General features: G+C 37.1%; 2 protein-coding genes and 1 long non-coding RNA gene across 5 annotated transcripts; all 3 read left to right on the top strand.

The window, feature by feature from the left end:
- The first annotated feature begins 34,490 nt into the window (after positions 1 to 34,490).
- Positions 34,491 to 39,562, top strand: LOC127075355 (WPP domain-associated protein). Of its 2 annotated transcripts, none has more exons than XM_051016847.1 (6): positions 34,491 to 34,829; positions 34,977 to 37,268; positions 37,868 to 37,994; positions 38,643 to 38,744; positions 39,079 to 39,158; positions 39,279 to 39,562. In XM_051016847.1, exons 2-5 carry the CDS (start codon positions 34,987 to 34,989, stop codon positions 39,139 to 39,141), a joined length of 2,574 nt encoding a protein of 857 aa, XP_050872804.1. In that variant the 5' UTR covers positions 34,491 to 34,829; positions 34,977 to 34,986; the 3' UTR covers positions 39,142 to 39,158; positions 39,279 to 39,562. The 2 variants fall into 2 exon arrangements, with proteins under 2 accessions (XP_050872804.1, XP_050872796.1); XM_051016839.1 differs by having other exon boundaries at positions 34,962 to 37,268.
- Positions 39,563 to 44,459: 4,897 nt separating this feature from the next.
- Positions 44,460 to 47,752, top strand: LOC127075345 (probable receptor-like protein kinase At1g30570). Its single transcript, XM_051016832.1, has one exon. It carries the CDS (start codon positions 45,001 to 45,003, stop codon positions 47,464 to 47,466), a length of 2,466 nt encoding a protein of 821 aa, XP_050872789.1. The 5' UTR covers positions 44,460 to 45,000; the 3' UTR covers positions 47,467 to 47,752.
- Positions 47,753 to 57,326: 9,574 nt separating this feature from the next.
- Positions 57,327 to 58,516, top strand: LOC127115827 (uncharacterized). Of its 2 annotated transcripts, XR_007800886.1 has the most exons (6): positions 57,327 to 57,431; positions 57,509 to 57,621; positions 57,713 to 57,864; positions 58,045 to 58,103; positions 58,201 to 58,257; positions 58,355 to 58,516. It is a non-coding gene; the product is annotated as an uncharacterized LOC127115827 (long non-coding RNA). The 2 variants fall into 2 exon arrangements; XR_007800887.1 differs by lacking the exon at positions 58,355 to 58,516 and having other exon boundaries at positions 58,201 to 58,285.
- The last annotated feature ends 13,573 nt before the right edge of the window (positions 58,517 to 72,089 follow it).

Genomic DNA, 72,089 nt, shown 5'->3' with positions numbered 1-72,089 from the left:
TTGATATGGAAGAGGATGATGATGCTCCGCTCATCTTGGGCCGACCATTCATGAAAACCGCGCGCATGATGATAGACGTAGATAACGGTTTGATGAAGGTAAGGGTCCAAAATGAAGAGGTAGCCTTCCATCTGTTTGAAGCCAAAAAGCATCTCAATGATAAACATGATTCTTTCCGAATCGATGCCACAGAGGAGAAGCTAATGGAGGTCGCAAACCAGTTCCATATTTCTAATCCTTCTGAAAGACCTCTTATCGGAGTCTACCAACTTTCGACCAAAACTAAAGAAAACAAAATGGAAGCATGGTTGAATGAATTAGAAGCTTGTGGAGAACTTGTCTATCATAAAGAGACAAGGGAAGGCGTGGATATGACCAATATAGTGGAGGAGCCGAAACTAGAGCCACATTTGAAATATGTGTACCTTGATGATAACTGTGCTAAACCCGTTATCATTAGCAATAATTTGTCTACAAACGAAGAGAATCAATTGATGCGGGTGCTAAAAAAGAAGGAGGTTGTCAAATTAGTGGAGGCCGGGATGAATTGTTCTATTGCAGATGGTGAATGGGTGAGCGTTGTGCAAATAGTTCCGAAAAAGGGTGGTATTAGATTTTATCGAAGGTTCATCAAGAACCTCGTGAAGACAACAAAGCCCTTGAGAAAGTTGCTCAACAAAATGGATCCCGGTAGCTCAAACAACAAAGTGGATCGCGGAAGCTGCACAATTCCGCTTGATGCTCCTCTATGAGCATCACACCGTCGAGCTTAGCCGACGTTAAACAAGCGCTAGTTGGGAGGCACCCCAACATTGTAAGTATTTACTGTTTTTTGTGTTGTGTTGTGTTGGGTTTCTTTGTGTTTAAACCATGTTGTATGAACATGAATTGTTGCCTTTGAAAAGGCAATTGCTGTCATGCTCGCTTGCTGTTCGCTAGGCGAGGCAGTAGCGAGCTGATTCGCTAGCTGCTCGCTAGGCGAAGCAGCAGCGAGCGCTGCATGACAGCACTTATTTAAAAACTCAGCAGGGGACTCATTTTTACCCTAACACAACTTTGCTGTCTTGCAACCCTGCTGAGAACATTTTTTACAGAGCTCTCCACACTCTCTCATTTGCATCTCTCTCACCAACACTCTCTCTTATCGGTCGATTGCAAACTCTACTCACTTCACATTTCCAAATCCGTGTAACTAAGGTTTGCCCTACTACATTTTTCTTTTTGTTTGAACTCTAAATTTCCAATTTGAATTGCAATTAGTATGAGTGGAGTATGGGAAACATTAGGTTTGCATGTGGTAATTTAGGTTTTGCAAATTGGGATTTTAGGTTTTAGAATTGGGGATTTTAGGTTTTGAATGCAAATATGTAATCCCCAATAGCATAGAACGGTTATTTACTTGATATATCATTAGGTTCTGATGTTGGAACCATTTGAGTATGGGTTTTGGGGGAGAATCTCTGAACATGCTGAAAAACCCCAAAACCCGTAAGGTTCGCTAGCACTCGCTAGGCGAACCTGGGGCGAGCGTTCGCTGCCACTTCGCTAGGCGAAGCAGCAGCGAGCATGTCAGTCTTTTGAATATTGCTTTGATGTCTAATCTGTTTGTTTGGTGTGTGTTGTTTCCTCTCATATTTTGCAGATGGAGTCAAGGTCTGGAGCGCCTAAGAAAAGAAAGGGAGCGACTACTTCCCGGACTGTGCCTATCCAGTTTGACCACGACAAATTTGTCGGCCCGAAGCAGGCCGCCAGGTACATTTCTCTGGAGAAGCGGAAAATTCTTCCAGAGAAGCGATTCCTGATCAACCCACAGGGCACTAACAGAAATTTTGCCGGGTTGATTGACGCGAAGAAATGGGATCGGTTGATTAATCCCTTAGAGCATTACGACATAGCTACAGTGCGTGAATTTTATGCTAACGCACTGCCTGACGACGACGAGCCCTTTACTTGGGTATCTAAAGTGGTCGGGCGTCCAGTAGCATTTGATCGGGATGCCATCAACCGAGTCCTTGGGGAACCGCTCCAGCTGGGAGCTGAAGAGAGGGACCAATACCACACTGACCTACGACTTCACCGTGATGTTCCAGCCATTTCTGCCGCCCTGCTCTTACCAGGGAAATCTGTTGAGCTGAACCCATCTAGGGTTCCAATGAGGTATCACAGGGAGGACATGACTCCCATGGCTCAACTGATACTGCTTTTGGTTCTGACCAACATACAGCCGAAGTCCCACACCTCTACAGTGCCGATCCCAGTGGCACATTTGGTCCATTCTATCCTCACCAACATCCAGATCGATGTGGCGAGGATCATCGCCAATGAGCTTAAGTCCGTGATAAAGAGCGGGCTAAAGTCGGGGGCTCGTGTAAATTGTTCCCTAGCTTTCCCGTGCTTGATCATGAGTTTGTGCATTCAGGCAAGGGTGAGACTTCCGTCTCGGGGTCAGGTAAGGATCCTGCCACCTATCGATGACCGGTATGTGGCCAAATATTGTAGAGCGAAGAATGCTAGAGGCAGTGCTGCTACAGAGAGTACCAGGGCTTCTGATGGTCCTGGTACTTCTACTCATAGACTAGATCCCTACCTCCGAGCTGTGTGCGATTATAGTTTTGAATGGATGGCGGCATCCCAGAGAGCCATGATAGATATGCACGACTCTATGCAGCGGTTACAGCTGCAGGGAAGTGGTGCTCATGCTTTGATGATGCGTGAGCAGTTTCTGCTTAACGCCAATTGGCCTGTGGACACGCCAGTGTATAGTGAGGGGGTGGGCGCTGGTACAGCTGATGATGATGATGATGATGATGTTGATGATGAGGCTACCGGTTCTGATGCCGGTAGCGAGGAGGAGTCCTGAGCCCTTAGAGGGTTAAGTTTTTGTACTTTTCAGTTTTTATGTTTATTTCTATTTGTATTTTCGGATTTTGTATCTTGACTTTGGTGTTGTACTATTGGGGTGTTTTGTCCCCCATGAACAAATTTATATTTTCAGTTAATGTTATTTATTTATGTTTTTAATTTTGTTTGTTTAATAAATTTTTGGGTGATTAAGTGGCAAACCTTCTAGATTGGTTGCTCCTCAAGAAGTACCCAATGAAGGTGCATCCGAGCTTGGATGGCAATGATAAGAATAAACAAGTGAATGAAGCTAAGGTACATGGTTACCTCCGGCTAGAATTTTAGAATGTATTAGGAACTTTACTCTTTTTGGTAAATTGAATATTGTCTTTTTGCAACATAATTGAATGAATGTTTCATCTAGAACTTAAAACCACAAATTGTGAGGAAACCTCCATTGTACACTTAAATGCTGGATTCTAATAAGTTTTGTTGATTCATGTGATTCATGCTTTGTCTTTTATTATTGTGAAATTGTGGAAGCAATTAGAAATGATCAAGGCACTTGTTTTCTTTTGAGCACAACTACATCCAAAAACAACTTACCTGTGAGCAGAGAGAGTATTTGTTAACCCCTTTGAGCTTAAACAGTTGAATCTCGGCTTGAAATAAAGTGAGATCTCAAAAATCTTTTTTTTACAACTCGGAAAATCTTGATTATTGTTCTTTTGCCGTAAAAAGTTAAGAGCATTCACTTAGGGTGAGGAAGAAATAAGTTGGGGAGAACGAAAAAAAATCGGTAAGTACCACAACTCTTGAAAAAGAAAAGAAAAACCGAGCAAGCATAAAAAAATATATGTATAGAAAATATAGAAAAGAAACATCTGTTTTGTATATTTGATGTGAAAGAAAAGAACAAAAATAGAAAGAATGAAAATGAATGCTTGCTTGGAAGAAAAATAGTGAAAAATAAAAATTGAGTTGTGGAATATGTGTTGTGAAGGTTTCAAATAAGAAACAAATGAAACAAAGTCGAGATGTGTGAATAATACTGTGAATGTCTCTTTTGCATCGGCACTTTCGTTTCAATGACCTTAGAAATGACCCTTGTTTGTTAACCTAACCAAGCTTCAACCGAAAAGCCCTTAGTGATCTTTATGCTTCCACAGTACCATTTATAATTGTTAGACATTGTATGAATCTATTTGATTTCTTCATTGTTTGTTAGAGAGTGAGATTATTCCCGCGGTTGCAAACGCGTAAAATCTTCATTCCTTATTCGAAGAGGAGAGATAGGATGATTCATTCAGAATAGTATTGTTGTAGATAGATAAATATTTTGCATTGCTATTTAAGTTTTAGTTCTTGTGTATTATTTTATTCGAACCGTTGGAAACTTGTATATGCTGATTTCGCTTGTGTTTGAGCCGTTTATCCAACTTCGGAGAAACCATTTTCTTAAAGCAAATCCTCTTGTCCTTCAAGAGGCATACTTTGCTTGAGGACAAGCAAGAATCTAGTTGGGGAGAGTTGTTAGATACCCAAAAGTGCTTATTTGAGCCATCAATTAAGGGTATCTTTCACTCTATTTCCTTGCTAAATTGTCAAAATCACCTTTGTTTTTGTTGAAATGCATTACATTGATAAACAAGCTTGGTGCCTTTGATTTGTGTGTTATTGTGCAGGAAAAAGGCATGAACTAATTGAAAATGAAGACACAAGAAAATTGGCAAAGGAACCAATGAATACAAGCATTCATCAACCTGCTCGCTAGGCGAGCTGCTAGCGAAAAGCTCCAGTAAAATGTCAATAAATTCGCTAGGCGAGCTGCTAGCGAAGGTGGTAGCGAGTTTGTTCAGTTTTGGTGAAAAGCGCAGCCAGCACTCACTCGCTAGGCGAGGCTCTAGCGAGTCCCCAGCGAGCATTCCAGTAGCAAAACCTCTCAACCTCGCTGGGGCGAAGGTTGAAGCGTGTCCTTCGCTAGGCGAAGGTGTGTTCGCTAGGCGAACATGACAGTTTGAGTTAGTCTGTTTTCTCTGGGCACAAGTGCCTTTGGTGCCACAATTAGACCCTCGCTAGCGAGCCATTCTGCTCGCCTAGCGAGCATGACAGCCCAGTACTACTCTATAAGTAGCAGGTGCCACTTTTGAGCACCATACCTAGTTTTTACAGCATTTTTCCACTTTTGTACTTTCTTAGAGATATTTTTACAGCATTGTTCTTGGGAGCTTTTATGCCCTAGATTTCATTTCTCTTCATCTTGTAACCATCTTCCACAAAAAGAAGGTGGATTCCCATCCAATATCGATTATCCGACTTGGATGTTGATCAACCTTCTTCCAAAACTTGCCGACCAAGCTACCATGAAAATGAGTAGCTAAGTCCTCCATTTGTCAAGGTTAGATGTAGGTGATTACTAGCTTTGTGTGTAAATGTAAGGATCTTCATGTGTAAACTCTTTAATGGTGAATATATGATGAAAACTTTGTTTCTATTTAAAACTCTTTGTGTTGGTTTATGATCGAGAGATGTTTACCAACTCTTGACCTAGGTTTTCATCCAATCTTGTTTGTTAGCTAGAGATAGTAATGAATGATTTTGTTCACTATAAGGTTGAACCAAAAAGTTGTCATTTTGATAGATTGTGTTCGAGAGAAACAATGGATCAAAATGGGAAAACTCACAATGTGTGTTCGAGAGAAACATATTGGGAGGACTTTGTGAAATGATTTATCATCTAAAGGAGTTTATAAGATTGTTGACCGAACAAATACATGCAAAGTGATCATCGAACCCTAACTTTGGCAATATTTCTCATTTATTCAAACCAAAACTTTTACCGCAATTTATTACCTTTTTATGCAAGATAACGCGACAACCAACCAAAACCTTATTGTTACATTGAGTTAGAATTAATACAACCATCGAACGGCGGTGATATCTTACAATCCCTGTGGATACGATAACAAAAACCCGACACGTAAATTTACAATTAACAGTGAGTCGTATAGGTACATATCCTCGGCGTTGAAATCAAATTCAATCGATATATACCAAGCCATATAATTACGAGTTTTTTTTCTTCAGTTGGCATCACATCGTCAGTTGAGACATGGTCTTGGCGGTGCTTCCATTTGCGACACTCATATCTAGCGAAGTTTTGTCATGGGTTAAAGTTCTATTGGTCGTTAACTTTGCGTAGATGCCATTCTCCGAGGTTTTCCGGGGGATCTGGGATGTGTTGAAGCATATTGTACTGTAATTTAACACGATCATTATTGTGCATCTCCACAGTATGAATCTTATGATCGGTGCGCATGCAGTCCAAACAGTTGCGTCTTGTTCGTTGATTTCATGGTCATGATCCAAATTTAGATATGGATGCCAAATGAACTGAAATGTGAACATATATTAGATTATAAATTTGGTAGAAGAAATTGAAGGAGAAGAGCGATCCAAAACGCAACGAAATTTAAAAAAAAATCTCCTTTAGTGATCCTTATGAATTGGCATGATCAGTGATAGAATCGTTACCTCTTGTGGCGATTGAAACCTTTGATGCAGATCTACGGAGCGATCACGAACGTTGAATGGTGACAACGCCTCTACTCAGTCCACACGAACGAATTCCTTCAATCTCAATGCTAGTTGCTACGAATGAAGGCTTTGAATGAGAGAGAGAGAGAGAGAGAGAGAGAGAGAGAGAGAGAGAGAGAGAGAGAAACAAAATTACAACTACAGAAATGTTTCTGCACAAGGATTCTATTTATAAAACCACTTGTGTGGGCTACAAGCTAAAAAATCCACTTAAGTGTATGTGGCCCATATCTTATAATATGCCAAAATCACTTAAGCGCGTGGTACCTTACCATATTTCGTATTCTACTTAAGTACACCGTACCTTACGATGTTCTTCAATTCATTTAAGTGTACTGTACCTTATGGTGTTCCTTAGTTACTCTATCTCTCATCAATCCGTCCTTTTGTGTGTGACCCTGTAGGTTTTCGCGGCATTGACAACTATATTAAATCACGTATTTAACATAATAAATAGTGAGCGGTATCTAGCAACACATCACTGCTACCCAAGACACGAAAATATCATGTGATCTAACAAATCCTTTTGTGATAATACTTATGTGTATAATTACCCTTTTGCCCCGATGTCTATATTGAACACAAGGCATAGATTGTGTCATCTTTCTCCAGTTCAATATTGGGCCCGTAGACATTTATCTTGTTACGCATGATTGACAAATTCCATCTAGGTCACTCATGTCCCTCAACATGCTTCATGGAGTACCCATCAATTGTCTTTATGGTCATCCAGTTATAGACAATGTTTGATCAGCAATAAGGCACTCGACTTTACATCTAGGGTCCATAGTGGTTTCAGGTCGAAGGGTGGTATACACCACTATCACCATGAGAATAACTTATGACACTTTGCATAACATTCTATATAGTATTCTCATAGCGAGTCAATCCAGTATAAATATTACTCTTAATATTCATACATATGTTTAAGACTTGATAACTCCTTATCCATGATCCATGAGATGTGATCATCAGTCTATATATATAATAGTCTTAATGCTTTAATGTTATCTCACTTTACAACAAAGCTCGACTACGGATACTTTAAGAATGGTGTCCTTATGTTTAATGGGATCTCATGATTAAGTCACACTTGATACATTAAACGGACTAACTATTATAGGGACTTTATTAAACAAACATAATAAAGAAAAAACTTTTTATTATTAATAAATAATTCGATATAAGTACCAAAAGTATTGGCCTTTAGGGATTACACCAACAGAAATTAACAAATTTTTACGAATAATTAGGTTAATGGCAATACATCCGTCGGTTGAAGGTGATCCAAGAGGTTGCGATACTGGGTAATACAATATCTAAGACATCAGTTATAACTCATACCATGTGTCGACCATCTTCACCATAAAAGTAAAAATACTATTTAGAGAAAATAATCGGTAAAGTAAGTAAATATAGTCCATTTTTAAGAACTTACTTTTGTGCGTACGAGAATGTGAATGAGTTGTTGTTAACGGGCGCTAGGGACGGTAGTCTGGACCAACCCCATGCTTGGAGCAAAACAGCACATCCAGAAAATGTATATATGTATTTTTGTGCATTTTTACACAAAGAGCTATAAAGATAAGTCAAACAAGCAGACTCTCAACTAAAACTTCCTATTTTATCTACATGTCTTAGTAAAGGTAAATACATAACATGCATACTAGAACCACTACCTTCGAGAAATAAAAATAAACCAATTAAAAGCATAATGTAACACCTAGTTTTTATTATTCGAGTCTCTTCGGTAGAATGAATCACACAACACCTTTATTTATAATAAAAAAAATTGCACATTACACTGAGGCACCAGACCAATTCGTGCCTCCTCTTCTAAATTACACATGGGCGCCAATTGGATTGGTAGCATCATGTGTTGTAGCCAATCCAATTGGCGTCCCCCACTTAAAATATAAGGGTAGGTGCCAATTGGTCTGGCGCTTATGCCTTAGGTATTTTTATTTATTTTTTGAAATTGGGGTAAATTGGGATTTTTTTTGAAAACTGGGTTATTTTGGTTTTTTTTAATGTGGGGTATTTGAGTAAAAAATTCGTAATTTGATGTTGGAAAAAATATTTTTTTATTAAAAAAATTGATTTCACTAAATGGACGGTGGTGGGGCGGGGAAACCCGAACCCAATCTGAACTCGTTTGGGATGAGTTTAAGTTTTAATTCTCAATCTCTGTTGGGGTTTGGGGCGGGGAAGAGAATTGGTTAATGTTTGTCTACTCCTGATTTATTGTGTGTAATGTGCTAACATGCTGACATCTATGTTGACTCGCTGACTGCTTTTTCTAGATCATACATTTGCCAAATTATGGTAAAAAAAGGGAGTAATGATGTGTAGTAGAGTGTTGTGACTAATGACTACTTACTAATGACTTTGTGAGTTAGTGTATGAGTGTTGATATCTGTTGACTGACTCTATTGTGCTTAGTACTGACTGGTACTAACTGATGTTATGAATCTTTATGCACACTTGTTGAAGCATCTGGCCTCGAATCTGGACCTCATCATAGTGTGTGTTGATATCTTTGTGTGTTAGTAGTAGCTTTTGAATCTTGACTACTGACTACTAACCATGTGTGTATGCATGACCAACTGATCATGAATGGTTGCATGTGTTAACTATTTATGGAGCATTGACTATGTGTAGCAAACACTTGACTTATGACTTGTGCTACCATCTTTTATTGTTGTTGATGTGCTGCTCTGATTTGTACTTCTGTTGCTGTTATTGTTTGTTTTGTGTGCTAGTGTGTGGTGTGCTTAATACTCAACTTATGATGCACATCTTGTATGTTTTTGAAAGTGCTGTTTTGTCAAAATGTTCCAAAGTGGGAGATTATTGTTCCTTTTTGGATTGACTGCATTATGCAAAACAACATGGTATGGACACATGTTGGACATGATGTTCCAGCTGATGTGTCACATCTGGCCCTAACTGCTTTTGTGTAGAAATGACACATGTGGCCCCTGTCTGCAGAACAAGGTTGCTGATATTTTGGCGCGTATTTTTTGCAACATTGTGCAACATGATTGGTTACAATATTCTATCAATGTTTGTGTTATTTGTTTGATACCTTCTTGAAGATCAAATCAATTTAAATTAAATTTGAATAATAATAACAAATCATAAATTTCGTTGGAGACTTTTGTGGAGCATATCGAATCCAACAATAAATGCTACTATTCTTGACGAAATCAAATCAGAAATTCAAAGAAGAAAAACCCATAATTACATTTCTATTTAAGGAGAACTATTCGTCACGTTTGAGGGTATGCACGAGGATTAATCACCTTTGTGCTAAAGTTTATTTCAGTCTTTGTGTTAATTGTACACCACATTATTGCTTAATTTATATCATAAGGCATAATAGATGGTTTGTTCAGTTGAGTTGTAAATTAAACATTGATCATTCTGATTATTGTTTTTTACCACTAGGGTTAGTGATTGAGAAAAAGTGAGAGGGGATCTCATATTTAGGGGAGTCATAAACAAAAATGCATTGAGAGTAGAATTAAGAAGAGGGGCATTGAGCAAATGGCTTATTCATCTACGACACTTTATACTAATTCTATTAAAGAATGGATTTCTTTCTTGGATAGAGTGACCTCTATACACTGAGAGTTGTAAATTCAACATTGATCATTCTAATTATTGTTACCGCTCTGACTAAGGTTAATGAGTCCAACATTTGTCCCTTGAGGAACAAAATTTCATAAGTAATTTTAGCAAAGTGCAAACATATATGACTGACATTGATATCGCTCTGACTAAGGTTAATGAGTCTTTCAACTTTACTCACCAAATTGTGGAAGACATGGAAAATTACTTAAGGGTGTTGAAAGATACAAGGGGCCAGTTGATGGTGGCGGAATCCAAGAACGTTCTCCTTGCATTAAAAATATGTGGAGGTCGTTGAGACAACCTACAATGTCATGTGAACATCCTTTGACAATCTTTGGTGCAAGTGGAGAATTTCTATACTGGTGTCATACGGTGAACTGACTTTTGTGTGTTTTTAATCGCAATGTCGCGGTTAGCAAGAGTCGCCACCGACTTTTCTTTTATCCAATAAGGAAAGGTGGAAAAGAATAGGAAAGACCTTAATTTAGATTCTTAGGTTCGGGAGGTACATTATACAAAGGGAAGGTGTTAGCACCCTTTGTATCCATGGTTATCCATGGGCTCTTAATTGCTCAATCATTTATGTTTTTTTCTCGTTTGAAAAAGTGTTTGAAAAATGTGTAGAAAGTGTTTTGAAAAGGAGAATTTAACTTTGTAATGATTCTTGTATGAATGTATGCAAAGTGGTTATCTCGTTTAGTTTTGAAAGTTGTTTAGAAAAATATAACTCGGCAATGATTCTAGTGAATGTATGTCAAGTGGTGATTTTCTAATGGAGGTTTTGAAAGGTGTAAGGTGTGAAAAGTAGTTTTAAATTGTGAATAAGCAATTAAGAGTTATACCTATCTGAGGTCTTTCCGAGCATTTCCTATCCTTATGAGGGTAAAATTGTCCTTACTATTGAGAAGTAAGTAGTTTCATCCTTTGGATGTAGAAGGGTCATCGTAGGGTCATCGATTGGTCATTGAAGGCAACAGTTGTGAGGATACCTTAGCATTCGAAGGGACTATCATCATTTAATCGTAGGCTATACCGAAGGGTCATCAAGGGACAAAGGCAACATTCGAGGGACTATGATGATTTAACCGAAGGGCCTTTGCTAAGTGTATCCCCATATTCGCGGGACATGACCATAATACCGTAATCGCGGGGTAACAAAGAGAGGTCCGAGATCGCATGTTCAACGGCAAAGTTTTACAATTAATTATATAGTCGTAATTGATTAGGTAGTTAGGTCCACGTTAAAATTGATGAAATCAATACATTAAAATCAGCTAGGTAATTTAGGATGCATCTCCACATTAAAATCAAGTAATTCAGAATCCATCTCCATAAGGGTATCCCACACATGAGGTGGAATACCTGGCCGGCCGTTTCCTCGGAAATATGTAAGTCTTTACACCATTCAGCATACGGGTTAGAGCATCGAGATAAAGTATAATTGGAAATTGCACCACAACACAACAGTCATTAAGTCAGGCCAAATAATGCAGAATTATAATGAATATTGATCAGATAAACATAAGGCAGAACAGCAAAGAAATAAAATAGCCATTGTCCCGTTCGCCCCTGCTTCGCCTAGCGAAGGCTTAGCGAGGGCTCGCTCCAGGCTCGCTTAGCGATGTGCTAGCGAGCGGCGACGGATTTTGAGTTTGACAGCAGCATGATCTCCGGAACCCTGACCTTCATGGCATTTAATTATAGGAATAGCATGGACAAACATTCAGAATATTCAGGCATACTTAGATCCATACATGAAATCATGTTACATATTCGAAAATTTAATCATGATGCCTTATATATGTAAAGATTATCGATTAAAAGCATAAAACATTAGTGGTACGCAAACATGTTTGTAACTGAGCTTGGTATCGGATGGAGTTGGGCGGAGGTAGCTTCGGAGCGGATGAGCGGCCTTTAGGGTTTCTTTACTCGGAATTCCTTAAGCTGGTCTCCAGGGTTTCTGTGCCAGGGTTTCCGTCTGTCTTCGTCTCTGTTCTTCCTTCTCCCCTTTTCATGACTGAAACTTGGCTATTTATAGTGATTGTGATGACCTAATGGGCTCAGAATGAAGCCCAGAAATTCTGATATTCGCCAGCTTCGCTAGGCGAAGGAGTTGCTCGCCTAGCGAGCAAGCTAGTTTGGGGTTTTACTGGATCTGGTGCTTCGGTGGGGCGAGTGTCATAACGAAGTGTTCGCTAGGCGAAGGAATTGCTCGCCTAGCGAGCAAGCTAGTTTGGGCCATTTTCTGGATTGGGCCTGTTGTGAGTTGGGCTTTTGTCCCTTTAAGGTTAGTGCCTTGCAGAATAAGTCGGAGTGCCTTGAAAAATGCCTTGTAATATCAACGGGCAAATTTTGGGGTATGACAGCTGCCCCTGTTCAATATTCTTGAACCGAAAGAGTAGAATGGTATGTGCACCATTCGTGGTCTGGAGGTGGAAGATTATTGAACACTAAAATGCCCCAAAATTTTGCGCTTGTCAACCAGGAGCTAGTCTTGATGGAGAGGGGCTTAAAGATGCCATCCAGGGAATTTGATGATAAGAACTTCAGAGTGCGTCGTACATTAGACGATATCTGAAGACATGGATGTCGTACCGAGTCATACGATAGACCGTATAGTGAGTCATCCATTATGCTGTCGACTTCGCTGGGGAGTCAGAGTGTGTTACACGCTGCCGGGGATAAGGGATCAGAATGGATCATATGCTAGACCGTATCTGAATACTAGAGTGAGTTGTTCATCAGGCGGATGACTTGGCCGAGGATGAAAAATCAGAATGGATCGTACGCCCGATCGTCTCTGAGTTGCAAAATGAGACCTCCATTAAGTAGGTGATTTCACTGGGGATAGAAGATCAGACCGGATCGTATGCTAGATCGTATCTGAGTTGAAGATCCAAATGGGTCTTATGCTAGACCGTATTGGAGTTGCAGGATGAGCCGTCCGTTAGGCTGTGTCTGATGATGAAAGGGGGTAGTCGTACGCTAGACTACACTTCAGAAATGTACCGTACACTAGGTAGCATCTGAGGAGACGAAGGTCTAACTAGGTCGTACATTAGACCGTATCTAAGTAGAATGAGCCGTCCATTAGGCTGAATCTGATGATAAAAGGGGGTAGTCATATGCTAGACTACACTTCAGAAATGTACCGTACACTAGGTAGCATCTGAGGAGATGAAGATCTAACTGGGTCGTACATTAGACCGTATCTGAGCAGAATGAGCCGTCCATTAGGCTGAATCTGATGATAAAAGGGGGTAGTCATATGCTAGACTACACTTCAGAAATGTACCGTACACTAGGTAGCATCTGAGGAGATGAAGGTCTAACTGAGTCGTACATTAGACCGTATCTGAGCAGAATGAGCCGTCCATTAGGCTGAATCTGATGATAAAAGGGGGTAGTCATATGCTAGACTACACTTCAGAAATGTACCGTACACTAGGTAGCATCTGAGGAGATGAAGGTCTAACTGGGTCGTACATTAGACCGTATTTGAGTTGTTGAAGGTCAGAACGGATCATACATTAGATCGTCTCTGAGTTGAAGGAGTCATATGTTGAGCTGAATCAGAATAAACCGTACGCTAGGCTATATCTGATAGTATTTGTATATGGTGTATTTGCAATAAATGTCTGGGATGGGCTTATAGATGCCATCGTTATGAGGATGTCCGAATGAATGTTGACATGGAGTATATCTGAAAGATGTAGTTGAATCCTGAATGTAATTGATAAAGATGTCCGTCTGAATGGACCTTTGTTTTGATTATATCAAGAGGATAATTGACCTGAAAAATAAAGTTAGCTTCATGCCATGAGATGCAAATGTTGTATGCATGCGTGTGCTGTGAAATGCTGTAATGAGTGAATTATGCGTCTGAAATAAATGCGAACATTGTATGCATGTATATGTTATGCAATGATGTAATGAATGCACTATGCGTCTAAAACGTTCTTCCAGGAGACTCTACTGGGGAAATAAATCTCAGTCTGCTGGTCAGAGATATTTGTATTGATGATCCTTCCTTAGCCGGGGGATACTTGATTTATGTCTGACGATGGAAACACTCAACAGAGCCTGGCTAGGGCTGGAAGAGATGACCAGTCTGTCTGGTAATGCCAACCTCTTCTGGGAAATAGCTGGTTTTTGTTGGGGAATAGAATTAGCAACGGATTCATTGGGAAGCGTGATTAGACCTTCTCCTCGATCCTGAAGTCGTGTAGTAATTGCTATTGCTATTCTAGGCATGCATTTTTGGTAAACATTGATCATATTCAGATGCATAAATCAATTCAAATTAAACCAATGGACGTTTACGCAAACAAAACAGAAAAGTAAAAACGAAATCATCTTTTTGGAAATAAAATTGTATTGATTTGAAAGAGGGCCCGTAAACAGGCAATTTGTGTACAAGGAGACAGAAATCCTAGTAAGAGGAAATTGTCAGGCAAACAAAGAGGAAGCTATGCAAAAAAAAAGTCCTATCGATTCTAATTCCACTACTGTCATTATGTCTTCAAGCATCTCATCTCCTGTTGTCGGATAGAAGTGATTAGCTTGTTCAGTCCTTTGAACTTGGGTGAAGCTGACTGGGAACAGGACATAGTCATACGCTTTAATCCCTAATTTTTGCCTGGACCGCCTTTTTAGGTTTTCAGTCCACCAGGATACCCTTTTTTGCTCAAGCCGCCTTTTCAGGTTTTCGACTTGCCGGGTGTACATTTTTATATGTTCATCCCTAATTTTTGCCCGAACCCTTTTGGTTCGCCGGGATGCCTTTACTTTTTCCTAGATACGTCGACCTAGCGGGTCTCTTTTATGCGTAGTATTTTTTAACTATGTCCGTGTTCACAGGATGCGGGAAATCTTCGCCGTCCATTGTAGCAAGTATCATGGCTCCACCAGATAATACCTTCTTAACTACAAATGGACCTTCGTATGTGGGAGTCCATTTACCTCCTGGATCACCTTGCGGTAGAATGATACGCTTGATCACCAAGTCGCCAATTTGATACACCTGTCTCTTGACCTCTTTGTTAAATGCCTGGGTCATGCGCTTCTGATATATCTGCCCATGACAAACAGCCGCAAGTCTCTTTTCATCAATCAAATTTATCTGATCGAGTCGAGTCTGAATCCATTCATCTTCATCTAAGTCTGCATCTTTCATAATTCTTAGAGAGGGCATCTGAATTTCCACTGGTAAAACGGCTTCCGTTCCATAGACTAAAGAGAAGGGAGTTGCCCCTGTCGAGGTGCGCCCTGAAGTGCGATAACCATGGAGAGCAAAGGGTAACATCTCATACCCGTCTTTGTATGTTACTGCTATCTTTTGTATGAGCTTCTGGACATTGTTAGCAGCCTCCACGGCGCCGTTCATCCTTGGCCGGTACGGAGAAGAGTTATGGTTTTTTATTTTGAACTGTGTGCAGAGTTCAGTTTAGTACCATTATCAGTGATAACTCTTTCAGGAGACAACAGGTTTCTCGAATAGACATTTGATAGAATCCATCTTAGAAGTCAATAAAGTGGTATGATTCAACCTATACTGTCTTAGTCGGCGAGCAGCCCAAGCCAAAGCACAGCAAGCTTTCTCGAGCTATGAGTATCTTGTTTCACAGTCGGTACCTTTTGCTAAGGCAGTATATGGCATGCTCTTTTCGACCAGACTCGTCATGTCGCCCCAACACACACCTCATTGAATTTTCTAACACGGTCAAATACATGATTAGAGGTCTTCCTTCAACTGGTAGCATCAGAATTGGAGGTTCTTGGAGATACTTCTTGATTTTGTCAAAAGCTTCTTGGCATTCATCATTCCATACCATCTCTTGATGTTTTCTCGGTAATTTGAAGATGGGTTTGCAGGTAGAAGTCAAGTGTGGGATGAATCGGGCAATGTAATTCAAGTGTCCCAAGCAACCTCTGACTTCTTTCTTGTCTATTTCAGTACCCAGATTTACAATTTCAATTGATTCCTCATGCGGCTGTATAGTCTTTTCTTCTTGCAGTAGTCTGGCAAGTTCTCTAGGGACTTCACAATCTTCCTCGCTTCCATCCTCGGCTTGGTAGATCGGATTTTCAAAGTCATAATAAACAGTAGTAGAATTATTATCAACAGGATCCAGAGTGGCTATGGATCTGCAATTTGTTACGTGAGTGTGTGCAAGAAAACATAGCTTGTTTAAAAGATGACAGGAAAGATAAAGAGCGCAATATTTGAATGCAAAAAGCCCATTGATTTATTGAATATGAATATACTTATGAAATGACAAAACCCTTAACAAATTAGCTATTGTGCCCCGGGCATAGACACAATGCTTTAAGAAGTTCAATTGTAAAAAACTAAAAAGTTGCAACACTAAAATAGGCAATAACAATTACTCCTGACTAAAGGAAATCGGGATAGTGTCTTCAGCCTTCCAATTATTGAGTCTGTCACCAATTGTTGGGAAAATCCAGCTATCCCAGTCACAATCGTTATCAGCATCTTCCACAGCATTGACAGTCTTGTCATGATTAGGCAGGGGGGCAGTGATGACATTAGGAGTCTCAGGCGGATCCAATTCAAATTCTCCGGCGTCGATCATATCCTGAATTTTATTCTTCAACGACCAACAATCGTTTGTATTATGCCCGGGGCTATCGGAGTGATACGCACACCTGGCGTTGGGATTATAACTAGGAGAAGTAGTGTTGGGTTTTGCAGGAGGATCTCTGAGGGTAATTAAATTTGCTTTTAGCATACCCTGCAGTGCTTGTGCTAAAGTCATATTGATCTTTGTAAACTGCCTTCTTCCCGGGTTAATGTGCCTCACAGATTTCTTGTCTTTTTTCTTCTCGAGCAAGAGAGCCTTCAGTTCTTCCTGCCCCTTGGATAAGTTCAAGATCATCTCCTGGAGTTGAGCATTCTGGGCATGGAGATCTTTGACAGTTTGTCCGAGGTCCATTTTTCTGTTTGCATGAAAACCGTGAGAACATTGATCCCTTTAGAACACCTGTTATGCAATGTTATGCTATGCGATGTATGAAATGTTTTCAAGGACTTTTGGAATTTAACTTTGCGTAAACCGCCAAAAGAAAGAAACTTCTATTAATAATTTCTTTAGTCAAGGTTCATTACAAAAAGGAAATAATAAAATACAATGAAAGCTCAAGTCTCCCAAGGACGGCTTCTTTTTGGGCGAAGATATGTATTGAGTCTTCGTTCCTCATTAAGCTGGCTGGTGAGCTCTAATACTTTCTTCCTTTCTGCCACGAACTGAGTCTCAAAAGTATCCCTTTCCTCTCTCAACTGGATCCAGGATTTCTTTAGCTCTTCCACATCGGTAGGCATATCTGGATAAGGAATGATCTGAGAAATACCTCATTCACTTTCTGGTTCAACAATCAGCGGTCCGACTGCAAGATATGGCATGCCAAGTTCACGAGCTCTGGCGCGTACCCATCTGAGATAAGGTTCCATAGGAATAGAGTTTTTCTGTCCTAAAGTGCTTCTTTTTACCATGCCCCAGGCTCGTACAAATCTCTGACGGAGACCTTGGGAATCGGTGTCATAGTGAAACACAGTGCCTTGAATAATTCTTTCATGTGGACCCTCTCTTCGAGCATAACCAAGCTGGCGTAGGGCTAAAGCTGGGTTATAAGTAATACCTCATCTTATCCCCAGGAGTGGTACGTTAGGGAATTCTCCACAACGGTCAATGATGATAACATTTTCTTTGAGATGAGGACACCAACGGATGTCTGAATGGGAGAGCGACATTATCCTTTGAGACCATTTCAGATTTTGCTCATTCTTCAAGACTGATTGAGGAAGGTGCGAAATAAACCACCTAGATAATAAAGGTATGCAGCACATGAGAGTCCCTTGTCTCTTCATAGTACGGGTGTGAAGGGAATGTAAAATGTCTCCAAGCAAGGTAGGCACAGGGTTATGAGTGAGAAATATCTTAATAGCATTCATGTCTATGAATTGGTCCGGGTTAGGAAATAGCACCAAACCATAGATTAGTAATGCTAAAACGTCTTCGAAAGCATGGACATCCATAAGCTTTAAGAATTCTCGGGCCTTATTTATCAGAAATTTGGCAAGTAAACCCTTAATTCCACTTCTTGTTACCCAATTGGTTTCAATGTCAGACTTTGTCATGTGTAAAGCTGCGGCAACTTCTTCAGCCTTCGGAATCCTTTCTAAACCACTGAAAGGTATTTGATCAAGAATAGGTACCCCAAGCAGCTTGGAAAATTCTTCTAATGTGGGTACCAACTGATAATCTGGGAAGGTGAAGCAATGATGTTTAGGATCGAAGAACTGGAATAGAACTCTCATCATATCTTCTTTGAAATCAGTGGTAACCAAATTGAGGAGATGACCATGTTTCTTGACAAACTGAGTCTGATCAGGAAGTTCTGACACTAAATCCTTTAGTTGAGGAGAGATTGCTACAAAATTGATCCGGATGGTCTTTCTGGAAGCCATAACCTGTTTAACAGAGCAAAGCTAAATCCCTAAGTCCTTGAAATGGTTAGTACAATGCCATGATGTTATGATGTTATGATGTTATGATGTTAAGATGTTAAGTAAATAACAAGCACAAGCAAGTCACACAACCATCATTCCTTAGTTTTAAGGCTTCCATGAGTTCCATAGGTAAGTACCCTCCCCACTGAAGTTTGGTTGGTTCAACCTATCCTAGAGTAGTAACCGGGTTCTAGAAGGATCTCAGATCATCGACCTTCCTTTAAGTCCACTTCAGTGCAACACCAAGTGGTTGACCAAAGCTTCCCTAAAGTCCAATCTCAAAGAGTGTAGTATCGAGTCTCAACCAACCCTAGTCGGAACCGAAGTCAGTTATCTCACTACTTTCTAATGGCTAGGATGAGTCAATTGGGGTTCTAAAGGTCTGGTTAATGCTTTGATGACACCACGCGAATGCCAAATTTTTCCTCAAGTAAACATGAGGAACATCAGGACATCCAAAGTGTCACATTAACCATAGCCATCATTTTAACCATTCCAGTATACGTCGGATAGTCGCGATGATCTATTGCTACTTACCTAAGGCACACTAGATCCGGGTGTAGGATCTTTCACTCAACAATACCCTTAAAAGAAGGAACAGTTTAAAACATAAATGATTTTTAAGGTGACCTCTCTTTGTAAGTCCCCAGCAGAGTCGCCAGTTCTGTCATACGGTGAACTGACTTTTGTGTGTTTTTAATCGCAATGTCGCGGTTAGCAAGAGTCGCCACCGACTTTTCTTTTATCCAATAAGGAAAGGTGGAAAAGAACAGGAAAGACCTTAATTTAGATTCTTAGGTTCGGGAGGTACATTATACAAAGGGAAGGTGTTAGCACCCTTTGTATCCATGGTTATCCATGGGCTCTTAATTGCTCAATCATTTATGTTTTTTTCTCGTTTGAAAAAGTGTTTGAAAAATGTGTAGAAAGTGTTTTGAAAAGGAGAATTTAACTTTGTAATGATTCTTGTATGAATGTATGCAAAGTGGTTATCTCGTTTAGTTTTGAAAGTTGTTTAGAAAAATATAACTCGGCAATGATTCTAGTGCGAATGTATGCCAAGTGGTGATTTTCTAATGGAGGTTTTGAAAGGTGTAAGGTGTGAAAAGTAGTTTTAAATTGTGAATAAGCAATTAAGAGTTATACCTATCCGAGGTCTTTCCGAGCATTTCCTATCCTTATGAGGGAAAAACTGTCCTTACTATTGAGAAGTAAGTAGTTTCATCCTTTGGATGTAGAAGGGTCATCGTAGGGTCATCGATTGGTCATTGAAGGCAACAGTTGTGAGGATACCTTAGCATTCGAAGGGACTATCATCATTTAATCGTAGGCTATACCGAAGGGTCATCGAGGGACAAAGGCAACATTCGAGGGACTATGATGATTTAACCGAAGGGCCTTTGCTAAGTGTATCCCCATATTCGCGGGACATGACCATAATACCGTAATCGTGGGGTAACAAAGAGAGGTCCGAGATCGCATGTTCAACGGCAAAGTTTTACAATTAATTATATAGTCGTAATTGATTAGGTAGTTAGGTCCACGTTAAAATTGATGAAATCAATACATTAAAATCAGCTAGGTAATTTAGGATGCATCTCCACATTAAAATCAAGTAATTCAGAATCCATCTCCATAAGGGTATCCCACACATGAGGTGGAATACCTGGCCGGCCGTTTCCTCGGGAATATGTAAGTCTTTACACCATTCAGCACACGGGTTAGAGCATCGAGATAAAGTATAATTGGAAATTGCACCACAACACAACAGTCATTAAGTCAGGCCAAATAATGCAGAATTATAATGAATATTGATCAGATAAACATAAGGCAGAACAACAAAGAAACAAAATAGCCACTGTCCCGTTCGCCCCTGCTTCGCCTAGCGAAGGCTTAGCGAGGGCTAGTTCCAGGCTCGCTTAGCGATGTGCTAGCGAGCGGCGACGGATTTTGAGTTTGACAGCAGCATGATCTCCGGAACCCTGACCTTCATGGCATTTAATTATAGGAATAGCATGGACAAACATTCAAAATATTCAGGCATACTTAGATCCATACATGAAATCATGTTACATATTCAAAAATTTAATCATGATGCCTTATATATGTAAAGATTATCGATTAAAAGCATAAAACATTAGTGGTACGCAAACCTGTTTGTAACTGAGCTTGGTATCGGATGGAGTTGGGCGGCGGTAGCTTCGGAGCGGATGAGCGGCCTTTAGGGTTTCTTTACTCGGAATTCCTTAAGCTGGTCTCCAGGGTTTCTGTGCTAGGGTTTCCGTCCGTCTTCGTCTCTGTTCTTCCTTCTCCCCTTTTCATGACTGAAACTTGGCTATTTATAGTGATTGTGATGACCTAATGGGCTCAGAATGAAGCCCAGAAATTCTGATATTCGCCAGCTTCGCTAGGCGAAGGAGTTGCTCGCCTAGCGAGCAAGCTAGTTTGGGCTTTTACTGGATCTGGTGCTTCGCTGGGGCGAGTGTCATAACGAAGTGTTCGCTAGGCGAAGGAATTGCTCGCCTAGCGAGCAAGCTAGTTTGGGCCATTTTCTGGATTGGGCCTGTTGTGAGCTGGGCTTTTGTCCCTTTAAGGTTAGTGCCTTGCAGAATAAGTCGGAGTGCCTTGAAAAATGCCTTGTAATATCAACGGGCAAATTTTGGGGTATGACAACTGGTATAAAGATTCCAAGGGAGCAATTTCATGTTTAGAAGGGAGTTGTAGATGGAAAAATTATCTTTTATGAGGAGGCCTTGACTTCTTATATTTATTTTTCCTTGTCTTTGAATTGTATAGTGTAATCATGTTGGCTTGCCCTTTAAAAAACACTTGTATCAGCCTTTGGCCTCCTTGTCATGTTAATTAATGAAATATATCTTTTATTTTGTCTCCTGTAATAGTGAAATGCTTGGTTTACTTCCTGCAACAGTCACTCATATGATTCTGACTTAGTAAGTAAAACATGATAATATTTTGTACATGTTCCTTACTGGCCCCTTTAGGGGTTGTTGTTTCTGGTTCTTTGTGACCGATTTGGGAACTTAGCTTAGTTGATTTATTGGATGTCTATGGGGATTAAACTCGGCCAAGGGTCTTGTTCCCTTTCTCTACCCATAAGTGAAAACTCAGTTTGAGGCTGACATGATTGGCCTCATCGCTCTCTCACTGAAGTGGTTAGCTACTTGTGGGGTGTTAGCCTTGTGCACCACCTACGCGTATAAGGTTTATAGCTTATTTGTGTATGCATCACTTTCGTGTTCTAGGTTTGATGTCTTTAACTTATACACCACTTTCATGTTTGAGGTTTAACGACTTTATTGGCTTTTCCTTTTGTTGTAACACTTCCTACGCTTTTGAGGGTTAATGCCAACACATAGGGTCTGAAATTTACCTTGTTGTTCACGCAAATAGTAATTTAAAATAAGCTTTGGTAATATCATTTATTAACTTGTAATGCAAAAGATTACATTGTAGATTTTACATAGGAATTTGAAATTCAGCATAATAAAGCGACTTAGATGTAATATCGCTTTAGCTTGGCCAATTCCATGTTCTTAGTATAGGTTCACCTAAGAGATTTTACGTGGTATATTCCCCTCTTTTTTTACTGGCTTGCATATGGTAAAGGCTTTCCTATTTTGATGCAAGCTTCTCTTCTCTGAAATTTCTTTCCTTAACATCTGCTCGATAGAGCAAGAGGTCTCTGGGTTGGATTCTCTTTGATTATATTTCTTGTTATATTTTGAGGTTATGCTTGCTTGAACGCAACATGAGTGAGGTCAGCGAAGCATCTCTTCTTATCCAAGAAGTTTAGCTCTTTTAGAATCGCCTATGTATTTTCTTCACCATGGATGTGATGTGTCACCCTTTAGCCAAGCTCACCAACCTCGATATAGATTACAAATTTAGTGCCATTAGAGTGTATGAAAGGTGATTCCTCGATAGTTGAATGAGTTTTTGTTTTTGTACGCCTAAAGGACATGTGGGAGCTCTTCAATCTTATTGGCCTTAGACCATTTAAGTCTTCTCTTCAATCTTATAAACAAAACACTGTTAACGGCTTCAGCTTGGCCATTGGTTTAAGGGTGTTCCATGGACGTGAAGTGGTGCTTGACTCCGAGATCTTCATAGAGTTGTCTGTGATGACAGGCGGTGGGAACCCTACTAAAACATTTTTCATGAGGTTTTTAAATATTTATGGAAATGATATTTCCTAAAGCTTTTAATTCAATCCATTTCATAAAATAGTCCACAACCATAATCATAAATTTTAACAGCCTTGGGGCTAGTGGGAACATTGCTAAGGATAACCATGCCTCATTAGGAGACGATTTTGTCGCAGTTAAAGTGTTGAGTTTAAAAGGAGGAGCAATATGAACACCCGAGTGCTTCTAACGCTTATCACACGTTATCATACATTTCTTGACATCTTTGACCATTGAAGGTCAGTAATATATTGCTCTGAGTACCTTATTGGCCAAGGCCCTTGCTATATGGTGTTGCCCTGATAAACTCTCATGGACTTCGGTGAGGGTATATTCTGCTTCATTGTGCTATAAACATTTCAATAAGGGGTGGAAAAACCTCTTATGTAATTTTCCTCTCTATAATTCAGTTTGATGATGCTTTTCTTTTTACTAAGTTGGTTTTGAAAGATATTAGTTGGTATAGTCTCGTTCTCAATATATGTCATTATCAAGTGATTTGTGATGACTCTATCGTCTTTGTTGTTATTGGAACCACAAATACCATAGTGGAGATACTAGGTTTATCAAGTGTTTATAAGATGAAAGAGTGGTTAATACTTGCCACCGTTGGCCGTGATGACAGACGGTGGCGCATGTGTGATTTACATGTCCCAAACGAGCATAACTTGTCATCGACCATTCACTTGGAAAATCAAGTTGTATGAACACCTCCACAATAAAAGCTTCATAATCCACTCGATTAATAATGAGACTGACTCTATTCCTCCTGCTATTTGTGGTTGAAGTGGTACTCCATTATAAGAATTAAAATTACACAACGTAAGACATTTGATTTGTCCATGAGACCTTGGGTGCATGAATAGTGTACCTCGAGTTGCAAATACACCACTTATACATCAATCATAAATGATACATATATTTAGAACCTATTCAATTTATTTTCGAATTGAATTTCATACTGAACCAAATCTTATAGAATTATCAAATCGAGTTAAAACGTAGGACATTTAAATTTATATCAAAGATAATTGGCACTGATAGGACAAAGTTCGTGGATACCCCACTATTTGCTAGACCAATTAGAAAAAAGAAACTTTCCAATAATTTGGTAAATGTCATCATTAACTACTCAGATAACTTTAATTCGAACCGAAAGAAAAATTAACAGGTTAAATAAGAGAAAAACATTGCCAATTGCCAACCATGGGTCATGACAGCCATGGTTGTTGTAATTACTCTGTTTCCCGTGGGGACCTTTGGTGGTATACTAATAGTAGTATATTGTGAATTGAAGGCATCTTGATATTTAATTTATTCAATATTTTTAAATTAAACCAAATTATTAGTAGGAGTATACTACAAATCACTAGTCATTTTCAAAATAAACTTAAGACAATTTTTTTGTAGGCTAACTGTTTTTTTTTCTATTTATTTAGATATATAGTACTTTTTTTGACAAAAATATATAGTACTGTATTAATTGAGGGAGAATGGAGAAATAGGTGGCCCTGTTCCAAATTCGTTGGCCAACTATCACTTTTGTTTTTTCATAGAATCTGATCCCAACAGATCACGATGAAACAAATATAATCATAACGTTAGTCAACAGCCATCAAAAACAAAGTGCCACTTTCACTTTCACTTTTATTATATTAAAATAACTTTTTTTGGACAGATATTATTAGAATAACAATTATTTCCTTTTGTTCAAATACATTTTTTGTGGACAGATATTATTATAATAATAACTATTTTCTTTTAATTAAAAAAAGTATCCTAAACTATAAATTATTTTATAATTTAAGATAAGGATAGTAATTATATATATATATATATATATATATATATATATATATATATATATATATATATATATATATATATATATATATATATATATATATATATATATATATATATATATATATATATATATATATATATATTCAATAAAATGTATGTTGGAATTTGGAACTATAAGATTGGTGAATGATGGAGAAAATTGAATTTGTATAAGATAAAAAGAAAATTTAGAAAGAGATAGAGATAATTGAGGGTGAGAAAAATATTTTTATTAATTTTGGATGAGGATGCCTTCGAGGCATTTATACAAACATTACAAAGTGGTCGAGACTTAAAACATACAATTACATAACTGGAAAACTAAAAAACTATGGCATGTAACTGATTACATTAAACGTGTAACTAGTTACAATTGACATGAAAATAAATCTTCTTTCAGTTGTAACCAGTTACACTCAGATGTTAACCAGTTACAACTACGAAGTTTCACTTTTTCTACAACCCATAAGTGATTTTGGCTTTGTTGTAATCAGTTACACCTCCGTGTTAACCGGTTACAACACTTGAATTACTAAAAATACTTTTAACACACCACTTTAATTCAAGTGCTTCAAGTCTTCCATGCCCATGTTCATCTCCAACCTCTTGAACACAACATTTGTGACACCCTTAATCAATAAATAAGCCACTTGGCCTTCACTTCTACAATATTCCAATCTTAACCTTCCTTCACTAACAAGTTCCCTCAAGTAGTGAAACCTCATCTCAATATGCTTGCTCCTCCCATGTGCAATTGGGTTATTAGCAAGATTAATCGCGAAAATATTATCAACCAAGAGTGTAACAACCTCACCCTCATTGTTTCTTAACTCCTCCAATAGATCCATTAGCCATACGGCTTTGCACAGACATAGGGGAGCGACAATGTACTCAGCCTCACAAGACGAGAGTGCAACTATTGATTCCTTCTCTGAACACCATGAGTTTGGTGTTCTACTGAATATAAAGATATATTCAACTGTAGACTTTCGATCATATTTATCTTTGCACCAATTAGAATCCGTAAAATCGGGCAAATTTTATTTCCTATTTGTATTCGCTACGGGAAAGATAATTCCGCGGCCAACAGAACCTTTGACATATCTTAGGATCCTTTTGATTATTTTCAAGTGAGACACCTTCAATCTCCCCATGAATCTAGTCACAATACCAACATTAAATGCCAAGTTCAATCGTGTATTGCACAAATAACACAAGGATCCAATCAACCTCATATATTTAGTTGGATCATCATCTTACTCATCCTCATTCTTATATAATTGTAGCCTTAGTTCATCTGGAGTAATGAAAGCATTACAATGCTCCATTTCAAATATTTTCAATATCTCAAACGCGTATCTTCTTTGGTACATGACGTCCCCTTTTGGACTTGTGGAACTCAATGCCAAAAAAGCATGTCCTGAGGCCAACATCGGTCATCTCAAATTATTTCATAAGATCACCCTTGAACTTTGAAATTCACTTTTTGTTGTTGTCCATTATCAACAAGTCGTTTACATATAGACAAAGGATGATCACTTATTCACTTGTATCCGTCTTCATATACACTCCATGCTCGAAACACATTTCTTGAAGCCAACCTCCTTTAGAAAACCATTTATTCTTCTGTTCCAAACTCTTGGAGATTGCTTTAAACGATATAACACTTTCTTCAACTTATAAAACTTTAGCTATTGGTTTCTCACAACAAAACCAGGGGGATGTTCTACATACACCTCTTCTTCAGGCGGTATGTTCAAAAATGCAGATTTGACGTCCATTTAGTAGACGAGCCAATTGTTATTATTCGCAATACCAACAACTAGCCTTATGGTTCCAATCCTAACAACCGGTGTGAATATCTCTTCAAAGTCTTTGCCTTCTCTTTGCAAGAATTATTTTGCAACTAATCGAGCCTTATGCTTTATTATTTCACCCTTAGGATTTGCCTTCCTTTTGAACACCCATCTCACACCAATTGGCTTCTTTCTATTTGATAGATCAACCAACTCCCAAGTGTTGTTCTTATCCACAAATTTCAGCTCTTCCTTCAAAGCACAACTCCATTTTGGATCCCTTAAAGTCGGTTCTGTTTTAATGGGTTCAGATTCGACCATAAGTGCAAAATGAACAAAATCACCATCATCATTGACTTTGTTGTCTCGGAACAACTCACAATCTTAGACTCTTTGGGGAAAACCTTTTTTCCTTGTTGATCTTATAACATTCATTTCAGTTCGGGCTTCATCAATGGAAGTTAATGCACTTTATATTTTTGTAGAATATGAATTTTCAAAGTTGTAACCGGCTACAACCTTTACGTAACTGATTATAGGTTGTTGTAGCTCCTTGATTTCGTCAACACTGACATCTCGTATTATCACAACCCTCCTTTTTGTTGCATCAAATAGCTTGTAACCACGAGTAGAGTGATACCCTACAAGTATCACCACATCCCCCTTATCATCCAGCTTCTTTCTAAGTTGTCCCGGAACATGTCGATACACTACAAAATCAAAAACTCATAAATGGTTTAGATTAGGTTTGAATTTTTACCATGCTTCTTTCGGTGTTACCTTCTCAAGCTTATTTGTTGGATACCTATTCAATAACTAGGCAGTTATGGATACCGCTTCTCCCCATAACTCTTTCGACAAGTTTTTACCTTTTAACAAGCTTCTTATCATGTTCATGATCGATCTATTCTTCCTTTCGGTAGCACCATTTTGATGCGGTGTATAAGGTGGTATAACCTCATGTACAATCCCATCTTGATCATAAAACTTCTCAAAGTCTTTTGAGACATATTTGCCCCCACCATCTGTTTTGAGCACTTTGAGTTTGTGACCGTTTTGCCTCTAAACCATGGACTTGAACTTCTTAAACACTTTAAATATCTCATATTTTCTCTTGATTATGTATGTTTATAGCTTTCTACTATGATCGTCGATGAATGTGACAAAATATCTATTGCCACAAATGGAATCTACTTGTATTGGATGACACACATCTGAATACACTACCTCAAGGTGATTCTTGGTTCTACAACCTGGATCCTTAATGACTTTGCCCTTATTTTGCTTTTCTTGCACACATTCTTCATAAATTTTTGTCGATATGTTGACCAATGGCAACCTCGTTACCATTTCGTTCTTTTGCAAGTCTTTGAGATCTTGAAAATTGAGATGCCCAAGACGATAGTGCCATGTCCATTCTTCTCAACTTGCCATTGTAGTAAGACATCTATGCTTCATAACCTTCAGTTCAACCTTTAAGGTTCTATTGGCATCCATAAGAGCTTTAAGGACCAGAACCCCGTTTGCATCCATAAGCGCAACCCTTTGTTTTCCATGTGAATCTTGTAACCTTTCTAAAGAAATTGACAAATACTTAGAATGTTACATTTGATTCTTAGAATGTACAATAAGTCTTTAATAAATGAATGTCCGCAATCCCTTTTCATGATCAAAAATCACTAATCCCATCGCCCACTAGAGTGGTGTCATCCGCGAACTTCACTTTGTTATTCACGACACAATTGATTTTGACAAACTAATCATTCCTCCCCATCATATCAGTAGAGAAACCTGAGTCCAAATAACACGACTCTCTGCACTTGACTCCTTCTCTCACAGTCACCATGACATTTTCTTCCGCATGTAACCGATTAACGCTTTCATGTAACCCAATTACAACATATATTTGCATCATTCCCAGAATTGTTGTTGTTGCTGTCCCACAGCCTACTGCTGATGCATTCTCCTTTTGTGATCGTGACAAAAAGTGTATTTTCTTCATCAAACTTTTGTCTTACAACCTTGACTTCATCTCCTCGAGGTTCCTTATTGTCTGTATTGCACTATTTTGCAAAATGACAGAACCTTTGACACCTAAAGCACTACTAATTGCTTTTGTCAAACATCTTCTTTTCACCTCTAAAGTTGCCTTGACCATAATTTTTGTTGAAGCTTCTCTCACCCCTTTGACAAATCTAATTCTTGAAAATTTGGACTCTTTTCCACTAAATTTTTGAAAATTCCCTTTACTCTTCATGGGCCATTTTCCTTTTCGATCTCTTGTCAATGAGTTTGCAATGTGATCTCCGCCTTTACCTTATCATTATTTATCTCATCCATCCTTTTCTCATGAGTCTCAAGATAGATTTGCAACTCCTCTTTGCTCATTGTCGCAATATCATTCGATTCCTCAATCGTTAAAACCACATTGCCAAATCTTGGCATTAAAGAACACGGTATTTTCGCGATAACATGCTGCTCTATGACTGTTTCTCCACATGCCTTCACTTGCAAGACGATTATTAAACTATTAACAAAATATACGAGATTTCTAAATTTAAAAAATCATAAAATTTTAAGACAATTATTAAACTATTAACAAAATATACTATTGTTTTGGGCTACTTGCAAGACAAAAAAAAGGAAGTTTAGTATCCATGACACATAAAAGGCAAGGTGGATAATATGTAGATTTGATTTATCTATCGTGAATATTTTTAAGAAGTCTATTTTCGTCATATAGTTCAGTCTAATGGTTGACCGCATTTTGAACCCCTCGCACGCACGCATTCAGACTTAGTTGCTAACTACCTCTCACATTTAAGAAGGAATTTCTTCATTTATGAAACATTCAAATCCTTTTTTTCATAAAATAATTTACTTTTTACTCTATCATTGACTTAAATGTTGGAATATTAACCTTATAATTTTTTGTCTTTGTCGTATCAAAAACCTTAAACCACCCAAACACAATGTAAATTCAAGTTCTCCATAAATTCAATATTTTTATGAAGGTCTATATACATTTTTAAAAGTGTTTTTAGTAATTAAAGTTTTGTAACCGGTTAACATGGGGGTGTAACTGGTTACAATAAAGCTAAAATCATTTCGAAGTTGCAGAAAAAATGAAAACTTCACAGCTGCAATCGGTTAACATCTGAGTGTAACCGATTACCACTGAAAGGAGATTTATTTTCATGTCAGTTGTAACCGATTACAGGTTTAGTGTAATCGGTTACAAGCCCGAGTTTTTAAGGTTTTTTTATGATGTAGTTGTATGTTTTGAGTCCCAATCACTTTGCAATGTTTGTATAAATGCCTTGGAGGCATCCTCATCCAAAGCCAATGAGAATATTCTTCTCAACCTCAACTCTCTCTCTCTCTCTTTCTCTCTCTCTCTCTCTCTCTCTCTCTCTCTCTCTCTCTCTCTCTCTCTCTCTCTCTCTCTCTATATATATATATATATATATATATATATATATATATATATATATATATATATATATATATATATATATATATATATATATATATATATATATATATATATATATATTGTTACGAACATTAGGAAACAATTTCGGGGATGTCGACATTTTAAGGTAAGAACGAATTTGAAAATTTTCTTCTTTGATGCGTGTTCTGATATAAACCATTTTTCAATTACGTAAGGTTATACGCAAGTTGGTTGTGGATTTTTTGGTTGCTTCTATGAGGATGTGGTAGATGAGAAAGACCAATTTATAAAGAAGCAAACGATTAGGTTGGAGAAGCTAGCAAATGAACTTGATGCAAAAAAAATGGAGGTAGAGTATTTTAGGGATACAAATGATGGACTGAAGCTATAGTTGAGGGAACTGCAAATTCAAATGAAGAAGATGGTGCAATGATAAAGTTTTTTGGAAGATCATGTTTTGTATTGTTTTATGTGTGTTGATATCTAGGATGTTGTAATAAGTGTATGAGATTGGAGTAGTTTGAATCTGTTTGTACCAACTTGAATTGCATAATGTTTGTATCAATTAGTGTTTCAAGGTTGTATCAATTAATGTAAGAACATTATCTATTAATGTTATCTATTGACATCAATTAATATGTGTCTGGTTTACATCTTATTATCCATTTTGTATCAGTTAATGTGTATCAGTTAATTATGTAGCAATTAATGTGTGTTGGTTTATCAATTGTGTATCACTTAATGTGTATCAGTCAATTGTGCATCAGTTTAGACATAAGTTGATATATACAAAAATAGATAAAATAGATAAAATAGATAAATTAGGGCACAATTGGTATATACCAAAACACATTAGTAATATGTGGTGTATACCATTAATATTATGCATTACAGGATAGGTACAAAACACATTACATAGGTCCAAAACACACTGCTTATGTACAAAACACAATTGAATTATCCCAAACACATTGTATAAGGATACATGTTCAAACTTAAACTAACTTATAACTTAAACTGAATTCAACAAACAACATGACAAACAAGCTAAATTTTCTTCTTTGTTGTAGTTCTATTTGCTGGTGCAGTCCTTCTTGTTGTTAGCCTAAATGAAATCTTGGCTACCCCTAATCTAATTGTAGGTCTTGGTGGTATAAATGGTGTTGATGCCCTTCTTACTGGTAGCTTCTTTTCCCTTCCATGAGTTAATTGTTGAGATGTTTCACCTTCTATTTGAGATGCCCTCCTAATTGGTAACTTCTTTGCCTTTCTATGAGTTGATTGCTGGGATGTTTGAGAAGTTGATTGTTGAGTAGCTGTTTGAGTAGTTGGGTTGGTGGATTCTTGTTGGGATGTTTTTTGGCTAGCTAGTGTCACCTTACAAGTAAGTTTATTGTGACCTGATTTCTTGCATCTACTACACTCGACAATGAAACTAGTTCTTCTCATTTTGTGATCAGAGTTATCAATCTCTCATTGCTCTAGATTCCTCCACTTTTTTGGCCTTCCAGGAATTTTCCTATACTTATGTGGTTGTACATTAAGATACTTTGTTCTAACCCACAAATTTGAGCCATTTACAAGATAAATCACATATTTTTAGACTTTCATGTATCTTGATTTCTTGTAGTACTCAGGGATATAATCAACAATCTTATGGTTTCCACTCTTAATAGTTGAAAGTGCATGAACACAAGGTAGGTCTGTGAGTTCCCATCTTCTGCATGAACATAGTTGTTCCTTTAAATTGACTGCAAACTTATCTGCTGGATTTTCTAGATGCCTCACTTCAAAGATGTGCTCATCTGACATCCTAAAACAGAAAAGTTTAGGTTAACACATGCACAATCAACATGATAAAACTTGTATGACATATACAGTTTTTGAAGTGTATATTACCTGACAAGCTACAAGTTTGTCTATGGCACTATAACCTAACTCATTGAAGCAACCTAACAACTCAATAATTCCACCTATCAACCTCTATTTTCAAATCAACTATTTCTCCTCCTTCGTACACACTAAATTCCTCACCTACGAATTCACCATTATGATGGGTTTTTAGATGTAAATATTCATCCATTTCAAACTATGTCATAAAAAAAGAACTGCAGAAACAAGTGGATTCATAAGGATACCATAAACCCTAAAACTACAACATTTAAAAATTACAGAAAAAACACTTCAAACATACCTCTAGTCAACAACGGTGTTTTTGATTTCACCTTGAAGGAACGTTTTCGCCTACAGTCGTAGCTGATGCATTTGTCAATGGCTTTGTTAGGGCTTTTTGCATGTATTTTTTTATAAAAAAACCTCCAGTTTCTTTTTTTAAGGTTGCCTACCTTCCACATGGGCGATACATTTCACATCTGCTACACGTGTGCGCCAGTTGTGCACTTCAATTGACTTTGACTAACGGGACAAACATAAAAGATGAACGTGACACTATTTGAACAATTAAAAGATCAATTTAACCCCTTTTAAAATTGAGGTATCAAAATAGATCCCGAAGTAAAATTAAATGACCAAAAAAGTGAAGGAGAATTGCGGTCCAAAACGCAGCGGAAATAAAAATTTCTCCTTTAGAGATCCTTACGAATGGTCATGATCAGTGATAGAATATTTACCTCTTGTGACGGTTGAAACCTTTGGTGCAGATCTCTTGTGACAATCAAAACCTTTGATGCAGATCCACGGAGCGATCACGAACGTTGAACGATGACAACGTCTCTACTCAGTCCACACGAACGGGTTCCTTCAATCTCAGTGCTAGCTGGTACGAATGAAGGCTTTGAGTGAGAGAAAGAGAGAGTGAAAACGAAAAGAATGCAACCGCAAATTTTTGCTTCTGCACAAGGGTTCTATTTATAGAACCACTTGTGTGGGCTTCAAGCTAAAAGCCCACTTAAGTGTATTTTGGCCCATATCTTATAATATGCCCAAAATCACTTAAGCCCATGGTACCTTACCATATTTCGTATTCTACTCAAGTACACCGTACCTTACGATGTTCTATAACTCACTTAAGGGCACCGTACCTTACGGTATTCCTTAGTTACTCTATCTCTCATCAATCCGTCCTTTGTGTGTGACCCTGTAGGTTTTCACGACGTTGGCAATTATATTAAATCACACATTTAACATAATAAACAGTGAGCGGTATCTAGCAACACATCACTGCTACCCAAGACACGAAAATGTCATGTGATCTGACAATTCCTTCTGTGATAATAATTATGTGTATAATTACCCTTTTGCCCTTATGTCTATATTGAACACAAGACATAGACCGTGTCATCCTTGTCCAGTTCAATATTGGGCCCAAAGACATTTATCCTGTTATGCAGGATGGGCAAATTCCATCTAGGTCACTCATGTCCCTCAGCATGCTTTGTGGAGTACCCATCAACTGTCTTTATGGTTATCCAGTTACGGACAACGTTGGATCAGCAATAAAGCACTCGACTCTACATCTAGGATCCATAGTGGTTTCAGGTCGAAGAGTGGAATACACTATTATCACCATGAGAATAACTTATGACACCTTGCATAACTTTCTATATAGTATTCTCATAGTGGGTCAATCCGGTATAAATATTACTCCTAATATTCATACCTATGTTTAAGACTTGATAACTCTTTATCCATGATCCATGAGATGTGATCATCAGTCTACAAACATAATAGTCTTAATGCTTTAATGTTATCCCACTTCACACTAAAGCTCGACTACGGATACTTTAGGAATAGTGTCCTTATGTTTAATGTGTTCTCATGATTAAGTCACACTTAATACATTAAACGGACTATCTATTCCAGGGACTTTATTAATCAACCATAATAAAGAGAATGCCTTTTATTATTCGATACAAGTACCAAAATGTATTGGCCTCTAGGGCTTACACCAACAAAAAGGTATTTTGTTTTTTTGTATGAAAAAGTAATAGTCTCGTAACTTATAAAAGGTTCATATTGATCTCCTAACTCTTTAAAACGTATCATATTAATTATTTTTGTCAAATTAGTGACGAAAAATCTATGAAATAATCGTTAATTAGACGAAAAAAACCAACATAATAATTTTTGAAGACTTAAAAGATCAATATAAATATTTTATGAGAATTTAAAATTAAAATGTACAATATATCAAATAGTTTGTTAAATATATCAAATAGTTTGTTAATATTAATGTAGAAAGTTTAATTTCCATTTTATGCCTATCGAAATAGAACTCTTAGATAAATCAAGTTGATTTAGTGTAGAATCAATTACAATCAAATAAAAAAGTTAGAAAAAGTATATTCAATTAAAATCATTTATTAAATTGAATTGTTTTTTTTGAAGTAGGGTTTATGATTTGTGATTTAGTATCCGATCAATTAGTTAAGTTATAAAAGACGACACAATATTAAATTTATTAGATCAAATTGTTTTTTGAAAAAAAATTTCAAATATATTTAAAAAATTTGAATCACATAATCATCATTTAAAAAAAAAACATTTTTTTTTGTCTCACATTCACAAAATTTGTCAAGTGTAGAGTATATATTTAAAAGTCAATTCTTAAAAAATGTGTGCTTTTATACACGGGTGCGTGATTTTCGTTTACCTTTCTTTCTCACTCCCGCTCTAACCAAAGTTCTTGTTAGATGCAATGTTGCTACTTACCCTTCATTTATTAACATTAAACCCTAAAAAACTCACCACCGTTCCACCGCCGCAGTCAATAATTTCACACTCCTTTTCCCAATTTCTCGCCCCTCGGAATTCTCCACCGTTTCTTTCTCGCTCCTCATTTATTTACCTTTCCTGTTTTGATGTTTGAATCTGCATTCAAGCTTCCAAACTAACTCTCACGTAAGCTTGATTTTCCATCCAATTTCAGCTCCAGTTATCTTTTCCAGCTCAAAAAACGGGTAAACTAGGATCAAACCCCTTTTGTGTGCTTAAATTAATTTTATCTTATTCTAGTGTTTATTTTTATCATATTTTTATGTGTCTTTTTTAAAGTTTGTTGTGTTTGGATTGTTTTGAATGATGAAATACAGCTGAATCTTGTTTAGGGAAGTGGAAATGATGGAGAGTTTTACTGTTTTGAATGGTGGTGGTGAAAGGGTTTGTGAAAATGGTTTTAAGGAGGAAGGTGATAGTCTTGGTGATCACATACTTGAGGAAATGGAGTCATTTTTTCTTGATATTGATGAAAGGTTGATTATCTCTAGGATGGTGAGTGACTCTGTCATAAAGGGTGTGGTTAATGCTGTTGAGGAGCAGGCAGCTGAGAGAATTGCTCAGAAAGAATCGGAGGTGGTTGGGTTGAAGGAAAAGCTAGGTAGTTTGTGTGTTGGTTTGGATGAAACTAAAAAGATGTGGTATTCGGTGCGTTGTAATGGACCCCGTGAAGATGTTGCACACCGTTGTTTAGATGGTTTTATGGAGAAGAATGGAGCTATGAAGCCTGTGGATAGTCTTAAACTTGAGTTACACGAGCAGTTGAATCAGCTGAGGAAAGAAATAAATAAAATTAGAGGACCTAGTTCCTTAAGAAGATTTAGTTCAGGTTCTGATTTGGTGGGTTTAGGTGGTATTTTGCAGGAGAATGTGCCTGGAAGATGGATTTATGTCGATAAAGCTTTTGATAGTCTGAAAGATACTATGGACTCTTTCTGTAGAAGGATAGAAACCATGGATCGGTTATCGAAGGCAACAACACATTCTGAGTGGCAGGAGGAGCAAGAGTTTCAGTTGGAAATTGAGTGGATGGTTGTTCGCAATCGTATCCAGAGTTTGCAGCAAGAGTTTGAACAAAAACTATGTGGCGTTTGTGAATCTGAAAGTAGAAATAGTTGTAACCAATTTAAAGAGATCTCAAGTTTGCGTCAGGATTTGGATTCAATTTTTAGAACACTAGCTGTTTACGAAACTGGAACGCTTATTTCTCATGGGTCCTTAGAGCATACGGAGGATTGGTGTCATAATAAGAGGGCAGAGCATATCCACTTGAAGCTTTCAACAGATCATTTGCCGGCTTCAACTGTGGAAGAAAACGGGAAGCATGAGGATTCAAAGATTACCAAGCCTGACAATCTGGATTCTGCCTCACTAAAGAGCATGTCTAAAGATGATTTGATTACTTATATAACTAAGATGAGAAGAAACCACGAATCTCAAGTGCAAGAGAAGACGGAAGAAAACTTTTGTCTTAGGCGGGAACTATTGAATTTGAAAGAAAGAGGTTCTTCCTTTTCATTGAAGAAAGACAAGGACTTTGATTTGTTGAAGAAAAAAATCCCCGATGTTGTCTCAAAGTTGAATGAAATCCTTGATGGAAATGAGAAATTGCGTCAATTCAGTGAAAATATTGAATCTCTTAACAGTTTCAAAGATAGATTGGATTTCTTACAAACTGAGAATCATCAACTGAAGGACATGCTAACCGATAAGAACAAGGAAGTTAAAAGTCTCTCTTCTCAGCTTTCTGTCGCTATGGAAAAGTCATCACAACAACAACTGACTGAGGAAAGTTTGTTACGAACTGTTCAAAAGCTTGAGGATGATGTTGGGGATGCACATGCTGAAGTTTCAACTATTCAAGATGTATATAAATGTCTCCTTGAAGATATGGAAAGTAAATGTAGATTCATTACTGAAGACTTGCATCTCAAGTCTGGTTTCATGCAAGAAATATATGAAGTAATATTGAAAGATACTGTTGATAGTGTTCAAGCTTCTAATGGATTGAAAATAGAAGAAGCAAATATCAAGTCAGTTATGATGCAAGGGCTTCTGGATATTAATCAAATTATATTCAAAGAAGCTTTGGTAGATGCGGATGAAGCATTAAAGCACAAAGCTTCTGAGAACAAAAAACTAATATATGAAATACATACATTGAAATCAAAAGTGGAAGAAAAGGAGAATTTAATAAAAGGGGCAGCGGATGCTTTGGAACAAGAAAAGCGAAAGATGGAATCTGCCTCTGAAGAGCTTGACAATTTAAGAGCTCAGGCTGATAGTCAACAAAAATGGATTGTGGAGAACAGCAAAGAGTTGGGTGTTACTAAGAGTAACCTGGTTGCAGCAGCAAAGGAAATTGAAAAATACATAAAGCAAATCTACGAGTTAGATCAAAATCTTGAACAAAAAAGGAATGAACTTGGAGAAATTGATAAAGAAAGAAGAGAACTTTGTGCTGTTATAGAAAAGCAACAAGATGCATTGAAATGTAATGAGGCAAAAGAAAGGGAAACCACTAAGCAAATGGAATCAACAGTTAATCTTGTCCACAAATTATTGACAATGGTTACTGATCTAGAAGCTAGTGTAAATGAAGATATTTCAAGAAATTGTTCGAGGTATGCAATATTTGTGTCAAGAATATCTTACGAGTTTATGATAAACTGCCGTTTCCATGATTTCTTTTTTTGTTTTACGCCGTCTTCTATCAGTAATGGAGTGTTTAGGCTTATTTAAACAAGCAAGTACATAACATGTGCAATTTCATTGCCTTTGGATTATTCTGAATGTGACGTGCTTCTAATTTTTTGGAGGGATAATTTGAGGAATTAACTGATTTTTTCCTCTCCAATATTGAAGCCAAATATAAATATATCATCATTTACTGCATATTTTTGTTATCATTTATTGTGACTAATGCCTTTAGATTGTTCTGCCGGCTGACACATATTCCTCAAATTGAATATGAATGAAAAATAGTTGTGTTCTCAAGCAAACAAATTATCTGCAACTTTATGTTTGAGTTCAACTTGAATATGTTAACTAACAACCTGAAAATTTTGTGGAGATAAGCCAATTTATTTCAAAATAAAATCTTTATATGGAACAAATGATTTTAAATCAGATTTTATTATTTTAAACTCAATTTCGAGTTCTTGGGATGATTATGGTCAATGGTGTGAGACGAACCAAGTCATATATGGAATCATCTTTTCAGGCTTGAAAGCATGAGTTCTGAGTTCTGTTTCCTCAAGAACAAAGCCAGTGCACTTAAAACCATGGGATTGGTGTACAAGCAAAGGTTGGAAACAAAAAGTTCTAATCTTGCAAATGCTGAAGCAGAGGTACGTTGCAACCAGGAAATATTTTTTACATTTTTCCATTTGCTATGTTATTGGAAAAAAACTTTGGTTATATCTTTCTCAATTTGTTACTAATTTTAATTTTATTCCTTTAGTGTTCTAGTTTCTACTGCTAATCTTTATCTAACACTAAACATGAACATACAACGAGAAAGTTATTTTAGATAGTATTGACAATCAAAATATCTTGCAACATTTGGAAAATATGAAAATGCTTCATGTACAATTATAATTAAAAAAAACAAGGTATTTGGACTTCACAATATTATGTATTTTATAAATAAAATATTTTTCTATTCTGAAACTAAAGATTATTTTTGTATTCACCAGGGCCAGAGAATTATTCTCATGGTCGCATTAGATGGGTCAAATTGTGAGGATATGTCATGATTTGAAATAAATAGTGCATGTAGAAGAAAAAAAATCTAATCAATGACATATGTATCGTCATATGAGGTTTATGCTGTAAAATGTGTTAACCACGATACATGGTTTAATACCCGGTCTTGAAAAGATATCCAATCTTTTACTTGGAGAACAGTATTTTCATTTTACCTTTTTTCTTTATCTATGATAGTACCTAAGTGTAGTAATTGAACGTATATGTGATCGACCTATCTGGTGTTTCAGGTTGATCTTTTAGGAGACGAGGTAGATACTCTTCTTAGACTCCTGGAAAGGATTTACGTTGCACTCGACCATTATTCACACATACTGCAGCATTACCCTGGGGTGAGAATATTTCCCTTTCTGCTTATCATTTTTGCTGTTTATTGTACAACGTTGCAACATTTTTGTGATTGTTAGCTTCCAATTGATTTGATCGGTATAACTTTAAAAATGGTTAAGTCCATAATGAGATATTTTCCAATAGTAACTATAACATGGGTTTGGAGAGTGTCTCAGGTTCATAAAATTAAGGAAGTGATGACATATAGCAGAACATAGTTCTCTTGTAATTTGTAATATAGATATGTTGTTGTCTTCATGAATCAAATATTGTGAACTGCTATATCTCCAAGAGTCAATAAGAAACTGTTGTGTTGATTAGTCACTTGTTTTGCAGATTATGGAGATTCTGAAGCTTGTAAGAAAAGAATTGACTGGAGACTCTAGGAAACATGTTTAACCGTCTCTTCTTGCCAGGTAAATTGACAGACACCCTTTTGGCACAATCTGTACCTTTCCATGCTCTGGATTCATAAACCGATAAGCATTGATAAGGAAATCATTTCTGTGATCTCACACTTATCAACTTTTGTACAGCTACTCACGGGAGTTACATGAAGCTGGGATGTGTTGCTGCCGGTATTTTCGTTTTCCCTAAAATAGATTATGAAGAAAACAACAACAGAAAAGAATTATAAGTTTATGCAGTTGCTAATGCACGTTCCTTTCCACCACACACAAATGCTTTTATACACTTACTAGGAGACATGCCTTGTTTGTTTGGCTCTAGCATACCATAAATTTGCTTTCACAGTTTGGTTTTTTTGTTAGCAATAGCACCTGTATATGATATTTTTGTGTAATGAGTTTTTTTGCATTCAGATGGCTTTTATCATCTCAAGTGTGCGATATTATTTTTGCATTCAAATCACTGATTAAAATGTCATCATCATTGTGTTGTGTAGTGTGCATATATTGTTGGGTGTGCTACTTAAATGAAACATGTTTATGAAAATCTGGAAACAAGTATTATGCAAAGAAAAGAAAAAGACATCATGTTGTATGAAGTCAGTTTGGATAGACTTGTTTACTAAACACTAAAAAAACTATTCTCTCCGTTTCAAAATCACTTTTGTTTAAAGTTTTTGCACACATAATTATAAGAATATTATCATAAAACATTGCATTTTTTAAATTAACCTTATTAATGTATTGAAAATAGTTTACAAAATAATAATTAAAGGATAAAAAATAATCATTTTTATATTAAAAAATAAGAATGACATTTATTTTGAAAAAAATATTTTAAAGGAAGGAGTATATTTTATATAACTATCATTTTTCAGCTAGTGACTTCTTAAGTAAATATCTTTGCAACATAATAGATTATGTCACATTTGTAAAGTTGATTTGTTTTAAAATAATTATCATTTTTAATTTTCATTAAAATTTTAATTTTTATCTTAATGATAATTAGAATAAATCAATACTCCTTCCATTTTTTATTATAAGCCATTTTTTATTTTTCATATTTATTAAAAAATATAATAATTGTGGTATTAAAATGAGAAATTATGATTTTTTTTATAAAATTGTCCTTACAGACATAATTGAGACATAATTAAAAGAAGAGAAAATAATAAATATTTAAACATATAATAGAAAAAAATAACATTAATGATTCATTCACATTACAAAATAATTTCCTAAAACAACTTATAATAAAAAGTGTAGGTAAAAGACGATAAAAATAATTTGATAAAGTGTGTAAGTGTCAATTAAGATTCTTTCATTTTACTTTAATCTAAAATGATTTTATTTATAGAATCTTGTCCAATTTATTTTCAAATTTTACAACAAAATAAATAAAATATATTATAAAAAAACTTAAATATCATATCACTCACTATACATGATTTTTGTTGTTATTGAAGAAACAATGACAATTTATGACAAGTATATACTAGTTCTCTAAATTCCTACGTCCCTTAAATAATAAAACACCCCTACTACTACTACTAGTACTAAATAAAAAATAAAAACACCACACATTAGCACCGGCATGTTGATTGATGAGCTAACTTGCTTAATGTCAACCAAACCTTATCAATTCTCAAACTGTTGCCTTTTGACCATAGGTTTCGACTTTGTCTTTTTATTTTTGGTACATGGTTTCCACTTTGTCTAATATGAACACTAAGACCACTTACGAGTACATTATAATTCTAAAAATAATTTAATATAAAGTAAAAGGAGAAAATAAGAGATCTATTGACTCTGTAAATTAATAGTTTTTTATTGGACGATAACAAACATCATCCAAAATATACTATATTAAATCTTTATAATTAAAAAACAAAAATACACAATAGATGTTATTTGTGTTTAAATAATTTGATTTTTTTAAAGTAACTAGTTTTTTTTTTTAAAAAAATTAGAAGATAATCAATAATTAAAAAAAAAATCAAAAAAATCAATTTTACAAGAGGATACGCCAGATGAATTGGCGTATCCCCTAACCATGATGAGGAGACATTGACGCATGCATTGACCCTCATGAGGAGGTCCCAATGCTCCTAGCGTCTTAGTGTAATTTGTAGTGTGGGCGTCAATCCCTATGGCGCCTACATGTGATGCTTCACATTACAAATTGCACTAAGGCGTCAGGAGCATTCACGCCTCCTCATGAGAGTCAATGTATGCGCCAGTAGCATTGACACATCCTCGGGAGGAGCTCAATGCATGCGTCAATGCTATTGACGCCTCCTCTTCATACTCAAAGGATGCGTCAATTTATCTGACGTTTCCTCTTGTAAAACTGATTATTTTAGTATTTTTTTGAATAATTGATTATTTTTGATTTATTTTTTTAAAACTGATTATTTAAAAAAAAAAGATTTTTTCTGTTTGCAATAAGAGCAATGAAAACAAAAACGAGGATTTGTACATTGAACCTAGATGCTAACGACAACTTTTAATCTCAATCTTTTCATGATTTGTTTAAGTACATATGATAACATAGGAGCACTGATTCTGGTCAAGGTTGAAATAAAATAAACAAAATCCTTGGACTTTTGAGTGATGGCACTGTCCCAACTCTGAAGCAAAAATACAAGGACACTAAAGTACGGAATAGTTTAGGATAAGGTACGTAGTACATGTTTTTTGTTTTATTCATTTAAAGAGATTGAAAATTAAAAAATGTCTCACCAATAAAATAATTATGCTGCTAATCAATCATGTGTTAGACAATGCCATGTGAATGAAAGCGAAGTGAGAAGAGATTAAAAAATTAAAATGCCTCTGTTTTTGGTGGATTTAACCATCAAGTTTAACATAATCATCAAATTTAACTAAACTTTATGATGTAAGTAGGTAGAATCAATCCTATTATGAAGGAATTTTAGATTTAAGGCTTGTTTATTAAAATTTCTTATAAATAAATTTAAAAAATACAAAAATATTTGAACAAAACAATTTCTTTTTAACAATTAAAAAAAAAATTCATATACAAATATATTAAATTCACAACAATCACACCCAGATCAAAAAAATAGAAACACTATAACATAAAAGCAAAAGAAAAGAATAAAATAGATTTGAGTTGAAAAAACACCATAAAAAAAACGGTCTCTAGATGACCTATCAAGAACTCACACCCACAAAGCAAAAGACATTCACCCATTTATCTATTTATATAAAAGTAGGGTTTTTGAACCAAGCTGGGAAAGCATAAGAGTTATTTGCATGCCTACCAAGATACCATTTACATGTTAGGAATATACTCATATCTTTCACATCATTCACAATGATAGAGGATGTAGAAAACACATTATCGTTCAAGAATTTCCAAATCAACCATATCACATAATGTCAAATCATAACTAAATCATTCATCACCCTAACTCTACCACCTAGCGATCTAATGAACACGAAAATAGAGCTAATATCCCTAGGAAGAACAAAACAACGCCCAAACGACCTAATGATCTCATACCAAACTGATGTTGTCATGTCACAAGTCATTAGCAAATGACCAAGTGACTTAGCACACCGAGTACACACTAGAAACAAGACACTCTCATAAGCTACCACAATCCTACGTCTAGACGGGTTAACTCTAGTAGGAATCTTCTTTTGAAGGAGTTGTTAGGAGAAACAAATACTTTGAAGAAACCCAACTAACTCAAATAAAAGGGAGAACCTGGTTCTCCATGACAGTTGGAGATAACCTAAACACATCATTTTGGAGGAGACAAGAGTAAGTTTAAGCAACAAAGAAAACGTCATCATCTTAGTGACTCCATACCCACCTATCAGAAACAGGGGATAGGGTCACATCTTAAAAGACTAGAAGAAGATTATGTGTCATCACCTCATGATAAACAAAGAGGGATCTTTTCCACCTCAAATTCTGAGTCAAATTATCATTCACAAAAATTCCAACCTGATCCACAGTCCAATAATAATTGTTAGAGATACTGAACAACCTAGAAAAACTAAAAGCTAAATGGATATTCTTTGCCCATAGATCCTTTTAGAAGGATGTTTGGAGGCTCGAACTCACTTTATTACTGAGACTCGCCACAAACAGTTAGGGGCATCAACATCTCTTAAACTCGTGAGAGACACCACTTTCTACTAGGATGAAACAAATGGGATTCAACCGATCTACCACCAAAAGGGAAGGTGAACACTTGTGCTCCATACCGTGAACATAACATATCACACTCCAAAATGAATTTTTATCTCCATTTATCCAAAATGGTCAAATTGACTAGGTGGAAATTCTGGATCTCCAAACTCTCATGGTCTTACGTTTACAAACATCAAATCATCTAATTCAAATAATCTTAAACTTTTTAATAGTCTCACACCAAAGAAACTTAATTTATCCTAACAATCTCTTGTCAAACCTTAACAGACATCTTAAAAAAGATTTTAAAAAAGATATAACATTATTAACTAAATCAATTAAAATCACCTAACCTTTTAGACTAACGTATCTATGCATTCCCGAGTAGTTTAACTCATCTTTTATACTTGTTAAAATTATAAAAGTAAAACAAATCAACTAAACTTATGAGTTTCATATTAGTTTGACAGAATCTATGTAAGTTTTGACAAATAAAAAAGTGCAGTACAGAATCTACTATTGGCATTTACTATTTTTCTCTTATATAACATGATAATATAATACATGTGAATTTTATTTTATCCTTATAGAAAGGGACAAAGCCATGTGACCCACCTCACTAATGATGGAACACCCCATCCATGTCTGCCTCCTCATGCTGTTTTTTTTAATTATTATTATTATTATTATTATTATTATTATTATTATTATTATTATTATTATTATTATTATTACTTTCAAAAACAACTACACCTACTAATCATCAAAACTAGACATAGAAGATAATGACAACTGGCACAAGAAAATATGTTTTCAACTTTCATTTAATGTGTGCCTTTAACTTGTCCTCAAAGGTGTATCTATATGTAATATTATATGAGGAAATTATATTATTATATATAAAATAAAACTATCATTTTATTTTTATTACTCTCTTAATTATAAATTTCTCATTTTTTGTAAAAAAAATATACTTATCTTGAGACTAAATGAGTTTCAAATAATTTCTATAAATATTTTATAGATATAAAGTGAATATAATTTTGCAACTGTGACCACAACTTAGATACAACAGTTAAACTAAAAGGAATAAGAAAACAAATAAAGTACAAATTTAATAGTGTCAGATTCTTAGCTTGTTGTAAAAGATACAAAAACAAAACCAAACATAGATGAAATTAAACTTTTCCTATCTGTTTCCAACCACACCCCATGTTGTCATTTCCTCTTTTATTTATTCACAAAAAACCCATACTTGGTGACATCTCTGATTTCTTTGTTTTTTTTTGTCATTCACACTGCATTGCCATTGATTCTTCAACTTCAGATCTGTGGATTATTTTATGTGTGTGTGTTTATGCCGAAGATTCATTGACTTCAGCAAAAACTGGAGGTGGGTTTTCTTTTTCAACTTTTTTTAGTGTCCTAGTGTTGAAAATGAATATTCACATTCACATGACCCAGATGTTTTTTTTACCTAGTTTGTTATAAAGGTTTCATTTTTCATAAACCCATTTCTTTTGGGTTGTTGAATTTCATTTTCCTTGTATAGAAATATTGGAAAAATATGTTGTTTATGTGATTGGATTTTGTTTGCTTTCTGGGGTTTCTTGCTTGCCCTTTTTGCAAATTTTGCTTCTTTTGGTAAAAAAATTGATTCAAAGGTGTTGTTGGGGGAAGACCATGATGAAGGTGATTGGGGAGGGAGTATTGATTGTGCTGATTTTGATGATGGTGAGTGAAAATGTAGAGGCTCAATCAAAGTCAGTTCTTATAAATTGTGGTTCAAATTCTTCTGTGAATGTTGATGGTAGGAGATGGATTGGGGATATGGCTTCTAATAACAATGTTACACTTAATTCTCCTGGTGTTGTTGCTTCCACTGATACATTAAGTGGGGTTTCAATCTATGAGCCGCTATATGGAACGGCGAGAGTTTTTACGGCTTCTTTGAATTACACAATCAGAGGAGTTCAGGGAAAGTATTTTGTTAGGTTTCATTTATGTCCCTTTGAGATTGTGGACCACAATGTGAATGAGTCCTCTTTTGGTGTTGTTGTCAATGGTATGAGACTTTTGTCGGAGTTTAATGTTGTGGGCAAGATATCCGAAAAGAATGTGAACTTGCAGAGTTCTGGAAAGAATTCAAGTTTGTTCTTTATGGTTAAGGAGTATATTCTTGATGTCAATGATGGTTTGCTTGTGATTGAGTTTGTTCCAAGTAGAAACTCGTTTGGCTTCGTCAATGCCATTGAGATTGTTCCGGTTGTTGGTGAGCTGTTTGATGGTTCGGTCGGTAAAGTTGGTGGTGGAAACTTGAATTTGGCTGGACATGGGATGGAGACTATGTATAGGTTAAATGTTGGTGGTCCTGAGATTCGGTCCAACGAGGATCCTGATCTTCGGAGAATTTGGGAAGTTGATTCTAGCTATATGATCACGGAAAACGCTGGAGTAGGAATGAAGAACAGCTCGAATATTACATATGCTTCTGTGAATGATACTTCAGTAGCTCCTCTCCTTGTGTATGAAACTGCAAGGGCAATGTCCAACACTGAAGTCTTGGACAAAAGATTTAACATGTCGTGGAAATTCGAAGTAGATCCTGATTTCGATTACGTTGTCCGGTTACATTTCTGTGAGCTGATGTATGATAAGTCAAACGAGAGAGTATTCAGGATCTACATAAACAACAGGACAGCTGCGGATAATCTCGACGTTTTTGTTCGAGCAGGAGGGAGGAATAAAGCGTATCACCAAGATCATTATGATTCCGCATCGATGAGGATGGACACACTTTGGGTTCAACTAGGTCCTGATACCGCTGCTGGTGCTGCGGGAACTGATGCTCTCTTGAATGGTCTAGAGATTTTTAAGCTTAGTCGGAACGGGAATCTCGCCTTTGTGGAGAGATACAATTCGGCTGGGAATTCGGGAAGCGAATCGAAATCAAAAGTTCTTTGGATTGGAGTTGGAGCAGGTATAGCTTCTGTGGCTATAATTGCATGTATAGGTGTTTTTGTTTTCTGTTTCTGCAAAAGAAGGAGAAAAGAATCAAGTGATACCAAAAACAACTCTCCTGGTTGGCTACCGATATTCCTTTACGGAGGGGCTGCTGTAAACAGCACTGTAGGTGTCAAGGGATCAAATGGAAATCAGAAGTTATATGGATCTGTGGCCTCAACCGGAGCTGGTAAGCGGTTCACATTAGCTGAAATCAACGCTGCAACGAAGAGTTTCGACGAGAGTTTGGTCATTGGAGTTGGAGGCTTTGGTAAAGTGTATAAGGGAGAAGTTGATGATGGTGTGCCCGCTGCAATTAAGCGTGCCAATCCGCAGTCTGAACAAGGTCTAGCTGAATTCGAGACCGAAATAGAGATGCTCTCGAAACTAAGACACCGGCATCTAGTGTCTTTGATTGGTTTCTGTGAAGAGAAAAGCGAAATGATTTTGGTTTATGAGTACATGGCAAATGGAACTCTAAGAAGTCATCTATTTGGAAGTAATCTCCCTCCACTAACATGGAAGCAGCGTCTCGAAGCTTGTATAGGTGCTGCAAGGGGACTTCACTACCTTCACACAGGAGCCGACCGAGGAATAATTCACCGCGATGTCAAAACAACCAACATACTGTTAGACGAGAATTTCGTAGCGAAAATGGCTGATTTCGGTTTGTCAAAAGACGGTCCTGCTTTCGAACACACTCATGTCAGCACTGCTGTGAAAGGAAGTTTCGGCTATCTCGATCCAGAGTATTTCAGAAGACAACAGTTAACCGAGAAGTCAGATATTTACTCTTTCGGAGTTGTTCTATTCGAAGCTGTTTGTGCTAGAGCTGTGATAAACCCTACCTTGCCTAAAGACCAAATCAATCTCGCAGAATGGGCATTGAGATGGCAAAGAGAAAGATCGCTCGAAAATATCATCGATCCACATCTTAAAGGAAACTATTGCCCGGAATCATTGTCTAAGTTCGGGGAGATAGCTGAAAAATGTCTCGCCGATGATGGTAAAAGCCGTCCCACAATGGGTGAGGTGTTATGGCACTTGGAATATGTGTTACAGCTACATGAAGCTTGGCTCAACATGGACAACAACAACAACAACAATAGCACAGAAAATTCATTCTCTAGAGATGAAGAAGCATGACCTTATATTATATATAGCTAAAATCCTCTACAGATTCTTTCTATTTGTTTTATTGAATTCAAGTTGTTTATTATTATCATTACTGTTTTTTAGCATCTGGTTCATTATGTATACATGGTAATGGATTTTCAAACATATGTCCAACAAAAATATGTTAATATTTGTGATATGCACTGCTTTTTGCATTGAGTTGCAACTGATTGTATTGTTACTGGGATCTTTCTTCAGAAAATGTTCATATCAATAGCTTCATCAGCTTCTTCTGTAAAGTATGTATTTTCATTTGTCTTTGCCTGTCATCTAAGGATCATGCTAACCATCTCAGCTTTATAAACAGCTCAAAATAGTTAATACCTAAGTGGAAAAAGCATTTTTAATGTATTTTAATGTTGTGTTAAATGTATAAGAATAAGCACTAATCTACAATAATTAAAATATAGTACATTACATATATACAAGAATCTTACTCAAGCTAGTAAATAATGGCTGACTTTTGAGAAAGTTGGTTGAATTGTTCCCTTGATAAATGATGGCTGACTGATTTTGAACTTGGCCATTTTCAAAAATTTATGCGAAAATTGTGATTTTTTTTGGAATTTCTTTATGACATGTGACTTAATTAATTTGATTGAGATGGAATATGAAATTATCTTAAGAATAAAACAGGTGCAAGACAGAAATTAATTTGAAATTCAATATTCAGGGAAGGTAGGGCACCTACAATTCAACCACGAAAGGAAGTTTCGATTTCAATAATCAATGGAATGTTAGAAATATAAAGGTGTTTATTCTTTAGACAAAAATGAAAAACAATTATCTAACTATTACAACTATATACATTTTTATATCTTATCACATTCATTCAATCATTACTTTCTAAAAACAATCTAAAATCATATTTTTCACAAATCTAGAAAGTCATGAATGTTCTTTCGCACCTTCTTTTTCAAATCCTATAGAAAAACTTCATAGTATATTGTTCTGAGTTAGATTTATTTTAGGCATTGTGTGATTTTTTTAAAGATAGTTAATCATCTTCAACTTTGAACCAGGAAGCCGCGTGGTACTCAACTCTAAAAGCTAGTGTGAATGGTAGATACAGGATACATTAGGAAATCTAATGTTTCATGAAGCTTTTTGTGCGTATCATATTGAAGATTCAATGTTGTAATTATAGTGTTTGAAGACCGATTTCTAGAAAATAAGAGACTGTTTGGTACTCCATTGAAGACTTTCGTAGTATCAAAACAAGGTATTTACATAATGAAGTTGAGAGTTTTCAAGATCATTTAGTATAATAGAGGCTCAGACAAGGAACCGCTAGATTCGAGTAAAGATTGTTGTAGAATAGAAGATTATAGCGGAACTTTGGATCTAACAAGGCATTTGGGTTAATACAAAAGAAGATCTTGTGATTTCAACAATTTTGAGTGTTCTACTACAACATAAAGGAAATTCAGATTTAGACTCGTGTTGGCTTAAGCATTAATTGACTTTAAAGTATTCAATATTGTTTGTTTATCTATTGTAACCAAAAACTTTTTACGTTCATTCGCAAATAGTGGAACACACTACGAATTTTCAACGGCTTGCCATTGAAGATTGAACTAAACGCAAAGCGATGACGAATGCGGTGAACCAATATAAACCTGATGTACTCTCTCTCTCTCTCTCTCTCTCTCTCTCTCTCTCTCTCTCTCTCTTCTCTCTCTCTCTCTCTCTCTCTCTCTCTCTCTCTCTCTCTCTCTCTCTCTCTCTCTCTCTCTCTCTCTCTCTCTCTCTCTCTCTCTCTCTCTTCTCTCTCTCTCTCTCTCTCTCTCTCTCTCTCTCTCTCTCTCTCTCTCTCTCTCTCTCTCTCTCTCTCTCTCTCTCTCTATATATTATATATATATATATATATATATATATATATATATATATATATTATATATATATATATATATATATATATATATATATATATATATATAATATATATATATATATATATATATATATATATATATATATATATATATATATATATATATATATATATATATATATATATATATATCTTTTACATTTTAGCATAGACTTTCATGACTTAGAATTTATTACTTATTAGAATCTAATGCCAATGGATTTTATCTACTTGTAGTGATTTATCATTTAAGTGTATGTTTATGATATATCTAATCATTTTGTAGTGATTTATCATTTAAGTGTATGTTTATGATATATCTAATCATTTTGATATTTTTATAGGATTATGATTGTATGAACTCAGGTTGTTAGATTGATTATTTGATTAATCAAATTCAATTTGAGCTGTGCATTAACATTGAACAATAATAATATTTGAATTGCTTATTTAAGCAGCTTCATCACTCTCAATTGTCGTGATTCCTGACAATATAAGTTAATTGTGACATTCGATTAATGATATGTTTTAAAACCTTTACTACATTATGCTTCCGCATGTAAATTCAACATCTATTTAAAACTTTGATTTTCAAAGAAAATGGTTTTGACAAAAATGTTTTAGGGATATAGTCATTTCAACCCCCTTATGAACCATTAAAATCCCATATTCTCCACCAACACAAAATTGTGAAAGTGAAAGAGTGTGAAAGTTTGTTTGATATTGAGATTAACACTTTAAATTGATTAATATATTATAAAAAAGATAAAAGTAAGCATTAAGATACCGAGGCAACCAACACACACAATATTTTTCAAACATCCTTTAATTTTATTAAATTTCTCAAAATCAATCAAGACAAGTATGAAATAAATTAAGAAGTGTTTCTATTCAATTATGAAAATTAACTCACTGCCTAATCGATTAAGATTTTGGTCAAATCGATTAAAGTAAAGAGAAACAACTTCTAATTGATTAGAAAAGTCACTAATCAATTAAAGGGTATAGTCATTTTAGAGTTTACCTTGATGGATTATGATTCTCCTTTTTAGGGTCATTTTAATCGACTTAAACATGTTTTAATTGATTGACTCATTTAATTTTTGAGCAATTTTTTTCTATACAAAGGAGACTTATCCTCATTTCTTTGTACACCTGATTTCTAAATAGAAATATATCTATTGTTTTTCATTCTAAAATTCTTTTTAACTAATGTTCACGTAGTGCCGAAAAAGTGAAAAGTTATTTTGAGAGTTGTGTTATACTGATAATGCGTTTAATTTATTTTACTCAAGAGTGTGATTTTCTTGTGTAATATCGCTGTAAAAAATTTGAAGGTTGCAAGCTAAACTTGAAAATAAAAGGATGAAGGTTCTTAAGCTATGTCTGTGTAAAAGCTTTGGTTATTGTTTGAAGGTTCATAGCATGACCTTGTGTAAAAGCTCCAAGTGTTATTGAATGTTAGTTGAGCTGATCTTACAAAAGTTCAAGATTGTTTTTAGAAAAATTCTCGAGAGGAAATTTTTGGGAACAATAATAGGTCAAATGGTTAGCCCAAACCTATATAAATGTTTGGTGCAAATCTCTCTATCCATTCTCTTTATTTTCTGTTATTTATTTTCTTTCAGTTGCATATCTCTCTCCATCTTTATCTTCTTTTATCTTTCCGCTACTATCTCTTTCTTTGTTTATTTATACAAATATAAATATTTTTAAAAATCAAAATTGTGAGTGCATTATCCTCTTAGATATATTTTTGAATGATGTCAAAACTATGACACTTAATATTTTGTGTATATTGGATCTTATTGTCTACGTCTAGATGTGCATTATCATAACATGACACTTAAAATCAGATTAGATAGGCTATTACAAGTTTAAATTGTGATTTTTCATGAAAAAACATGTAAATGAGTTGATACATCACAACTATGCGTCGATACATACTTAAGGATTCTTAAAATAAAAATTATGCCTTCTATGTAGCACTATATAAGAGCCTTTAGTCGATAAATATTGTGTATGTAGCGTTACATTTGTGTTTTGTATCGACTCCTGCTGAAGCTTTTTTGCAAGCAAATACGTCTTCCTCACTTGTATCGACTCCTAAAGTCTTTGTAGCGGCTCCCGAGCTTTATATATTGACTCATCCAAATTTGGAGTCAATACATCATGTTCTACTCTACAAAACTTATAATTTTTTGCTAAAAAACAGTTTTATTTATTATTTTTCTACACACACATACATATAAATATGCATTCGTGCATCATTTCTTATTATCGAAATCAAGAACATACAAATAATTTTCTCATCATCTTCAACCTTTTCTCTTCATACATTCAACAAATACACATAATCATTTTTATTGAGTGTCATCTAGATTAGATTGATAAGGTGCAATTTATGATTGTTGTAATCAAATTGGATTGAGTATTTTTGGGGGTTCCATTAATAAAGTTGGTTATAGTTTTTCCTCCAATATCAAGGATTTATTTGGGGATTTTGTACAAGATTTCATAACGAGGATTCAACCTAGTGGAAGTTTTGAAGAACGGGGTTTTGTCAAAGGAGTAGCGGTAACCGAAGGATCGACTTGGAAGTCTTGGGTCACTTGATCTTGCTTAAGATCATAGGTAAAGAAGAAGTTATGATCAATATCAAAAATGGGTTTGGGGGGAACTGAGCATGAGATTTAGGCACTTCTAACTAACTTTGAACTCTGTTGGAAAATTGCATTTAAAAGGGCCATATGCTTTTCAAAACTTTTTACATGCAATTCACATGAATGGTTCATGTATAATCTGGTTCCATCACTATGTTAATGAGTTAATAATGAGTTAACAATCATAATAAATGTTTTTCAAAGAGATTGAACTATATTTCTCTTAGTATTTTGGATTAAAGCTTCAACAAGCGGTCCATGCAAAAGTTAGGGATCAAAACAAAAACCGAAAGAGACAATGAAAGTCTCCAACAAAACAAAACAAGATTCAGTGACCACCATACCAAAATCAAAGGGTCACCGACATCCAAAAAAAACGAAATAAGGTGGCTGCCATTCCAAGACACCTTGAATCACCATCTTTATCCTTACACTTGCAAAAGACGAATGTGTGTGAATTAACTGAACGTAGGATTGGAGATCATCATGAAGAAGGGGTGGGTTAAAATAAACTTTGAGCCTTATATCCTTTTGTTTCAATAACCATGAACCAAGCCACGTTACAACCCTCAAAAGACCTAATTGAAGCGGGGTTTATTCTGAAAGCATACTATAGCAAGGTTGAGTAAGTTGACTCCCAAAGATTGGCTAATATTCTATTCTCACTACATCATTCACACACTAGCTAAATCAGCACCGCGTTTGGACTCATGGTCCATTCGCCACACATTACCACAACACTCCAAATGAATGATTGTTTTTCAAAACTTGCATAATTATTGCATTAAAATCACCATTTCTTGGATAACAATTCTTAATTATCAGTCAGTACTTGACATCGAGAAAATTCCAACAAGGGGCAATTCAAGAGGTACTTGATCGTTGGTGCCAATACGAAACAAAACCATCCCATAATCCTATGGAGCAGGGGCATGGCATCCTTTTTGATTATGTCAACTTAAGAAGACAAATCTCCAAGCATCGTTGATCAAGGAGGAAAGGCACTTCAACACTTGGCCCGTCTGGGGCAAGTCCCTCAAAGGCTAATCACGGGCAGATCATAGCAAGATATAGAAACTGGGAAAAACAAACTCAGACCACGTCATGGGATAACCACTCCTAAAGGCTTCATTTCAAGGAGAATTCCTATGAACACCTTACAGTCTGGGGCAAGACAAGTTGCAAGGGGAAAATTCCCTTCTTATCTTCAAGTCATTCAAGCAGGTTGTGTCAGACACTAGTGACTGTTTGAATTCACAACAAGAACGTCAAAAGTTCATACAACATCACATCTTGATAAGAAACCCTGCAGCACGTCAAAAGCACAATCATCATGCGTTGATCACATCGCTATGCTCAGTTACAGGCTGGCAAGACATCGCAGAAGAAGAAGTCGAGATCTTTTCAAAGACAAAACATATCAGCAAGAGATCAAACTTGGGGCACCAAGAGTATCTACACCTATTGCGTGTTCATCACATCATCAGCTACCGAGTGTCGTGAAGTCATGTCCTTTCACCAATCAATAGCCAACCCACATTGACAATTACCAGAAAAAGCCAAAGTCCACCTCGCTGGTACCCACACAAAAACAAATACAACCAGCACTGGTTTCCAGAAGATACATTGCCTTTGAAAGGGGGGCCAATCCCAAACAAACCAATCATCCTTTGCATTCAAACATGCATCACATGCATCACCTCATACATAACGCATACATGACATTTATGCATATAGCACGTGTCACACCTCGAAAAATGGGGATACGACTTCAAAGCGAAGCGCGATCGTACGCTCGCAATGATGGACTGAACAGAGTCGCCACCGAACTTTATTTATTCCCAAAATGGGAAAGGGAAAATATCGATAAAACCCCTAAAAGAAAGGATAAGACATGGTCATCGCAACCAATATCAAGGTTCGGGAGTCGATTACGCAAGGGAAAGGTATTAGCACCCCTCACGTCCGTTGTACTCAATCGGAACCATTAGGTTAGTTGTGTGCATTAGTGTTAGTTGAAATATTAGGCTTTTCGAATTATTAGGTGGGAAAGAAAGAAAGGATGAGAAGAGAATGTTTTTGGATTTTTGAAGAAGGACTGAACCTAAGTTTTTTATTAGTGGGCCTGACAAGATTTACAAATCCTGCTCCTACGTATCTCAACAGAGAAATCAAGGCTTACGTAGTTCTGGGTAGAAAAATATTTGTTTGTTGGTCGATTTTAGCGAAAGCTATATTGTATTAACCGACGAAAACATCGTTTTACCGAAAACAGATGAGGAGTGGACGCATACCATACATCGAACGAATTTATAAATCTACATTCGGAAAAGCGTCATCTATCTCTACTCAACAATCGTGGCCGAAACATTGTTTTGTATTACTTAAGACAATATATCTTCCATTTATGAAAAAGGTTTTTTGATTAATCGCACGGCGGCGAGAAAAGAGTTTGATTGGTTGGATGTATTTTGAGTGATGGCGAGAACTTGGATGAGCGAAATATACATCTCGAATCCTAGTCTCAGGAGTGCATGGTATACACCATGTTCCATTTCCATCTTATTTGCAAAAATGTTTAATAAGAATTAAGTGTTTTTGAGGTTTTGATTGAGAAAGGGTTTGAAGAAACCGCATTGACAATTTTAGACGATGGCGAGAGCTAAGATAGGCGAGGCATACGTCTCGAATCTTAATCTCAGAAGTGCACGGTATACACCATGTTCCATTTCCACCTTTATTGAAAAAGTGTTAAATAAGAATTAGGTATTTTGAGTTTTGTTGTGAAAATGACTTGACCCTAGATCAAGTATTGATGGACGTTTAAGAGAAATTTGAATGAGTGTTTGAGAGAGAACAAAGTGGATAAATTTGGATGATGGCGAGAGCTAGGATTGGCGAGATATACATCTCGAATCCTAGTCTCAGGAGTGCACGGTATACACCATGTTCCACTTCCATCATTTATTGAAAAAGCGTTAAATAAGAATTAATATTTTTTGAGTTTTTATTTTAAAGAAAATGGCTTGACGTTGAATCAAGCGTTTGATGAAAGTTTGAAAGAAATGGAATAAAATAGGAGGGAGAAATGAATTGATTTGCTTATTGAGAAAATACTCAACGTTGGATCGAGTCATTATTTTTGATATTTTAGAAATAGTTGATTTTATTCTTGTGTTAGTATCTAACTAAACAGTCAAACAAATAAAGAAATAAAACACTACAAAATTATTACACATCGGGGAAGTGGGGTACATTTTGTCAAATGGGGATTCAAAACCATGAAATAATTAAATCGGGCTCAAACAACAAATAATGCAATGTATGAGTGTAAGTGCAAGAGAACTGGCTCATTGTAAGAAAGCCCAAGAGTAAGCTATGTGAGGTTGATGGCGATGCTTAAAAGCAATCGACTTACAAGGGTATGGAAATGGGTATTAATAACCTAAAGTTAAAATAAATTGCAAGGTACTATATAGAAAAAGAAATTAAATAAAATAATAGACATAACAAATATAAACACAAAAAATTGGCTATCTCCAAGTATCAAACCCACTCCACTAAAGACCATGAAACTGCCCCCTCTCCACTAGACCACTTACGATTAATTATTATTTATAATAACAACTTGGGTATATAAGCCAGAAAAGATTGGAATAAAAAAATTAAAAAAATAAAAACTAAAATAATAATAAAAAGGTCTGTTGGATTACCAAAAAAACCCAGCCGCCTGGCTGTTGGGTTCTAGAGGCTAATGGATTATGAATTAAGAAAGTAAATATACCAATATATACCATTTAATAAAAAAACAGAAGACTAAACGTAAACAAATTTTTTAATGGCTTTAATGATGGTTTTGTAAAAATAAAATAAATGAAGGAAAGGTGGGAGGAACAGTAACGAAACATTCATTTGTTCACGCTCCCTCAATCTCATCTTCGCTCTCAACCATTCTCTCTCACCCTCAATCATTCATCTTCTTCGCTCACCACCCTGTCTCCCAATCGCTCTCAACCTCGCTCGCCTCTCTCAATCTCGCTTCTCTATCAGTCCCTCAATCGCTCCTACCAAAACTCAACCTCTCGTCGCCTCTTGATATCTCACACCAAAAGGCGAAAAAACAAAGGTTTAAAAGGAAAATCCAATACGAAATCTCACCTTTGGCGACGACGACGGCTCAGGTAATGCTTGAATCTTCTCCCTTCGCCTCTTCAAATACTGGTTTTGCTTTGATTTTGGGATTAGGGTTTTTGTGGTGTTTTGTCTGCCTCTCAATTTTTCGTTTCCTCCTCTGACTCTCTTCTCTCCTTTTATGTCCAATAAATTAGGGTTTCAATTTGGTCTTTGGTGATCCAAGAAGTAACTCTGCGAAGTTCTTTCGGTGCTCAGAATCGGATCGTCTTGTTCGATGCTAGATTTGGAAACGGTAATCTGAGCCTGTGCTTTTCCTTTGAACTTTTGTCTCCATTCCATTTTGGGATTATTTCTTGAATTTTAACGCTTTGCTAATGGCTTCATGTTTTACTGCAGTGAAATCTGGAGCGTTCATGAGTAACTTTGGTTTTTTACGTGGCTCTCATTCTGTTCTTCTTGCTTTCTATTTTTTGTTACAATTTGCGTTTGGTTTTACTCATGGCATGCTGTAGGTTGCTTCCACCAGTGCTTCCTCAAAAATCAGGAACACCTTCAATTCCAACTTCTTGTGCTAACTTTGCATCTAAATGTTCAATTCCAACTTCTTGTGCTAACTTTGCATCTAAATGTTCAATTTCAGACAGTTGCAAAGCCTGCTCTTCTGATTCAAAAATAGTGGTTGGTTGGCCCTTGTGTGTGCTTGTCTTGCTTACACTTTTGATACGTTCTGCAGGTTTACAACTATGTCTGCGGGTGACGATGACTAGCTGCATAAGTCTTGGTTCGAATGCAGCCCGGGTTGCTGGGAATTTCAGGTGACTTGAAGGTTGATGTTAGCATGAGCGGAAACTACGACTTACACTTGGAAAACGTGGTTGTTTGTAGACTTGATGGTCAAGATGCGGTTTTGTGAATCATGGGTCGAATTGCGATTCGGACATTGCGAACCCGCCGTGAGTAAGTGAGTTTTGTTAAAAGAGGGAGCTCTTATTTGTATTATGTTAAAAAATGTAGATGGAATTTAGAAATGATTGTAATCTTTTTTTTTGGGATTGCTATGAGTTTTCTGCTACAAGTTGTTGTTGGTGCCATGTTCTTTATTGTTTGTTGCAGGTTGTGGACGAGGTTGCAAGCATGTTGATTGCAGGTTGCACTGATTTATTGCAGCAAGATTATTGATGTTGCATGTTGCAAGGTCTGTTGTGGCATTGATGATGGTCCAATGCAGGATGGTTTTATGGGGAACTTCCATACAGATTGAGCAGGTAACAACTTTCCAGTCTTTCTTTTCATCCTTCTTTAGAAAAGCACTTAACATTTTTCATATTTCCTCTTGCACCAGATGAAAGATATTGGGTTTCCCTGTGACCTTGAGTCCGGGACTTGCACCGCATCTTACCAACTTAGCCGTTTTAAAATTGAACCTGGAACTTCTCTAGAGCAACGAATTTGATGGTCCTCACTGCGCTCTCGATTTAGAATTCTTGCAGCATTTGGTATCTTGTGAAGTATATCATGATCTGCTGCCCTCATTCTATACCAACAGGAGCCATTCACATTAAATGTTGATACGGTTTTGCGGTCTTCTGCTACCAAAAGTCCAAGCAAGAACAAGAATCATGCTTAAAGTGATGAAAGCGATGACGGTCCCTCAAGACAATCTCATGATCAAAGGCTTTGGAGATTAGCTTTACTACGGTATGACAATAATTACATATACGCAAATTCCTTATTATTTTGAATCCTCCTCTGCTGATTCTTTGGTAACCGGAACTTCAATTTCTTCCTCTCCGAAGAGAGTTTCCGAATCAACAGTTACAATCCCATGAAGATTCAAACAAATTTTCACTTTAATCTTTTCTTTTCCACCATTTTCAGGTTTTTTACTTGGAATGTGAGTTTGACAATTTGTCATGGCAAGCTGTAGCGTGAGGCAGGTATCTGTCATGCTGGTGTTATTTATTCTTGTCATGTGGTTCGATACCCCGTGGTAATCTTGCAGGTATACTCACAGTTCTTGCTCTGGTTTTACAGGGTGCGCACATGGCTGGAGAATGGTGAGCCAAAATTTTCCTTTGCTGACTGCATGATGTATGGTTTGTTGTTGATTTCTGAATGCTATGGAAGTTTGAGTAGGTTTGATGGTGATTATGGTTCATTGGTGGCTTACTGCAATATCATTTTGCAGGTTGTTGATGCCAATAAGCTCAACACTTTCTACTCCAAGAATACGGTCAAATTCCCTCTCGTCGTGCATCTCAACAAGGGCGGCCAATCCAAGTAATTTGCATATTTTAACCATGTTCTTGATGTCAAGATCAGGTAAAACAACGGCAATTAGAAGGACTGCATCTGCTCCTTTAGATTGATCATAGTAGAGTTGCCAAGCATCTATGATGAATTCTTTGCACAACAAAGGGCACTTTACTCCAACACTTCTTATTAACTCAAGATTTTCAAAGCTCCTTGAAGTATTTTTCATCTGTCAAAACACTTAGACATGCTGCTCCACCTTAGGATGTTTCATTGTTGGAGTGGTTTTTTGTAAAATGGTTAGATTATATGTAATCGAAAGTGAGTGAAAATTTGAATGGTTTATGTAATATGGTATGGAATCAAATTACAGGAAATTTGGGAAAAATGAGATTGAATGGACAAAGAGCTCCATGAATTTGAATGGTTTATGTAATATGTGTGAAATTGTTTGTAACTTTGGAATTGAGCAGTGGTTTTGAACATGTGAATTGAAATGGTTTATGTAATAGGATCCCACATGTAACTGTTGTAACACCCTTCTAAATACCCCAAAATATTTAATTAAAATAATAACATATCAATCAGAGTAATTATGCCCCGAAGGGTGTCACACAATCATTTCACAACATTCATCAAAATATCCTGTCATGCTCATTCATTTAATCAAAATAAGACTCTTTTGCATAATTCGCAGCGGATACAAAACATCGACATTCAAATCATGTACTACATTACATGTAAAGTTGATCAACAACTAAATTAAAACATAGTCAAACATCCCCTCCCGATGTTACATCTACCAGAGCATGACCCACTAAGGACGACACTAGACTCCATAGCACTAGCTTCTACTCAACTCACTGCTCGTTACCTGAAAAATAGATGTAAGGGTGAGTTCCTCAATCAATATAATAAGCATTATAGAACAACATGTAATGCTAAGTAAATAACACATCAATTCACCCTAATCAGACTACGCACTCAGCAACGGCAATATCCGTTCAAACATCATATTCAACAGTAACATATAGCATATGTATAATCTCAACCATACTCAACATCAACAGTACAACACACAACACACATATAATACTGGAATACATCCATTCATATTATATGCCATACATTCATTATGCAATGAGACTCCACACATGCGGTACCGACTATTCTTGAACATACAGTTCAAGCTCACCGATCAAATCCAGATACGGCTACTAAGCTCACTAGTCCCACTCATTTGAGATCTAATGACTCACTCACTAATTCCTCACCGTGGGAATCAGCTACAGCCCCGAAGGCTAGACTATGCACACTAATCATCTAGCATGCAAACATCAACAACAAACCCACCATGGTTCACTCACTAATTCCTCACCATGGGAATTAGCTACAGCCCCAAAGGCTAGAATAAGCATGCTAATCACCTAGCAATGCAACAACAACAGCAACAGTTCAAGAATAGACACAAGCTCACACTCTAAGCCATAAAACAGTCTATTCACAAATGCATACATAACTGATACATTCACAGCATCATGCTTATCATCACCCATCATTAATACATTTTATCACAAAAGCATATCACATCATGCCACATAATCAAATACAGTATTAGCACATTCTACTAATACCTATACTACTCAAAACAACGGGAAATGATCCCTGCTACATCATACATCAGCTAAGTACATCACTCAGCCTAAACAACCAAAAACTGCACAACAACAGCACAGAAAATCACAATTCTGCCCATACGCGTATTGCCTATGCCCATACGCGTATTGCCCACGCCTGACCAAATCCATACGCGTAATGCCCACGCCCATACGCGTATGCTACGCGTATCACATTCCCATACGCGTACCAACAGAGACCAAAACACGTTCAAAACATCATCTTCCTCATCCATACGCGTATTGCCTAGTGCCATACGCGTACCAGCCACCTCATACGCGTATTGCCTAGTGCCATACGCGTATGACCAGAGACCAGAACTCTCAGATCTGCAATGGCTTTCTCTGCTACGAGATCTACCCAATCCAACCTTCCACAGTCCAATTTCTACACAGAAATCGTTCATATTTTCAACACAATTCATATCTTATTCGATTGCACAAAATCTGACACTTTTACATCTAATTCCTACGAATTCTTTCTCAATTATACCCCAATTTCGTTTATCCAAAAAGTTCACAAATTCATCATGCATCAATCTAATCAGAGGTAAAACAATGGTTATCACTACCCAGTACATATTATCCCATAATGCCCTTTAACCGATGATAAACCCCCCTTACCTGAGTTAATCCAGCAATCTCTGAGCTCCAAGCTTTTCCTCTTCTCTTGCTCTGCCTTTTTGCCCTTTTTCCACTTTCAACCGCTTCTCTGTGTTTTCCTTTTCACGTGCAAAACCCTTTTTACCAAAAATGGGACTTTTTATTATTCCAACTTATTTTATTCCAATAAATAATTATCCCAATAATTATTATTCCAAAATAATAATAATAATAATTCAATCATCTAATTAAATTAATAAACATATTATTAACTTAATTTAAATAATTATTATATTATTATCGGGGTGTTACAACTCTCCCCCACTAAAAGAGTTTTCGTCCTCGAAAACATACCTCAAGCGAACAACTCCGGATAAGACTCCTTCATCTGACTCTCAAGTTCCCAAGTCACATTGCCACCTGCTGGTCCTCCCCAAGCTACCTTCACCAAGGCGATCTCTTTACCCCGCAATTGCTTCAACTCTCGATCCTCGATCCTCATAGGTGATGTTTCAACAGTCAGGTTATCTCTCACCTGTACATCATCTACTTGGACTACATGCGACGGATCATGAATGTACCTCCTCAACTGAGACACATGAAAAACCTCATGCAAATTCGCAAGCGACGGCGGTAAAGCGATACGATAGGCTACCTCCCCTATCCTCTCCAAAATCTGATAAGGACCAATAAAACGAGGTGTCAACTTCTTCGACTTCAAAGCTCGACCAACACCAGTTATCGGAGTAACACGAAGAAACACATGATCTCCCTCTTGGAACTCAAGTGACTTCCTCCTCTTATCATGATAACTCTTCTGACGACTCTGAGCAATTCTCATCTTCTCCTGAATCATCTTAATCTTTTCCGTAGTTTGTTGAACAATCTCCGGTCCAACCACAGCACTCTCGCCGGACTCATACCAACATAACGGTGTCCGACATCTCCTACCATACAAAGCTTCAAACGGTGCCATACCAATGCTCGAATGAAAACTATTGTTGTAGGTGAACTCAATCAAAGGCAAATAACAATCCCAAGCACCTCCCTTTTCCAAAACACAAGCTCTCAAAAGATCCTCTAATGACTGAATCGTCCTCTCAGTCTGACCATCAGTCTGCGGATGATATGCAGAACTCAATCTCAGCTTAGTTCCCAAAGCTCTCTGCAAACCTTCCCAAAACTTCGATGTAAATCTAGGATCTCTGTCCGAAACAATACTCGACGGAATACCATGCAAACTTACAATCTTCTCAATATACAACTCAGCTAGCCTCTCTAACGGATAATCCATTCTGATCGGAATGAAATGAGCCGACTTCGTCAATCTATCCACAATCACCCAAATAGCTTCAAAATTCCTACTTGTCCTCGGTAAACCCGAAACAAAATCCATACTGATACTATCCCACTTCCACTCTGGAATAGCCAACGGTTGCATTAGCCCAGACGGCTTCTGATGCTCAATCTTTGACTTCTGACAAGTCAAACAGGAATAAACAAAACTCGCAATTTCTCTTTTCATTCCCGGCCACCAAAATAACTTCTTCAAATCATGATACATCTTTGTAGCTCCAGGATGAATACTCAAGCCACTACGATGTCCTTCCTCCAGAATACTCTTCTTAAGTTCGGTAACATCCGGAATACACACCCGATTACCAAATTTCAAAACGCCATTCTCATCAACTCTGAATTCACCACCTTGACCTTGATTCACTAGAGTCAACTTATCAACCAAAAGCATATCGGATTTCTGACCCTCTCTGATCTCCTCCAAAATATTATTCGTCAACTTCAGCATTCCCAATTTAACACTATTGTGAGTACTCTCACACACCAAACTCAAATCTCTAAACTGCTCAATTAAATCCAACTCTTTAACCATTAACATAGACATATGCAATGATTTCCGACTCAATGCATCAGCTACTACGTTTGCTTTACCCGGATGGTAATTCAACCCAAAATCATAATCCTTCAGAAATTCTAACCATCTCCTCTGTCTCATATTTAGCTCTTTCTGGTCAAACAAATACTTCAAACTTTTATGATCACTGAAAACCTCAAATCTTGATCCGTACAAATAATGCCTCCACAACTTCAGAACAAAAACCACAGCTGCCAACTCTAAATCATGTGTCGGATAGTTCCTTTCATGAACTCTCAGTTGTCTCGAAGCATAAGCTATAACCTGCTTATTCTGCATCAACACACCACCCAAGCCCAACAATGAAGCATCACAGTAAACCTCAAATGATTCCGACGAACTCGGTAATATCAGAATAGGAGCAGTAGTCAACCTTCTCTTTAACTCTTGGAAACCTTCTTCACATTTCGAATCCCAAACAAACGCTTGTCCCTTTCTAGTCAACATCGTCAACGGTAACGCCAACTTAGAAAATCCCTCAATGAATTTCCTATAATAACCAGCCAAACCAAGAAAACTTCGAATCTCAGCAACAGACTTCGGAGCTTCCCACTTAGATACCGCTTCTATCTTAGAAGGATCAACAGCAACACCACCTCTTGAAATCACATGACCAAGAAAACTAATTTCTTCTAACCAAAATTCACACTTAGACAGTTTAGCAAACAACTTCTTTTCTCGTAGAACTCCTAAAACCACTCTCAAATGCTCAGCATGCTCTTCTTCAGATTTCGAATACACCAAAATGTCATCAATAAACACTACCACAAACTTGTCTAGGTACGGATGGAAAATCCTATTCATATACTCCATAAATACTCCAGGCGCATTAGTCACACCAAAAGGCATCACAGAATACTCATAATGTCCATACCTTGTTCTGAAAGCAGTCTTCTGAATATCTTCAGTTTTCACACGTATCTGATGATACCCAGATCTCAAATCTATTTTGCTGAACACACTCGCACCAACCAATTGATCCATCAAATCATCAATCCTCGGCAAAGGATACCGATTCTTGATCGTCACTTTGTTCAGTTGCCTGTAGTCCACACACAACCTCATAGTACCTTCTTTCTTCTTAACCAATAACACTGGAGCACCCCACGGTGACACACTCGGACGAATAAATTTCTTATCCAACAAATCTTCCAACTGACTCTTCAATTCAGTTAACTCAACAGCGGACATACGGTACGGAGCCATCGATATCGGTCTAGTACCAGGTACCAAATCAATCGAGAACTCAACTTCACGCTCTGGTGGTAATTCATTCACTTCTTCAGGAAACACATCAGGAAAATCACACACCACGGCTAGATCGCCAATCACTAGTTTATCTTTAGCCTCCAAAGTCGCTAACAGCATAAACAACTCTGCCCCATCTGCTACTGCCTCATTCACCTGCCTCGCTGATAGAAGCAAACTCTTTCCTTCCTCAATCTCAGGAAAGATCACAGTCTTATCAAAACAGTTGATAGAAACTCGGTTAAACACCAACCAGTTCATACCCAGGATAACATCAATCTGCACTAGTGGAAGACACACAAGGTCTATCCCAAAGTCTCTACCAAAAATACTCAAAGGACAACTCAAACAAACTGAAGTAGTAGTCACTGAACCCTTCGCAGGAGTATCAATCACCATACTTCCAAGCATCTTAGATATCTCTAACTTAAGTTTCACAGCACAATCCAAAGATATAAAGGAATGAGTAGCACCTGTGTCAATAATAGCTACAAGAGGAAAGCCATTAATATAACACGTACCTCGGATCAAACGATCATCTGCAGAAGTCTCAGAACCCGATAAAGCAAAGACCTTGCCTCCTGACTGATTCTCTTTCTTCGGCTTAGGACATTGTGGACTGATATGACCCAACTCTCCACAGTTGAAACAAGTCACAGTCTTCAACCGACACTCTGCAGCCAAATGACCACCTTTTCCATACTTGAAACACTTCATCTCAGCACTGGTACACTCATGAACACGATGTCCAGCCCGACCACATCTGTAACACTTAACAGGAGCACTAGAGTCTCCCCCACTAGGCCTCTTCATCCCACTCTGCCTCTGGAAACCTTTGCCAGCTGCATACGGTTTTCCACGATCAATCTGATTCTTACCTTTCCTATCAACCCTTTGCTGATAGCTCTCTGCTCTGGCCTTGGAATCCTGTTCAAAAATCCTGCAACAGTCAACCAAGTCAGAAAACACTCTGATCCGCTGATATCCAATAGCCTGTTTGATCTCGGGACGCAACCCGTTCGCAAACTTCACACATTTCGAAAATTCTCCAGCAGCCTCATTATAGGGAGTGTAATACTTTGACAGCTCTGTGAACTTAGCAGCATACTCAGTAACAGACCGGTTACCCTGCTTCAATTCCAAGAATTCTATTTCTTTCTTTCCTCTGACATCCTCTGGAAAGTACTTCCTCAGAAATCTCTCTTTGAACACAGCCCAAGTGATCTCAGCATTTCCAGCAGATTCCAACTCAGTGCGGGTAGCAACCCACCAATCATCAGCTTCCTCTGACAGCATATGCATACCGAACCTGACCTTCTGGTTATCGGCACACTCAGTTACTCGGAAAATTCTCTCGATCTCCTTCAACCACTTCTGAGCGCCATCTGGATCGTATGCTCCCTTAAACATTGGAGGATTGTTCTTCTGGAACTCACTCAGTTGACGAGCAGCTCCCATTCCCACAACATTCGGATTTCCTCCAAGTACTCCAGCTAGCATACCCAGAGCCTCAGCAATTGCAGCATCATCTCTACCTCTTCCTGTAACACCCCGAATAAAATAAGAGAATTATTTAAATTAAGTTAATAATATATTTATTAATTTAATTAAAATAAATTGAATTATTGGATTATTATTATTTTATTAATTGGAATAATAATTAGTGGAAAATATATAAGTTGGAATATGGAGAAAAAGGGTTCATTGTTGGTAAAGAGTTTTCACGTGAAACAGAGAAACGGCTGAAAGGTGAAAAGTGGAGAAAGGGCAAAGAGGAAGAGCTAGAGAGCAAAGGTTGAAGAACGGAAAAGCTTGAAGCTTAGAGATTGCCGGATTATCTCAGGTAAGGGGGGTTTATCGTCGTTTAATGGGTATTATCGATTAACATGTAATGGGTAGTGATAAGCCGTCGATTGACCCTAATTGGGATTTAGAATGCTGAGAAAATTGTGATGAATAAGTTGTATGAAAACTGAAATTGAATCGATAATTGTATGTGTCGTGATTTCCCGATAGTGTAGCTTTTTACGGAAGTTGAATCGGAGGTCCGGAAGTCCTCCAACGGCGGAAAATGCGGGAACTCTGCATTCTGCCTTGTGTTAGCGCAGGGACTGCTGTTTTGCCTGCGTTAACCGGTTAACCCAGGGCGTTAACCGGTTAACACTGTTGCGTTTTGCCAGAAAATGTATTTTTGTCCTGCGTTAACCGGTTAACCCAGGGCGTTAACCGGTTAACACTGTTAGAAATTAGAAAAATTGGTATTTTAATGTTGTGAACGTAATTGGTGATTGGCCTATTTTAGTTGATTGTGAGGAATAATTTTGTTGGGTTTATGTTATGAAATGTTGATCCAAATATGTTGATCAGTTGTGTTAAAGTTGTTGAAAATGCTGAGTTGTAGGCTTGATGAGCCAAAGTTGATTATAAGTTGATTTTTGTTGAAAACGTTATTGTGTTGATATTATTATCATGTTGTTGACAGTTAAAGTCGTGTATGCCATGTACATTCATATGCATTAAGTCGGAGCTTTGCTCACACCACGTTGGCCTGGATTGGCAAAATTTTAAGTTGAAAGTTGAAGGCTTATGCCTTGATGCCCACTAAAACGGCAATGATTTTAAGTTGGGAGTTTTACTCCGAATGGTACCACATGCATGACGAGTCGAGTCTCATTTGAGTTGCATTTTATGTTGTTATTGAGTATGATATTGAGTTGATAACTGCCGTTGCTGTATGTGTAATCTGATTTGGGTGATGAAACGTGTTGAATTACTTAACATAACATGATAAACTATAATGTTTGTTATATCGATTGAGGAACTCACCCTTACAACTATTTTTCAGGTAATGAGCAGTGAGTTGAGTAGAAGCTAATGCTTGAAGTCTAGAGTAGTCTACGTAGTGGGTCGTGCTCTGATAGATGTAACATCGGGACGGGATGTTTTAATTGTTTATTGTCGGTTGTTGAACCATTTTTCATGTAATATGTTGTATGTTTGTGGAATGGTTGAGTTGATTTATATCCGCTGCGAATTGTGCAAAAACATTATTTTGATTAAATAATGAGCATGACAGTTATTATGTTGTTAGATGTTGTGTGACACCCTTGGTGCATAATTACTCTGATATTTGTTGTTGTTATTTTAATTACATATTTGGGGTATTTTAGAAGGGTGTTACATTAGTGGTATCAGAGCAGGTCGGTCTGTCCGGCCAGTTGTCGTGTCGTTACTGTCTAACAATTGTGTATTGTTACTAATCTAACTTTAAGTTTTGTTGTATTGATAAGTTGAGATGGCTGGAAGGAATGACGCTGCAATGGCTGCCGCAATGCAAGCAATGGCACAAGCTGTGCAGAACTTGCCAAATGCTGGTGGTGATGCTGGATCACGTAGCTTGGCGACTTTTCAAAGAGAGAATCCGCCGGTGTTTAAAGGGAAGCATGATCCAGATGCAGCCTTGGGATGGTTGAAAGAGATTGAGAGAATCTTCCGTGTTATGGATTGCACTCCAGCTCAGAAGGTTCGGTATGGTACTCACATGCTAGCAGTCGAAGCTGATGACTGGTGGCTAGAGACTCACGAGAAGTTGACCGTGGCAGGTGAAGACATTACTTGGGATGTATTCCGTAGGGAATTCCTGAGAAAGTATTATCCGGAAGATGTCCGTGGTAAGAAGGAAATCGAGTTCCTTGAGCTGAAGCAAGGAAACATGTCTGTCACTGATTATGCTGCGAGATTTGTGGAGTTGTCCAAATTTTATCCTCATTACACTGGTGCTGGTGCTGAATTTTCAAAGTGCATCAAGTTTGAGAACGGATTGCGCTCTGAAATTAAGAAGGCTGTTGGGTATCAGAAGATACGCATTTTTACTGAATTGGTTGATAGCTGCAGGATATTTGAGGAAGACAATAATGCTCATTACAAGGTTGTCAGTGACCGCAAGGGAAAGCAGCATCAAAACCGTGGCAAGCCGTATGATGCCCCAGTGGGAAAAGGGAAACAAGGAGCTGCTCCGGCTCAGAGGACTAGTAGGGGAGGTGCTCCTGCTGGTATAGTTTGCTTCAAATGTGGTCAGGCTGGTCATAAGAGTAATGTATGCACTGCTGAAGTAAAGAGGTGTTTTCGCTGTGGTAAGACTGGTCATGCAATGGCTGATTGCAAGCACAAGGAAATGATTTGTTTTAATTGTGGCGAAGAAGGGCATATTGGAAGTCAGTGTCAGAAGCCAAAGAAATCTCAGACTGGGAAGGTGTTCGCATTGACCGGAACTCAAACCTCCTGTGAGGACAGACTTATCCGAGGTACATGTCTCATAAATGGTACTCCTTTAATTACTATTATTGATACCGGTGCTACCCACTGTTTTATTTCTGCTAACTGTGCTCGAAGACTGGGTTTAAAATTGTCCGCTTTGGATGGTGAATTGATTGTTGAGACCCCAGCGAAGGGATCAGTAACTACTTCTTTGGTATGTTTAAAATGTCCTTTGTCGATCTTCGATAAAGATTTCTGTGTTGATTTAGTATGTTTGCAGTTGGATGGGATGGATGTAATTCTTGGTATGAACTGGTTAGAGTATAATTATGTTCATATAAATTGTCATCGTAAGTCGGTGAGGTTTTCCACTCCTGAAGAGGAAGGAGTTGACTTATTACCTTTCAGAGAATTGCGAAAATTGATGAAAGAGGGAGCTCAGATGTTTTCTTTGATGGCGACGTTGTCGGTTGAAAGTAAAGCTAAGATAGAGGAACTGTTAGTGGTGAAAGAATTCCCTGAAGTTTTTCCTGATGAAATTCCTAGTGTGCCGCCGGAGAGGGAAGTTGAATTTACTATCGATCTGGTACCTGGTACTAGGCCTGTTTCGATGGCACCGTATAGAATGTCGGCATCTGAATTGTATGAATTAAAGAAGCAATTGGAAGACTTACTTGAGAAGAAGTTTATAAGACCAAGTGTGTCGCCGTGGGGAGCTCCAGTGTTGCTAGTAAAGAAGAAAGAGGGTAGTATGAGGCTTTGTATTGATTATAGACAATTGAATAAAGTAACGATCAAGAATAAGTATCCACTACCGAGGATAGATGATTTGATGGACCAATTAGTGGGTGCTTGTGTGTTCAGTAAAATTGATTTGAGATCGGGCTATCATCAGATCAGAGTGAAAGATGAAGACATCCAGAAGACAGCGTTCAGAACTCGGTATGGACATTATGAGTATTTTGTGATGCCTTTCGGTGTGACTAATGCGCCGGGAGTATTTATGGAATACATGAATCGTATTTTCCATACTTATCTGGATCATTTTGTGGTAGTATTTATTGATGATATTTTGATTTACTCTAAGTCCGAAGGAGAGCACAAGGAACATTTGAGATTAGTATTGGAGGTTTTGAAAGATAAGCAATTGTATGCGAAGTTGTCCAAGTGTGAGTTTTGGTTAAGAGAAGTCAGTTTTCTCGGCCATGTAATTTCAGGAAAAGGTATTGCTGTAGATCCTTCCAAGGTAGAAGCTGTATTGCAATGGGAAACTCCTAAGTCGGTTACCGAGATTAGAAGCTTTTTGGGATTAGCTGGATATTATAGAAGATTTATTGAAGGATTTTCTAAGTTAGCACTTCCGTTGACTAAATTAACTTGCAAAGGTAAAGCTTTCGTGTGGGATATTCAGTGCGAAGAGAATTTTAATGAATTAAAGAGGAGATTGACGTCGGCGCCGGTTTTGACTTTGCCAAATCCGGAGGAACCGTTTATAATTTACTGTGATGCTTCATTGATGGGTTTGGGAGGTGTGCTCATGCAGAATAATAAAGTAATTGCTTATGCGTCGCGACAGTTGAGAATTCATGAAAAGAACTACCCTACGCATGATCTTGAACTTGCTGCTGTAGTGTTTGCGCTAAAACTTTGGAGGCATTACCTTTATGGTTCCAGATTCGAAGTTTTCAGCGATCATAAAAGTTTAAAGTATCTATTTGATCAGAAAGAGCTGAACATGAGACAACGTAGGTGGTTCGAATTGCTTAAGGACTATGATTTCGGTTTGAATTATCATCCAGGAAAAGCGAATGTTGTGGCCGATGCTTTAAGTAGAAAGACCTTGCATGTGTCAGCAATGATGATTAAGGAGTTGGAATTAATTGAGCAATTTCGGGATATGAGTTTGGTTTGCGAAGTAACACCGCAGAGTGTGATGCTAGGAATGCTAAAGATTAATAATGATTTTATGGATAGTATCCGAGAGGCACAGAAGTTGGATGTGAAATTAGTAGATATCCTTAATCGTTGTGGTAAATCAGGGAAAAGTGACTTTAAGGTTGATGCAAGAGGTGTGTTGAAATTAGGGGAAAGAATTTGTATTCCTGACGACGCAATTTTGAAGAGAAGTATTTTAGAGGAGGGTCATAGAAGCAGTTTGAGTATTCATCCAGGAGCTACTAAAATGTATCAGGATTTAAAGAAATTATTTTGGTGGCCCGGAATGAAAGAAGATGTGGCTCGTTTTGTGTATGCATGCTTAACTTGTCAGAAGTCGAAGATTGAGCATCAGAAGCCTGCTGGGTTGATGCAACCGTTGGAAGTTCCGGAATGGAAATGGGATAGCATTTCTATGGACTTTGTAACGGGGCTGCCTGCTACCTTACGAGGGCATGATTCGATTTGGGTGATCGTTGATAGGCTCACGAAGTCGGCTCACTTCATACCTATTAACATCACTTACCCAATTGCGAAGTTGGCAGAGATTTACATCCGAGTAGTTGTAAAGTTGCATGGTGTTCCTCTGTGTATTGTGTCGGACAGAGATCCGAGGTTTACATCGGGATTTTGGAAAAGTTTGCAAGATTCGTTGGGATCTAAGTTGAGGTTGAGTTCGGCATATCATCCTCAAACTGATGGCCAAACTGAGAGAACTATTCAGTCATTGGAAGATTTACTGAGGGCTTGTGTTCTTGAACAAGGAGGTTCGTGGGACACTTACCTTCCATTGATCGAGTTCACATACAATAATAGTTACCATTCTAGTATCGGAATGGCGCCTTTTGAAGCATTATATGGTCGTAGATGTAGAACTCCGTTGTGTTGGCACGAATCTGGTGAGGGTGTAGTACTTGGACCAGAGTTAGTTCGAGAAACTACCGAAAAAGTGAAGTTTATCCGGGAGAAGATGAAAGCTTCTCAGAGTAGGCAGAAGAGTTACCATGACAAGCGGAAGAAGGATTTAGAATTTCAAGCTGGTGACCATGTGTTTTTGAGAGTCACGCCTGTGACCGGAGTTGGGAGGGCTTTGAAGTCTAAAAAGCTCACTCCTCGCTTCATTGGTCCGTATCAAATCTTAGAACGGGTTGGAAGAGTTGCTTATCGGATGGCATTACCACCTAATCTTTCGAATTTGCATGATGTATTCCATGTGTCGCAGCTTCGGAAGTATATCTCAGATCCGTCTCATGTGGTTAGTATGGATGATGTGCAAGTGCGAGATAATTTAACAGTAGAGACAAAGCCTGTACGAGTTGAGGATCGTGAAACAAAGACTCTTCGAGGAAAAGAGATTGTGTTGGTTAAAGTCGTTTGGCTAGGAGCTACGGGCGAAAGCATGACCTGGGAACTTGAGAGTCGGATGAAGGAGTCTTATCCAGAGTTATTCGCTTGAGGTATGTTTTCGAGGACGAAAACTCTTTTAGTAGGGGAGAGTTGTAACACCCCGAATAAAATAAGAGAATTATTTAAATTAAGTTAATAATATATTTATTAATTTAATTAAAATAAATTGAATTATTGGATTATTATTATTTTATTAATTGGAATAATAATTAGTGGAAAATATATAAGTTGGAATATGGAGAAAAAGGGTTCATTGTTGGTAAAGAGTTTTCACGTGAAACAGAGAAACGGCTGAAAGGTGAAAAGTGGAGAAAGGGCAAAGAGGAAGAGCTAGAGAGCAAAGGTTGAAGAACGGAAAAGCTTGAAGCTTAGAGATTGCCGGATTATCTCAGGTAAGGGGGGTTTATCGTCGTTTAATGGGTATTATCGATTAACATGTAATGGGTAGTGATAAGCCGTCGATTGACCCTAATTGGGATTTAGAATGCTGAGAAAATTGTGATGAATAAGTTGTATGAAAACTGAAATTGAATCGATAATTGTATGTGTCGTGATTTCCCGATAGTGTAGCTTTTTACGGAAGTTGAATCGGAGGTCCGGAAGTCCTCCAACGG

This window comes from Lathyrus oleraceus, chromosome 1 (assembly GCF_024323335.1).
Source record: "Lathyrus oleraceus cultivar Zhongwan6 chromosome 1, CAAS_Psat_ZW6_1.0, whole genome shotgun sequence".
Classification (NCBI taxonomy): Eukaryota; Viridiplantae; Streptophyta; class Magnoliopsida; order Fabales; family Fabaceae; genus Lathyrus; species Lathyrus oleraceus.
The sequence above is the reverse complement of the archived record's forward strand: the minus strand, read 5'-3'. Positions and strand labels throughout refer to the sequence as shown.

Excerpts from the sequence above, each read along its gene's own strand:
- LOC127075355 (XM_051016847.1), top strand. The coding sequence starts at position 34,987 with ATGATGGAGAGTTTTACTGTTTTGAATGGTGGTGGTGAAAGGGTTTGT. Across the intron at positions 37,269-37,867 it reads ATTTCAAGAAATTGTTCGAG|GCTTGAAAGCATGAGTTCTG; the intron begins GTATGCAATATT and ends TCATCTTTTCAG. Across the intron at positions 38,745-39,078 it reads TACTGCAGCATTACCCTGGG|ATTATGGAGATTCTGAAGCT; the intron begins GTGAGAATATTT and ends CTTGTTTTGCAG.
- LOC127075345 (XM_051016832.1), top strand. The coding sequence starts at position 45,001 with ATGATGAAGGTGATTGGGGAGGGAGTATTGATTGTGCTGATTTTGATG.